Genomic DNA, 68,099 nt, shown 5'->3' with positions numbered 1-68,099 from the left:
AAGGAGTACTAATCCTAATAGGACTAGGATTAAGGAGTACTAATCCTAATAGGACTAGGATTAGTACACAGTAAATACTAATATTATTTAATACTATTTATTTAATACTATCTGTTATTAACCACGAAATATTGGTTTCTCTCTCTAGATCTCTCATCTCTTTCTCTTGAAAGTTCTTGTGTTCTTCATTCATCAAGTGTGTGTGGATTCAATCCTAACACTATTACCCCCTGAACTTATTTTATTAATAATTTTCTATCCTTTTTGGCCTACGTGGCACTATCTTGTGGGCCCAACATTATTTGACTTTTTTTTCAAGCTAATGTTACGTAGGACGAAAAGAGATAGAAAATTACTTATAAAATAAGTTCAAAGGGTAATAGGACCTTAGTATAGTATAAGTGTGTCTCTGAAATTGCGGACATAGATTGAGGGGGAAATATGCATTTTCCCTTAAAAAACATTAGAAGATCGTTACTGCAACTTTTTTTTAATAACTTCTTATCAATTCCAAATTTTCTTTTTTAGGTAATCTTTTAACAATTTAGTTTTAGTGTTTGCAATTGTTACTCTACATTTTTACGTATTTAATTGGAGCGCATCAATAAATAATTAAAATAGATATCTTGTTGTTTCTTTAGAAATAGTTTAAGATAAAATTTAATGAAAAAATTATTTAAATTGGTTGAGTAACTTTATAAGTGAAATATAAATAATTGAGTAACTTTCTAAGTGAAACATCAATAACTGAATGTCTTTTGAGTTACAAAACAAAATTGCGTGATTTTCTAAGTAAACAACTTAAAGTTAAGTGACTTTCTAAGTAAAAAATTCAAAGTTGAGTAACCTCAAAGTACATATTTTTTAATTTCATAATTATATTCTTGTTTATGCAGTTTGATTCTTGGGAAAAGGGTCTGTTATACCCCTTTGTCATTTAAATCTGATATATCTTTTGTTATGAAAGTGATTCATATATTCCCCTACTTATAAACAAATTGCTCACATGTACCCTTTTCCTCTAACGGAAAAGAAAAAATAATTAATTTTAATCTATTTTTTTATTATTTTTTTCTAAAAAATATAACTCCTTATGAGTAAATTTAATCATCGTCAAACATATTTTTTTTACTTTTTTTTGTTTCAATGACTAATTTAGAATTATTATTTTGGTAATCAAATTTATTTATGTTTCACTAATATTCTTGTAAAACTTATTGTAGATGACAATATTTTTTTTCGAATACAAAAATCAAATTACAATGTAGAAAAAAAATATATTTTAAATTTTTTTTCTTTAAACTAAGGAATTAAAGAAAAAAAATAAAATAAGAATGATAGAAAAAATAAAATAAGAATAAGAAACTCAAATAATTATAAATAAAAGAAGTTGAATAATAATTTATGTATGAAAGAAATTTAAATATACCTTGAACTTTGATAGAAGAATCACATATACCCCTAAATAATTTTAAAAAAAATTAAAAGTAAAAAATATAAATTTAAAATTAATTTTTTAACTTTCGTGAAATAAAGGGTATATGTGAGCTTATTTTGTAACGGCAGGGGTATATGTGAGCCGTTTGTATAACACTAAGAGCATATATGAGTCACTTTCCTAACGAAGGTATATCAGGTCCAAATGACAAATTTGAAGAGTATATTAGACCCTTTTCCCTTGATTCTTCTTTGATTTCACAGGTTCAAAAATTGAGATTTAAAAAAGAATGATTGTGGAGATTAGAGTGGAACCTATAAAGATATGACATTTGAGCTTAACTCAATAGCAAAAGTTAGCTTATGAGGAAAGACTTGTTCAAATCCATATAAAGAGGCTATCAATTCATTCTCCAATCAATAGACCGGGAACCTAAATGAAGATGATCCTAAAAATATGGCACATGAGTCTAACTTACTCTAAAAGATTAGCTCATGAAGAAAAGATTGTTCAAGTTCATAAAAGGAGATCTCCAATTCATTTCTCAATCAATGTGAGATTTTTATCCACTTTAACCCAATGTAAGACCTCTGTTAAAGTATGTGACAATGAACTGTTATATCAAATTAAAGTATTTGATTTTATCTATAAAATCTAAATTCACAATTCTTTTCTTCTAGAAAGATTAGAGGAAACTCTGTGAAGTTCGTTTGGTAATTGCGTGCGGACAATAACGAAAGGAAAGGATATTTCTGAACTAGAGTGAAGGAGTTGTTCAAAAGAAAAGATATATTTTTAGAGTAAAAAGGTGAGACAAATAAATTGAAATAAAGGCAAATAACCTAATTATTGCAAGGATATATCAGTAGAGATATACATGATCGGGTTGGTTCGAATTTTTTTAAATATCAAATCAAATCATTTGTCTAAAAATTTTAAATTTATAAATCAAACCAAACTAATAAACCTCAGATTTTTCCAGATTTTTGGATTTTTCGGTAAAGTTTGCATACAAATATATAATTGACTTGTGTTTCAAATATTTCTTTAATCCAACCAAAATACATTTATCTAAGGTGTTTCTTAGAAAAATAACACAAAATATGAGATGAGTATTATGAGACAAAAATAATCAATAAAAAAAATAATAATGAAATCATCATATAAATAAATATTGTAAAGTCATAATGAAGATAATCATAATTTAAAAATATTAAATCATGCTAAAATAAGTTTAATAAGTATTAGTTACATTACTAAATATTTAAGAAAAATTAAAATTAGATTACGTATTTTAATTGTCTAAATTAATGTAAAACTAAAGAACAAATATTCAATATTATTTTCATTCTTAGCGTTAAATTGATTTTCTTTTTGCATTACTATTCATTTGATTTTGATTCAAGTTTTATTATAATTATCAACATCTATGAACTATAATTTTTATTGAATTAATCCGAATTCTAAGTTTTAAACTTGAAATAATATACTAAAAGATAAAAATTATGAAATAGTATAAGAAATATTTTAAAATAATATTAAAGTAAATATTTTTATGTATAAATAAAATTTTAAAATTACATATATAATGTCGGGTTGGTTTGGTCTCGAGTTGATTTTTTTAGTTAAAACCAAACCAACCCAAACATAGTCAGAGTTTTTTTTCGATACCAATCCACTAGTCGAGTTTTTTTTTCATTTGACTCGATTTACAATTTAATTCGATTTTCAGTTTGATCTTATATATATATATACCAAATTGTTTTTTCTATTGAGTTCAAAATTAAGTTATAATCAGATAATAACTAAGATTACAATCTTGAGACTATTATCAGGATATCCCACATTTTATGGTTTAAAGAATTTCATAATTATGATATGAAAATTTATCTCAATTTTAATTAATATCTTCAACTGTACTTAGAATAAACATATTCCAAATTTTATGCTAAACTAACTCCTCCAACCAAAAAATGATCAATTCATGCTACTTTTACCTTAACACGATATTTATATATTATCTGATTTAACGTAAGCCTACAAGTTTTTCAAAAATATAAAAATATAAAAATAAAAAAGCATACGATTAAGAGACTAACCTTGAAAATCTTTAATTAATTGTATTCGATTAGGTTCAATTTTACGATTCAAATGCCTAAATTGACAATTTCAGATCTAGCCTTTTAAAATTGGAAACTACAGATTGGACCTAGCAATCTAACTCAAAGTTGAAATATGATTAATTATCAATTTTAATTCGTGAGCTTATGGCCGCTAATGGTTTTTCCGTTGATTTTGAATAGTCTTAAAATTATGAAAATGGTTTGTCTGGCCTAAGTAAATTTATATTGGGCAAAAGGTATGAGTAGCTTTACCATGATAATGGATAAAAAGTGAGGAAATGCAACAGTTACATACATGGATTTATACACTTATTTATATGGAGATATACATGATTACATAGGAGTTGTCTATTACTATATTACTGTAGTGATATACATGGATATACACTACTATACTTGTCGATATACATCGATAAAAGTAATTTTAAAAAAAAATCAAGTATAACCGTGACATACGGGATATAAACATACATGCATTGATACAGACATATATGCATTGAACTCGTGAATCATGAGATAAAATGTTTGGTGATATTTTTGGGCTTAACTTCTACAATTTTTATTTCTTTTTATGATTCGAATGTGAGAGAATAGAGAGTTGCTCAGATGGTAAGCACCCCTCACTTTCAATTGTAATGTTGTGATTTCGAGTCACTAAGGAAGCAAAAGGCTAATATATGCATATCATGTGTTTAAATTTATAGTTCATTTTACTTCATTAAATTACGTAATAATGCATTTTGCTTTAGCTTGATGTAAACACCCGGTGCGGGTAAATTTTTTCCTCTCTTCGGGTTAGAAGAATTGGAGGATTTATCTAATCATGCAAACATTTTTGAATTTTAACTGCTAAATTTAACTATTCGTTAAGAAAAATTAACTTTATTGATTATTAATGCGCAGAAGTTATAAATTTAGTTTGACATTCCAAACTTTATTAATAATCATTGAGGTCCTTTAAAAAAAACTTACTTTACATAAGAACGATTTTGTCTTTTTGATTCCTGAAAAATGGATTATTCCATTTATCCATGTTGATGAAATCCTTCACTTCTCCTAGGGTACTAAATTTAATCTTTGATTTAGATTTTATCAATAGTTATTAAGAGTGATGGATATATACATGTCAATTTCCTTTCTTCTTTTTTGATTGTCAAGTTTAAAAACTTAAAAAGAAACACTTTTAAATGTCATTTAATTTTGTGATATTAAACATGTTATTTAGAACGTTAAAATTACAAAATTGACAAATTAAGAAACAAAAAACATTAAAAGAAAAGTAAAATGAACACATTAAAATTGGAGAATAATATTTATTAATTAGTACCTTAATAATATAATAAGAAACAGAAATGCTAGCCCGTGGATCTACATTTTGCCTCGATGCATTTATGGGTTCCCTCAGCTTATACATCCAAACATATTAGTTTAAACTTAGCACACACATTACAACTAGCTTGACAAGATAGTCAAATTTTGTACAATTTGCATAACAAAACAACAACACCCCTTATTATAATTATTATTACTCCAACAAAGTGAAGTAGTTAACTTACTCTAGTAGTAAATAATCAAAGAGCAATATCATGACGAATATGGCGAAGCAGCACCGGAATCACAACATCCGGTGAGCTGAGCTGCGGAAGATGTCCTTCCGTTGACATAACCTCAACGATAGATTCGGACCCGAGGTTCTGGCTGAGATATTCGGACACCACCACGGGTACGGCCAAGTCCTTCATGCTCTGAATTATGTGAAATGGGACAGACACATGAGGCAACAAATGCCTTAAATCACTTAGGAATATGATTTGTATTACGCTTAGTGCAATGTCTGGTCTCATGTTGAATAGAGTCCTGCTGAATTCTTGGATTGCAACAGAATCCATGTCCCCTCCAACAACTAACGGTGCAAATCCTGAACACCATGATTTGTAATTTGTTTTTACTGCTTCGAACAGTTGATCAAGCTCTTCTCGTTCAAATCCTCCGTAGTACTCCGAGTCGTTCAAATACCTAAAACCAATGATGAAATCAGAAATTTCACTATAAATACGTACAGAAAATAATTTGAGACATATATGCATACTAAGTGCCCGTTTCGATTGACTTATTTTATTTTAGTTATTTTTAAGCTAAAATATTTTTAAGCAGTTTTGAAGTGTTTAGACAAAGTTTAAAAGTGTTTATAAAAACTTATTTTAAAGCCAAAATAATAAAAACATGTTATTTTGAAGTGTGGTTCGAATCGAGTTTTTAACAGTTCCCTAATTACCTAATAACCAGTCAAACAAATACAGAATTGGACCAAAAATAATTGCAACAATAAAACAAGACAATGGGAAAACAAAATTGCAGATGTAGGCCCTGCATAAACAGAACATTTCCCTAGAAACTGTTTTATTAGATGAGGTAGGCCTGTATACTAATTAAAAGGAAAAAGATAAAGGAGTATATAAGATGTGGTGATTGAAAACTTTAATTCAAATTAAGTAGAATTGCAATCATAATATTTCCTTTTTGTTTCTTCTTTATTTGTGGAAAACAGTAAAGGACATTCAAGTCAAGTAAACTTACCTGGCTTTTTTTCCCTCACCATTTCTTTTTTAAGCAAAATAAGACATGACCCCTCTTTAGGTTATCAATGGAATAGTTAAAAAAAAATATATCATTCACCCTGATAATGATATATAATCAATAACTACATCATATTTATTTTGGATCAATATATATGTATCTAGTATATGTATAATACACTATATACTAATAAAAATAATAATTATTATTATATTTTGTAAACTTGATGATCTAGAGACTTCTACTATGAGTTATCTTATATTTGTCACTTAAAAAAAACAGGGGTTTACACCCAAAAGAGAAGGAAATAAACATGTAGAAGTAAATTATAACAGCTAATTGCAATCCCTTCATCCCAATCTATGAGATACTTTTTGTTTCTCAAAAAATAATTTAATTAACCTTTGAAACTCAATAGCTTAAAATTAAAAAATAGTTTATGAGATACTTTTTGTTTCCTCAAAATTAAACTAGATTAATTTAATAATTTAAAATTAAAATATTTTAAAACTATGTTAAAAATATTATAAAATTGAAAAGCACATCTTAAAATATAAATAAAAACTTGAGAAACAAATAAAATAAAATATAAAGTAAGAATCTCTCTCATGTCATGTTCTAAAACACAGATCAAAATCTATACAGTTTAAATTTAAAAAAAAAAGGAAATCACATAAATTGAGACAGAGAGGAGAGAAATTGTACCTTGGAGAAGCAGATACAGTGACAATTTTAGTGAAAAGATCAGGTCGAGCAATGGAAGCAATAGCACCAACCATAGCAGAAACAGAGTGACCAACGAAAATGCAACTGCGGATTTGAAATTCTTCTAATATCGCAATTACATCATAAGCATATCCTTCTAGCGAAGAGTAACGTTCAAAATCAAAGTAATCTGGATTAGTTGTTCCAGCACCCATATTATCAAACAAAACAACTCTATACTCATCAATCAAATGCGGCACCAGATGCTTCCACACCGACTGGTCAGTCCCAAACCCATGTGCTAACACTACTGTCTGCTCACCTGAACCTAAAATCTTCACGTTATGTGCTTCTTCAACTATCCCCATTTTTGTTTGTACAGATCTTTTTTTTTGGCAGTCGGTTCGGTTTTTGGGTACTTCTGTTGGTGGGAATTAAATGAGATAACGTGGCCGTGGTGCGGACTATTTAAAGCTTAATTTCGTTTGCGAAGTCAATTCTAATATAAATATCAGATACAAAATTTAGAAAAAGATATATCTTATAATAACTTAGTCAGATTTTAATATGAGTCTAATGTGAGTTTTAAATAGGAAAATAAAAAAAATAAATTATAAAGATTTAATCAGATTTTAATGTAAGTATCAGATACAGAACAAAAAAGATACTTCCTTTGTTTCATTTTATGTGATACTTTTTCGTTTTTTGAGGATCAAGTAGTTTAATTTTGATCGAATATTTGCATATGAAAATTTCAATTTTTTTGAAATTAAATTTATCTATTTATAAACTATGTAAAGAGTATTATAAGTCACAATAATTGATAATTCAAAATGTTATCAAAAACTTATGATCAAAGATAAATTTGATTGAATCTCAAAATGCGAAAGATATTACACAAAGAAAGACTGAGAAAGTATTTTATAGGAATAATATGCAAGTTTGATATGCGAAGGTGGATGCAGATTAGGTTAAAATACACTTAATATTTTTTTTCGGAAATATAAATTTATTTATGTGTTGTAAATATATTTATATTAAGTTTGTAATAAAGAAAATAACAAACAAATAGCTTTGAAAATAATTTAGGATAGCTTTTGGAGAACGCTTATAACAACTTTTTAAGATGCAATTAGGCAGTCAATTTAAAAATACTATAGTTAAATTCTGTGTAAAGTCTTAATAATATTTTCTTGGAAAGTCTTGTAATAATTTATTTTTTTCTATAAATAGAAAGTTAAATTAGTTTATTCATACATCAAATGAATTGAAGGAAAATAATATCTATCTTGACTACCTCTTGTTACCTTGTATTTTAGTGTTATTGATTCATAATGGAAAATTTTTATGGAAGTTTTAATAAATAAAAAATTATTTATTCATAATTTCAAAAATACGTGTATTATGCTTGGTAAAAAAATATTAAAAGTTCAACTTATTAAATTAAATCTTGCAAGACCAATGGATGGTTTTCGGACCATAACAACTACAGCTTTCGATTTTGTTTTAGTTTCTTTTTTTTGTAGGTTCTATTTTTTGTTTATGTTTGATGACTTTTAGGTTTCTTGGAAAAAATAAAAAAAATATTCAACATTTGGATTTTTTAAAATTTTTTTTACTCAATATTCAAATCTAATATTTAAGTTATAATTAAATTTAAATCACACATTATAAGATCTGTTTAGGAGTGACACCCCTAACGAATTTAACGTCCATGGTGATATAATTAAAATTAAAGTGTAATAATGCAGTTCTTTACCCTTGTTATAGATTGTATTTTGGATTATTATTTGTTTGTACTTTGTGGTCTGTGTTCAAAAGAATGAGAGGAGATGTGTGATTACCACAACCACATATTTTGGAGTGTTATCTCTTCTTCCTTGATAAGATTTTCAACATTTGACGCCTTTCTTGTATTTCTACGGTTTAGTAGGAGTGTTAAATAGATGGATTATAGAAAAATTAGGCTAATTAAAATAAATTATGTTAATAGAGTAAGAAATAGATCATATAGTCTAACGTGTCAAATTTTATGAAGTTTCATTTTTTTATAATTTGTTTTAAGTTATTTATATGAGATCGTTTGATAGGATATATAAAAATGGTAATATTAAATATTGTGTACTAATAATATTCATATTAGTTATAATAAGATTATCTTTTTGTATAACATTTAATTTGATGTATTAAATTGCATAATTTTATTAAAAGATATTTGTTTACAAGTATATCTCCACAAATATAGGAAGGATATAGAGGGATAATTGTGTCTTTTATCATACTAATAGATGCATTAAATCATTTTTGTTATTAATATTATAAATTTTCTTATGTATTAATTAATATATATTTTTATATAATTAGTGCATGTACAAGTTATTGATAAGTTGAAAAATTACATTAATAATAAACAAAGGCAATGTATGCGTTATTATTTTTAGTGTATGGTATAAACGACCCCTAACACTTCCTTTTTCTTTATTATGACAATAAACAATAGGACATCATTTTTAACAAAGAAATATATTTAAAATTTTTAATAAAGTTTCTCAGGTCAATTTGAGTTATTTATTAACCTATATTTTAAATGAGTGGAATTACTTGAGTTAAAAATAGTTTGAGTTGATAAATAAATTAGCTAAATTTAAATTAATTGAGTGACATATAATTTTAATTTAATTTATGTGATATTATTTGACTTGACATAAAATTTAAGAAAAAATAATTTGAAACAGAGGGAGTATTTAATAGTAAGGATAAGATAGACACAAAAAGTAAATTATCTCTTAATTTTTTAATATTGAATAAATATTGCTAGATAACTAGTTTTAATATGATAGACAACTATTATTAAACGAAGAGAATAATTAATAATTCCTAAATCATTTATACTCATGGATTCTGTGATTTTTTTATTAGCGTTTTCATAGTCATCAAATTATGTGACAATGAAATTGTACAAAGAGTCCAAAAAATTTTCAAAAGTGTTAAATGGGAGAAATATGAGTATGTCATATTTTGTTGTTATTTTTCCTGTCAAAATTGCCTTTAAAAGCATTAATAACTACTTTCAGTTGTGAAAATAAAGGTGAACAGCTAGCATTAATTAGATAATGTTGAAATATCATCAACCAATTAATTCTTTCCAACTACTTTACTTTTCATATTTTTTTTTATCATACGTGTCTCGAGAAATTATGACTTATATTTTATTTATTATATCTAATCATTTAAAATATTTTTTCTTTCATAAATAGTTTGATAAATTTTTATTTATAAATGAATAAAATAATTCAAGCAGTCATAACATTAAAATATGTTTCCTTGCTTGAGTTTTTGTAGTAATCAATTAATATTTAATGGAAAATTCCAAAAATAGCAAACATGATTTATATTATAAGGTTTTATAATTATATTTTGAATAATTGTATTTTTTAATTATAGTTCATTAATACATTTCATAGCTATTGATATAATTAGAAATTGAATTATACAAATTCTTTGAATTCATACTTAGTAATTGAATTATACAAATTCAAGATTTATATAAATCAGACCAATTATACAAATTAGGCTAATAACAAAATTGTGTGAAACTATAGCTGCTAATTGTAATTTCCCTAAACAGTTGATGTAACATTTAATATGGTTTACATGTTCGTTATTCAGCACAATTTTCCTTAATATTTATTACTTTCTTTATTCAATTCATGTGACACATTTCATATTTGGAGATTTAAAGAAATCTATCTTTAATCGTAAATATTTTATATATTTTTTATATATTTTGAATTGTCAATTATTGCGACTTATAATATTTTTTATGTAGTTTATAAATGTATAAATTTTATTTTAAAAAATTAAAAATTTCATCATACACAAATTTTCGGTTTAACTTAAATTGTTTGACTCTCGAGAAAATAAAATGTGTCACATAAACTGAGACAAAGAATATACTAATTTTAAAAATAAATATTCCTCCTTTACTTTTTATATGTATATCTTTCTATAAATAGGTAGTCCATAATACTCCCTGTCCCTAATCACCTGTCCACATTTTTTTAGTTGTTCCTAATTACTTGTCCATTTTGACAAATTAAGAAAAATCTATCACTTTACATATTATACCCTCAATTAATTACTTTGAATATATTTTCTTAAAAATATTAAATTTTTAAGTCATCTACATCATAATTAATAGGGGTAAAATGATAAATTTACTATGTCAATTATTGATTTCTTTATAGGTGTGTCAATTAAGAACAAATGAAGTACTTGTCATAGCATAAAATCAAGGCATAAATTATCATATTATTTTTTTTTACCCTTGTGAGTTATTAGTCTTGTATATATATACATTTGACCAACTTAGAAAACCTAAGCAGTGACGGCTCTACACCTTTGGGGAAAAAAATAGCAACCGTCTTAGGCCTCAAAAACTACACGAAAAGTACTATATAAATTGCAATTTTTTGCATATCAATATTAATATGAATTGGCAGCAAGATTAGGAACGTGATTATAGATTTGAGTGAGTTTTTGAATCTAAACTAGACATATAGTGATATGAGTCTTGTTAATTTCAAAAATCTTATTGTGGTTATTTATTTGTATAGATATCATTTATTTGGAAGCCTAATGAAATGAAAGACTCAAGTACCGAAGTTGTTGTTCGGCTATTTAAGGCAAACGAATTTCTAAACTCTTGTTAAGTGTATGGAATGCGTGTATTTCCTTGTGGTGTATGCTGGGAGTAATGGGACTTGGTGATGGGTTGACTTGTCCACATGATTGATTCTAATGATAAAAAAGGGGTAACAAAAGGCAATGTGATTAATTGTTTATGTGTGATGTGTTGATGAAGGTTTGAAAGCTTGTTGAATCTTTGTTGATGTGATATCATGTTTGTGTTTTTGTGAATTGTGTGATGTTATGAAAATGGTCATCTCCTCATTATTTGTGTGAAAATGTCATTTACATTATTCTGAGACATAGTTGTGACAAGTGTTATGTGCATTGAGAAAGAATGAGAACTTAAAGAGGACTTACCATTTCGAGGGACATATCGCGCGCCGCAATGGATACTATATTTCGAGGGACGTATCAAGCACCGCGATGGTTACTATTATCGAGAGTCGTGTCATGCGTCGTGGCAGATGCATGGACAGATATGTCCTCATGGGTCCCGGACTGAGAGACAGCAGGTGTGTATCACTAGGTCAGACATGCATCATTATACTTGACATTGCATTCTATTGCAATGCATATATTTATCATTAGTGAGCTTGATATTGTGTTTTGCTGATCTTGTGAATGCCTTCTGTAGAATTGGTGATTGATGAATACTGAGCTTGTTATTGAGGATATGTAATTTGTTAAAGTGTTGTTGTTGAGGATATGTAATTTGTTAAAGTGTTATTGTTGAGGACATGTAATTTGCTAAAGTGTTATTGTTGAAGACATGTAATTTGTCAAAGTGTTGTTGTTGAGGATATGTAATTCGTCTAAGTGTTGTTGTTGAACTATGTGCGCTGTAAACTGTTAGATTGGACTGTAGGTTGTAGTTATGGAGGTACCGTTGGGGTGTAAGAAGTACCCATATTCCATCCCCTTAGCTTGTGTTTAGAGGTTTACTTGTTGAGTACCGTGTGGTTTGATACTCACCCCTTGCTTCTACAAAAAAATTTTGTAGGTTACTAGCTCGAACCTTTGTAACATATTCTCTTCTTTTCTGAGACTTCTTGGAGAATTGTGAGGTAGCTGTTTGTCATCTCAGCAGACCTTCTTACTCTTCTTATGATTTTGTTCTACTCTTGAAACAATGTCATATGAGACTTATATTTTCTTTTGAATCAGTTGTGATACTTTAGAGGCTTGTACACGTGACAATCAGGTTTTAGGGGTATAATTTAAGTTGATAGTAAAATTGTAGTAGATAAATTTTAGGTTAACTTGTCTTGGTGGGATAAGACGAATGCCATCACATTCATTTTGGGGTCGTGACAAATATATCTCAAGAAAGATTAAATAATTGACTATGATAAACTTCATAAAAAAAATTCTAATTTAAGACCTCCATTCGGATTTGGCTTTAGACCACCGATTTAATAGAGCTGCCCCGAAGCTAAGTAAAAGATTCATGTTCATTGGTTAAATTAATTAATCAAAATAATTTACTTCATATTCATCGATTGAAAACTTCAATTCCAAAAAAATTAAATAATGATAAAATAGTAAACTTACTTAGTTTCTTAATGCACGTGAAATCTAAAATTGTGACAAATAAATAAGAACGGAGGGAGTATTACATAGATTAAATTATAGAATGCATTTGCTTATATTTTACTTCTTTTGTTCACTGTTACTTTTTTTTTCTTTTTTTTTGTCGTGGTTTTCGGGTACCGCTTTGCGAACCCGACTAGCTGTATCATTGGGTCCCACTGTTTCAAGGCGGGTGCACCACGGCTAGTTCCACAGGGCCCTGAAAACGCGGCGATTTGTAATGCCTCCAGTGGCCCTGCTGGGGCTCGAACTGGCGACCTGAAGGACTCCTCAGGCCTTTACCAGCCGAGCTACCCCATAGAGTTTTTTGTTCACTTTTACTTGTTACACTTTGGCACATCTTTTAAGAAAATAATTAATGATATACTCCCTCAGTTAATTTTTATTTGTCATGTTGCGTTTTGCGAAAGTCAATTTGATTAATTTTTAAAGTTAAATTAAATTAGCGTTAATTTGATTTTTTTAAAAAAATAGATATTCAAAAACTACACGAAAAATACTATATAAGTTTCAATTTTTTGCATATCAATTTGATGAAAATATACATCGTATAATGTTGGTCAAAGTTCTTATAGTTTGACTCTAAAAAGAAAACCGTGACAATTAATTGTGGACGGAGGGAGTATAATATTTTACCAAAATATCTCCTATTAAATGATCTATTGGAAAATAAGTATTTAATGTAAAAATAAAATATGAAAAAATTATTATTTTTATTGATATGTGAAAAATGACAAGTAAAATTGAAAAATTTATTTTAGAAATAAGTGACAAATAAAGGTGAATGGAGAAACATTTTTAAAAATAATAATTATTTTAAATTTATTTTAGAAATAAGCGACAAATAAAAGTGAATGGAGAAATATTTTTAAAAATAATAATTATTCCTTTTAAATTATTTATTTTTAGTATAAAGTTCCAGAGTGAGTACGAGATTAAAAAAAAAGTCAAATTGTTACTGTTACTTCCGGGGTAAAAGAATAGGCATAATACATAAACATGACTCTTAACTTGACTTTATTGGATAACTATGTCCTACAACTTTAAGTATGTACAAATATACACTTAAACTTGTCTAATATTGGATAAATAAACACACATGTTCTACGACATAATACATAGGACGCCATGTAGGACATAAAATTTATCATATAGGGTGCCATATAGGATGAATGTGTTTATTTATTCAATTTTATACAAGTTTAAGTGTCTACTCGTGCACACTCAAAACTAAAGGTCATAATTATCAACTGACGCTAAATTAACGATTATATTTATGTATTATACCAAAAAAATATCTACGCAATACGTGACTTATAAGCTCTGTACAACAAATAATTTATATTAAATCTCATCGATCCAATAAAAATAAATTTAAAATAGCTTAGAATATACTCGACTAAATTAATATGAATATTCATTTAGCTTTAGTCCAACAGCTTGAGAGTAATTCACGTGCAATTTTGCAAGTAACTTCTTGAGAAAAACCTACAAGTAGCTACGTAATTAGCAGCTTTCCAAATATTTTGTTTATTAATTTTATAAATAGTTTTTTTGTAAGAAAAGAAGTTTGAAGAGAACTAAGATATCTCTCCTCCCTAAACTTATTTTCTACTAGTTTGTTGGATATAAAAAGTATTATTTTTTAAAAATACTCTTTTAGGAAATAATGAGTTTTTATTTAATTTTTTTTGTTCGATAAATAAATAAAAAAATTATCACATAGAATTATACATGTTTAATCTATATAAGTTACTACGCGAAGTGGGGTAAGATAGAATAGGAAATAGTAATATGGAATTGTGAAGATAGGAGTACGAAGATGAGATGTTTTTAAAGCTTTTCGAACATGCAACGATTGCAAATAGTATATGTTCTTCCATATTAAACACACCATATATCTCTTGTTATCTTATATTTTTATGAGTATTTCATAACAAATATATTCACTTGTATTAGAAGCATCAATTTAGTTCTTTGTTTCATGATTTTTCTTTTTGTCTGTTTATATGATGAGTTAATTTAGCTACTTTTGGCGTTGTGTTTAAAGTTGAAATTATTATGTAAGAGATCGTGAGTTCAAATTCAGTCGTTATTTTTTTTTGTCTTTTATATTTTAATTTATTAATCTTGAGTTCTTTTTTAATATATTATATCTAAAAATTACATATATTAATAATTAATAATTAAAATATTTAAAAAATATATTTAAAATTTAGTTGATTTTTGAAAATTTATACGTGTATATATATGTGCCAAATAAATTAAGATAAAAAAATTTATATATATTATTTAAAAATTATATAAATTACAATAACTAATAATTATAAAAAAATTTAAAAACACACTAAATTTATATAACTCTTTTTTATTTTTCATTCATACTACAATAAATTAAAAATAAATAAAATAATATATATTAAGCTCGTACTTTATATTGACTCAACTTATGGACAGAGTGAGAAAGACATAATGGACCCGCAAGCACCTAACAATGTAACACCTTGCAAGTTGGTCCTGACTTGTGGTCCGTTCGTGTATTATTCTGAGAATGAATGACTTGTCACTATGCTATGAGCTGCTTTCGTCTTTCTTACCCAAAACATTAATTACTCCGATCTAAATATCTCAAATTTCGGTCTATTTTTGTTTGTTATATTTATATTTTTTAAAAATTAATTTAATTATATTTATATATTTGATATTTCAAATAATATTTAGATATTTTTTAAAAATTATATAAAAAATGTTATATATAAAATTGAATTTTTTTACATATCAATATGATGAAAGATACATCGTAAAATATTTTCTATAATTTAACTTTAGAAGAGAAACTATAACAATTAAAAGTGAACGAAGATAGTATTAAATAAAAGAAAATTTTGGTAGAGAACTACTAGTTCTGAACTAGGACTTGCGCAATGACAATGTGATCCGAATTAGTTATAACATTAATTGGCTTCGAATATATAAAAATTGAAAATTGATAAATTAAATTGATAATATATAAAGGGTAATGTTAAATGGTCAGATTTGACCAAAATTTTAAAATATGTAATATTTTTTTTATTTTAAAATATATTGATCTTTTTTTCATTTTTTTAATTAAAATGTCTTAAAGTTAAAAAGGGTAAAAATGTTCAAAAAGGTAAAATAACATGTGTAAAATACCATGCTAGCTAAATTCTGACCAAATTTTTTTTTTTTCATATATAAAATCAAATCGATCTATCAACAACCTTTTAACTCCTACTACATTCAAGTAGCCTTTTACAAGAACTCAAAAACTGAATATTTCTTTTACTGATGAATTAGTATGACTCCTCTTACAGCTAAATTATTAATTATGTTTAGAAGAAATGATAGCAGTAATACATGCAACATTTGATAGTAGTCCTCCGTTCTTCATTCTACTTGAACTCAATTTTCTTGCTTTTTTCTATCATATGCCTTGACTATTTTCGACTAACTTCACTTTTATTGACAAATTATGATATTTTCATCAACGAAGATTTGTGGAATATTTAAATAGATGCATTATGATTTAAAAAAGGCATGGATACAAAATTACATACAAATGTTAAAAATGGATATTGATTGAAAATAAGCATATGTCATAATATAAAAATTAATATTAGGACCCAAGAGTTAAAAATGAGGCTCACGCGTTAAAAATTAGTACGGTTAAAAATGAGTTAGAACATTATTATGAATTTAAAATGGTTGAAGCTACTTAACCCCCCTCCCCATGGAGGCTCTAAGAAAAATTCATATATTCATTAAAATTGGTAAGACTCTGATATCATTGTTAGATTTCTTTTTGAAGAAATGTGAATAATAAAATAAAAAATATGAATGATAATTGTCTATTTGTTATGAAATATATTATGTGGATGTCCACTAATGTAATATTCCTATTACTCTTCATAATTATGTGTAAAAATACTTGTAAGTATTAAAATTTTATTGGATTTAAATTTACAAATTAATTTGGAGTATATTAAATTGAAGAAAATGGTTTAGGTAATAGGGTAATCCAAGCCAATTAAATGAGTCACTAGATTCATATCACGTGTCAAAGTTACACAACAAGAAATCTGACTTATAGTGGTGACAAAAGTCGCTGCAAAAGCCCCTAAAGTCGCCACTAAATATTATAGCAGCGACAAATGGACCGTGTCTAGTACTTTCATAACTAAAGGTTAATTGTGACGATAAATAAAAGTTGTCACAATAAACGACATTTGTGGCGACATTCATTGCCACAATAAGTAAGATTTTACGCCAGTAAAAATATTTACACATCATAGATTTTGAGTTAGTCGCTACTGAAAGTAAGGATCTAATGGCGACTATGTCGCCACTAAAAGCCAAATCAAATGAGCGACAACTTCCATGTCGCTACTAAAAAAGGACTTTTAGTAGCAAAAGTGGTTGCAAAGCTAATAATATTTGTGGCAAGTTTTATCTCGTTACTACATAAAAACTTTTACAACGACAATAATTGCTACTAAATTAATATACCATTCGTGGCAAATTTTACCTCGTTACTAAAGAACAACTTTAAGCAAGAACAATAGTCACTACAAAAACTATTAAATTTGTCACCTCTAAATCGTATTTAATCAACCACCATACCACGACCCAAAAGGATAGTAAATTTTCAACAAAAATAAAATTCTCCAAAATTAATAAATAGTTATTCAGAACATTCAATAGTATTTTACACGTTGCAAAAATATTTTCAAACCAAATATCGTACTTACTCAAACTATTCTAAAAATTGAAACACATACTAGATAGTACATAAGTGATTTGCATGCATATATACCATATAATCAAAAAAACTTTCACTGAAAAACAAAGAATTATTTTGAAATTTTCATAATCTAATGCAAATAATGTAATAAAAATTTTGAACTTCTCTATAGTGGGGGTTCAATACAAACAACCAAAGCTTCAAGTTAGCAAAATGAATAAGGAGGTTGTCATTGCTCTTTATTCCACAGACAATTCTCTTAAAACAATACAACCTTGAAATCAGAATTAGGGTGCAAGCATGCAAGCAACACCTTTATCAAGTAATTTTATGATAGAATGAAAAAAGAAAAATCTTGATACATTTCAACAGAGTTGACATTACACAGTTAGCATGAAAAAATTTAAGTTATTGTTCTAATTATAATCATAGTGTATATTTTCAAATGCACGATAAGTAGTATCTCTGGAGACTGGATACTTTCAACTACTAGATAGAAAGAACAAAAGACATACAACAACATATATAATATAGCAAAATAACAACGTAATACAAATAAAATAGCAGTAGAATACAATCAGTTAGAATTCAAATCAAATATTGTACTAGAATATATTCTTCAAAAGGAACCACAAATTTATCATAAAATACACACTTCTGCACACCAAAATTGTAATAGAGCCATATTTTAAAAGTTGAACAAGAATATAAATTTATATTTATCTCAGGAAATTTTATCCAACTCTTTTTGTGGATCAAGTCCTAGAATAATTGTCAAAAAGTAAGAAAGAAGAATAGTCAAGGAAAGGAGAAATTTGTTTAGAAAGAAAAAGAACAAGTACATATTGCATTCTAGTCATGAAAGCGACCATTTCTTCTTTCATCATCTCTTTCTTGTAACACTTCGAAAATCCAAGACATGTTCTAGAGCCTAAATAAGTGTAATAAGGTTTAGACATTGTTTTAAAGTCTAATTTAATGAATATAAGTCATTTAGGAAGTCTAGGAACTAAAACGTCCATGACGTCCGGAAATTAGTTCAAAAAGGTACTAGTGTGCCTTAGCCTATTTGACTAACTTTTAGAAGTAGGAAAATGATAAAAATTGATGGAAGGGTCTCTAACATGTGTTTAAGTTGATTCATGGTCGAAACGTCCGGGGACGACTCCCCAAGGATCAACCAAGGGCCCTTGAGGAGGACCCTTGCGTTTAGGGGTCAAGAAACTGCCCAAGGCAGTGGGCACCCACGAAAGGGAATCGACTGGGCGTGTTTTGATAGACGGGGTGTCGATGCCATCCATTGACCAACACGATAATCATGGTATATGCTAAGTTATGTGGTAATTCAAGTCAAATTAAATGAGTCACTACAATCATGTCATGTGTGTATGTGAGATATTTTAACCAATCAAATAAGAGCTTTTAACCGTGGAATACAATTCAACCGACCAATCAAATCACATAGATAGACCACTCCCTACAAATATAAATAGGAGTCTCCATTATTCTTAAAGGGAGATTTTTTCGAGAACATGCTCTCGTGGATCAAACACAAATATTTCTCAATAAGCTACAAGTTCAAGTATTCAAGCACTTGAGTTCAAAATACAACTCAAGATCAAGTCCACCTGATTTAATGACATGCTCAAAGGCCCTTGAAAAATCAAGTACAAGTCAAAATCAAATTCACAATTCAAGATTATGACCAAGAACAAGCTCAAAAACCCTTGAATTTAAGTATAAGTCGATATCAACTCCACAACTTATGATCAAGACCAAATTCAAGAACAAACTCAAAAATTCTTGAATTTAAGAACAAGTCGATATCAAATCCACAACTCAAGATCAAGACCACTAGATTAAGAATAAGCTAAAAAATAATTGAATTCAAGTACAAGTCGAGATCAAATCTATCAAATTCACAAGTCAAAAGATCAAATCAATCAAAATCAAGATCAAGCTTAAAGACACTTCAATTTATATTAGAAAAAGAAGAATCCGATGATCTATAAATATTGTAACACTCAATACATTTTGAAATCAAATACTCCGTCCGTTTCAAAAATAATGATCTCATTTCCTTTTTAGCGTGTTTCAAAAAGAATGACCTCTTTTCATTTTTGGCAAAACTTTAACTTTAACTGTCCACGTGGCATGTTTAAGGACACAAGATTAAAGGACATTTTGGTACATTTGACATAAATTTAATTTAGGACCACAAGATCAAAAAGTCTTATTTCTTTTCTTAAACTTCATTTTAAATCAAACTAAGTCATTCTTTTTTAAACAGAGGGAGTACTACATTTTGTTACTCCATTTTTTTCTATCTTGATTATTGTATTACTCGGCTCGAAAACTTGTTATTTACAATACCCACACCTCCATTACCTCCTCATTATCTTCCACATTCCTTAATCTTTCCTACAATTTAAGGATTATTAGTATGTTTATAATTATCTTTTTTTGTATGCCTACATGTAACACTATAAATTGAGGTTTTAAAGATTTGGGAGACACTTGTGAAAAAAATAAGAACTTTCATCTCTCATCTCTACAATTCTTATTTCAATATTACTATTAGTAGTTTGCTTTTATTTCATAATACATTATGAAGGAGAATCTCTAAATTCATTATCTTCATTAGGTTTATTCCACTTAACTATAATCATTTTAATGGATGGTAGTGCATTAAGAATGCCCTCATGACTGATTCTTTGGCAGGGGTACCTTATTGTTCTCCCATATCAAGACATTATCGAAAGGAAGGTTATATTTTAGTAGTCAAGAAACAAGACATTTTAAAACGAATATACTTAATGCCAAAGTCTTTTGAAAATATGGGAGTTCTTGGATGGTCCAAATTACAGCCAACAAATAGCTAGAGGGGTTGGGATTGAAGTATGTGAAAAAGCCAACTTTATTAATTTGTAAGTTGAATTGTATAGTTTATACTAAACAGGAAGATTTCATATTCCTTGTCTTAGCATCTTTGTGAACTACGTCGAAAATAATCATTAGCGACAATTAATTAATGACAAAAATTAATTTAATTGCCACTGAAATATATTTTTAACATCATTTAACACTCGTTGTAAATGTCTCTAAAGCCTCTAGATCCAATGTCGATAATTATTTTATCACTCTTTATTAATGTCTATATTTATTATCGCTAAAAGATCAATCTCGGTGATGTATTTTTGACGTACTTTATTAATCAAAGGAATACGAGCAAGGAATCTGGCAATAGTAGGTCAGGCAGGGTTCCCTTCTCCCTAATAATCCCTCAGGGCGAAGGTATTTAACCATTTATAGCATGAACGTCAACAAATAATATTATGCTATACATATATAAAATACATAATTTTATCCTTAGGATATAAAAAACACACATAAATATCCAAATAATAACATTGAAAACTCACATAATTATCGAAATAATAATATTGAAAACTCACATAAATACAAGTAATTAAGCTCTAATATAGTGGGATTGTATTGTTTATCTTTCTTTTTTTAAGCACACGGGTCAAGCGATCATTACACAAATATTAATCTAATTCCTGCCTTATTCATAATAAGTAGATTGTTGCATGATTTAGTATAGGTATTATATAATACCACCAATTAAATGTGGCATACGTTATACGATCAAGCATTATAATATATATTATCTTATGCGCTATTTAATATTAGTATTAATTATTTCAAATTATCAACCAAACAAAAAACGTGTCAAAATCAAAGTGATGTGACACCTCTCTGTGGCCTTCATTTGTATTTAACTTTTTCCATCTTTTTTATTTTTTGCTTTTATTTAAAAATAAATTAATTATTATATAATTAAAAAAATTACTTAAATTTATTACAAATAAATATTTTATTAATGGAGGATCATTTACAAAAAAAACTCTTCATATTTTTTATTTACTTATCTCACTTATAATAAAAGGAGAAATATAATTTATTTATTTTTGACTTTTTTTAATTTTAAATTAATTATTTTATTGTAAAAATATATTACTTTATTTATACAAATAAATATTTTATTAATGTAGGAACATTTATAAAAAAAAGCTCTCTATATTTTTTTCTATTTGTTTATCTCACTTCTAATCAAAGAATCATAATTTTATGTCCACAACCTCCAAATTAATTTTGTAAGTTTATTATGCCTTATGGTATTTCTTTATTTTGCCTATAAATTCATATTAGTTTCATAAAGATTCACATTCACAATTATCGTTTCTCTTCTCATCATATAGGTTTGGTTTGTAACAAAAAAGGAAGTACATGAAGGTAAGAAATATTTTATTGTATATTTTTATTTTTTATTTCCTCTATTTTTGTCTATATAAATTGGTATTTGGTTTGTGAATTAACTAACATGTAACAAAAAAAGTATATGAAGGTAAGATATATTTCATTCAAAAGTCTTTCTTTTTATTTTTATATACTTAGACATGCTTTCTTAATATATATATTTTTTTTTATGTTTGTATTATAATTTATCAAGTAAGTATGATTAAAAAAATATATGTAATTCTTAACAATGTGTTGTCCGTATGCAATTGCTCTTTCTAATGGTTAGTTTTTCAGATATAATATAGTTTGATTATAATATTTGTTAGATTTCAAGAAATAATTATTATTTAGTATTGTTAGTACTATTGAAATGATAATATACAAATATATTAATATAGTTTATATTTCGTTCTTTCTTTTGACATAATTATTTTTAATTGTTATATGATTTTTTTTAATTCAGTTGGTTGCATGTAATGAAGACTTTGACATAAGGATCAAAACATGATGGCGGATCTCTTTGCAAAGGAAGATGGTAGGAGGAAAAAAAATGAAGCATAACCTATCTCACTTTGAATTGTATTAACGACTTAGTTATTTTTGCTAGAGTTTTTTAAATTTTTATTTATATAAATAATTTAGCTAAATGTATTAGTATTACTTTCTCTTTGTTATTAAAATTATTAATATAATTATTTCATTTTAACAACAACAAAATTTGTGACGATTAGTTTCATTTTTATTATAATTATAAAAAGTAATTGAAAAATAAAATATTATTTTCATGATGCCATTTTTTGCGTATGTAACAATCTGTCTCATTCTTTTTGCTTTGAGATGTATTTATAATTTTTATGTAGTCACCGATTATTATATTTACTCTGTTTTTTTTTTGTATTTTCACCCCTTATTTTTATTTATTTATTTTATATATAAAATCAATACATAATTAGAATACATTTCATGTCTAATAAAATTATACATTTGAATTATTTATAACTCATGTCTCTTCATCTTACTTGTAACGTTTGATATTAAATATCATTCATAACTTTTATATGTTCATTTTTCGTAAGTCTTATAAATATTTAATTAATGTTTAAAAAATTATAATAAGCAAATGTAATAATAAAAGTTCAAAAAAAATCAATTTTGTTTTGACGAAATCAGAGTTTGAATAGAAAATTAGTACTCCTACAAAAGATAGAGAAAATTAAAACATATAAAATATTTGCAACCTAATACAATATATTGTTATTTCAACATATTATCTCTTATTCCATTTACTTCACCAACGTGAATATTTTGTCCTAAAATATACATATGCAAAATAAATAAATATATTTTATATGTTCAAAAAAAATCTATGATATAGCAGACAAGGAGAAATATTAATATGATCAATATATTCGCTACTAACCTAAGTATTACATATTTCATATTACTATCTTATAAATACTTTATATAGTCGCGCGAAGCGCGAATAGTTTCACTAGTTATTTAATATAGGTTAACCTAAATTAAATAGCTACCAGATACTCTCTCCATTCATTTTTATTTGTTTTATTTGACTTGGCACACTCATCAAAGAAAACAATTATTGATATAGGTATTTTAAGCAAAAAAAAGTGTTTTTTTTTATATAATAAAAGTGACAAAATAAAAACAAAAATTTCTATTAAAATAGGGAAAATTGTATATAATGGTAAAATAATAAATCAAATTAAATGCTATAATCACACTTTAATTTAATTGTACCCTATAGCAAACTGTTTGTCAGTCACTTCTCTCCCTCAAACTCTCGCTTGCCACTCTCCCTCTATCGTTCGCTTCCTCTCACTTTTGTACAAACACAAGTGTATAAAATGTGTTTCTGTTTGTATAAAGCGAGAAAAAATTGTATATATACATATATTTTCGTTCCTTTCTCTCCCCTCTCCCAGATCTCGCTCGCCACCCTCATTTCTATCCCTTATCCAAACAGAAACGAAATGTATAAATTGTGTTTCTGTTTGTAAAAAATGAGAGAAAATTGTATATACACTTGCAAATACATATATCTTCGTCCTATACACTTATAATTATACAATACACACATATTCCCCTGCCCAATTTTCTTGTCTTTCTCTCTTTCTCGTTTTATACATACACAAATTGTACAATTGATTTATATACAACTGCTTTCTTTTGTATATGTATAGCGAATTATGAATTGGTTTCTTTGTATATGTATAGCGAATTATACGTATTCATGTTTGCTATGGAGCGCAATTATGCAAATTTTATTATAACATACAAATATGAATTTTGTGTGTACTATATGTGAAAGTTGTTCTTAAAAATAAGTAACAAGTAAAAGTGAATTATTGTGAAACTTCGCGATCAATAGTAATATCATGAGAAATATGACGAAGCAGCACCGGAATAGTGACCTCCGGTGCACTCAGCTGCGGGAGATGACCTTCGGTTGAGATGACTTCGACAATTGACTTCCCGCCCAGATTTCGGTGAATATATTCCGAAACTGCCACTGGCACGGCCAAATCCTTGGAACTCTGAATAATGTGACAAGGAACCGTAACACGACAGAGAAAATGCCTTAAATCGAACGTGAAAATTGTTCGAAAAACACTTATATGAGATGTCTGGTCTCATGTTGAATAATGTTCTGCTGAATTCTTGAACTGCCACTGAATCCATGTCACCGCCGATTACTAGCGGCGCGAAACCGTCGATCCATGACTTGTAGTTCGACTCCATCGCTTGACATAGTTGATCAATGTCTTCCTTTTCGAATCCTCCGTAGTATTCATCTGAATTTATGAACCTATATAAAGAGGAAACATTTGTATCGTTGAGAATATAATTAACTACTAAAGTTATATTACTAAAAGTGTGTTCCTTTTAACAACTTAAGCTCACACACTTCAACATAGTATCAGAGCTGTTGAGATAGAATCTCACCGACATCCATAATAAAAAGAATATATCTACGTGCTTGCCCATGAAAAAGAATCATACCCACACATGAGTGAATGTGTTGAGAATATAATTAACTATAAAAAATATATTTTCTCTAACAACTTAATTCTTTAAATAAGATAATCACTTATAATTGTATTCCCTTGAGATTTTTGAACGTTTTGGTAAAGATGCACAAATAACCTTGATTAGTTACAAGAGTAATAGTCTGAAGTTTTATGTTATTTTTCCTCTTAATCATTTCACTTCATTAAAAGGGCATTAGTAGAAAGTGACAATTTATTTAGGCCCTAAAATAGTTTCTCGACAGTTCATACTAGAGCGAGTAGTAGAGTACACTGAATATATAATTATTTTTACGAATTCTTTGAAAACATGCCAAATATTTTTTGAAAAGGCATAATATATAAACATGACTCATAGCTTGGCGTTAACGGGCAATTATGACATTTATCTTTGGGTGTGCACAAGTAGACATTTAAATTTATATAAAATTGAACAAATACACTATAACAAAAATGACCATTAGCGGCATTTAATTCTTAATTGCCGCTAAATATGTATTTTTAGCGGCAATTGTCACTCTTTGTATATGTCCCTAAAGCCTTTAGCGACATTGGTTCTAAGGACACTTAACTAATGCCGGTAAAGACTTTAACATTCTTTAATAGTGTCAATATTTAATGCCGCTAAAAGTTGTTTTTGTTGTAGTGAGACACATTTGTTTTACATGACACCCTACATGAAAAATTTGTATCCTACATGGCATCCTACATGTATCACGTCATGTAGGATACGTGTGTCTGCTTGTTCAATTTTATACGAATTTAAAAGTCTACTTGTGCACGCTCAAAATTGGAAGACATAGTGAAAATATTACAAAGTATGAATCAAATGTAGGTAGTATTAATTTGAATCAAGCAAATGCATGAAATTCTTTCATACCACAAACAATTATAAATAAATAAATAAACAAACAAATAATTGCACTATATTATATATCATATATAAGTTTAAAAAAAACCTATTTGAATTTGAAGGGCAATTACATTGATGATCTCACCTTGGTGAAGCAGAAAGTAAGATGAGTTTGGAAAAGAGATCAGGACGAAATATAGAAGCAACAACACCAGTCATGGATGACAAAGAATGTCCTAAATATATGCAAGAATCAATTTGAAGATCCTCTAAAATGGCAAGTAAATCATAGGCATAACCTTCGAGAGTGGCGTATCGTTCAAAATCAAAATAATCTGGATTAGTCGAACCAGAGCCCATGTTGTCATAAAGAACAACACGATAATCATCGATTAAGTAAGGAATAAGATGTTTCCAAACTGATTGATCAGTGTCAAAACCATGACCAAGTACCACGGTAGTCTTGCCTGACCCAATAACTTCAACATTGTGAGCCTCTTTAGTTACTCCCATCGTACTCTTCGCACAACAGATTTACTTTGAAATTTACTTATTTGCTCTAGATATTTATATTAATATATATGTTTGGTCGTAGAATAAAGTTGTGTGGTGTGGAAACTAAACTCCAAAAGATAATGCATGCATATGCCATAATTATTAAAAAAAGACGTAACAAAAAAGAAGCATATGCCATAATTATTTGATCCTTTTCATATTGGCAAGCCACATAACTTGACTTTGGATAGATCTAGTGGATCGATACTGGGGTCAGTCGAATCAATTATTTTTCAATTTTATTTGACTTTGGAGCATCAAAGATCTTCGATACAAATATTTTTTTTTTATCGATGTATTCTATCTTAATACTCAAGTAGTTTAACATAAAGTTATAAAGTATAGATTTTTATGTGAAATTTTACGAAAATCACAAATAAATGTTAGATTGAGAATCTCTAATTATAATATAATAAATTTAATACTCATGTCTCAAATTAATTATGCAATACTTTTCGCTTTTTGAGATTATTGATATTTTAGAATATATATTTTAATTTTAACAAATTGATATAAAAGCAACAGTAATTTATGATATTTTTCTTATAATTTGTTAATAATTGAATATTAATTTTAGAATACTGAGTTAATCTAATTCAATTTAATTTTAAAAAAATAGTTATATAACTCTTGGAAAACCAAAAATACAACATTAATTGAGTTGAAAAGAATTAAAAGTTCTAAAGATCAAACCCTTTGGATTAACCAAATTAATATTATAATTTTTTTTAAAAAAAAAGAGTGACCTGATTTGATTTGACACAAAATTTAATAAAATAAAAAAGATTTTTGAATCTTTTTATCCTAAATTTAAGTTATGTCAATTGTACAAAATTATCATTTAATTTTGTGATCTTAAATATACCACGTGAAAAATCTTAAAGTAAGATATTATCAAAAAAGAAAAAAATCATTCTTTTTTAAAAAATTAAAAAAAATAGATCATTCTTTTTTAAACCGAGGTACATATGACCAAGACATGATCAAGTAGATGAGGATATCATTATTGTGTTGGCCTCTTTTTCCAATTTATATAATTGTTGGGTCTATGAGAAAAGTCTACTTGCATTTAATAAGCATGCTAAAAAGTTTTGCTACTCGTGGAAACCTTCACCTTTTTAAATCATTTAAAAAAAGTTATGTATATCTATGCGAATCTATTAAAGTCTGTGGGGGTGTCACGCCATTCACAAGCTTCGACGAAAACTTTATTTGTGTATAAGTATTTATATATATATAAATAATAAATGTGCCACTCACAAAACAAAAATAATCTTTGGTGTAATGGTAGACCATCTACTTGATATGTCTTAGTTTGTGGGATCGATCCAGCTAGCAGCATTTTTTTAAAACCATAAGGCACATTTTCTTTTATTTTTTGATTTTTTTTACTTATTAACTTATTATTAAGTATTAATCAATAATTATTTTTTAACTAATTTAATTTAATTCTTTGAGTTTTTTTATAAGATTAAATATATGATAAAAAAAAAATCTTTTCACCGTTGAAATCCTGACTCTTCCTTTAAACTTTTGAACAACAAAAAATTGTCATTAATTAAAGCTTCAGTCTTCCGTTCATCGCCCAATCATACTCTCTCATTCAGCCACAAGACGAATAATTCTATCTGAATCTAAAATTGATTTAATCAATGAGTCTACTGAGCATTAGAGACGAATTCAAAATTTGAAGATTTTGATGCACCAATACTATCTTAATTTAGGTAGTTAACGAAACTATTACTATAATTAACGAATAATGTAGTATTAGATTAGTAACTAATGGCTAAAATATGATTTATAAGCTAAACTTAAAATAAAAATAATAAAATAAGACTAAATCGTATTTTTACGAGTGGATCCTCTATCTTATACCAACTAAATAAGGGCACCCCTTCGCTTCTTATGGATGTACTGTTGATTATATCCTACTTAATGTGAGTTTTTCACGATAGATATACATATATACACGTGATTTCTTTTTGAGGTTAACGGATGCACGTGCATCCCTATCAAATCATGTGGGTCCGTCTCTGCTTAGCATTATGTAGATCCGCCTCCGCTTGGCACCCAGTGACTCTAAATCTTAGATCCGTCTCTGTTAATTTATATCTATTAATTCATTTTAAATACTCATTTTATCATTAATGATATGGTTTAGAATTGCACAAATATTTTTGACTTACACTAGATTAAGTGTTCTTTTTTTAAAAAAAAAAATCTTCCTTAAACTTCAAACACAAATAAACTATATGATAATTGAAATGAAGAAAACATTAAAATATAATTTAAAAAGAGGTGGACCCTCGTGGATAGATATTAGATATGGTTGACAATTACATGTATTTGAGGGATCGTTTGCTTTATTTATGTGATGAAGAAAATGTCTTCGTGTAGTTTAACCTTTTTCGTGAGTTGCGTCTTTAAATTGAAGGCACGCCGACCAATTGATTTCGTAGTTTTTTATTTACAAAAATTATGTCCATTTTACAAGTGGTTATACACAAGAAAATCTGAAAAGATCATTTTTTTTCTTATTCATTTTGGAAGTGGTTAAGAAATTTTATTTTCTCCTCAAATTGCCATGGAATACAACAATCCAGGCATGTGCTTTGCTACCATATACTCCCTCCATTTCAATTTAGGTTTTTGATTGGGCATCAAATTTGAAAAAGAAATAATGCCTTTTAAAAGTTATGGTATAAAAAAGTCGGAGAGAGATGCAAAATGAAGAACTGGAAAGGATACAATAAATTCACATTATATAAATCTATCAACTCCAAAACTGTTTTCTTCACTCAGGTTAAATTACTAGAAATACATAATGAACAACACTTTAGTGTACAGGCATTTACTCGTCCTGTTCTATATTCCTGATCCACTTGGTGGCCACCCATTTTTCTCCTCTTATTACTGGGCAACTACCGTGAAGTGATGTCTGCATTAAAGTTCAAACAAACATGAAAATCGCAAGGCCGTGTATGAATAATGAAATTATGCATTACATTCTGTTGATCATCCACTTCTTTGGTAATTTATATACTGTCATTTACAATTTCTTGCATCTGGAAGACGTGAAAGGAAGACGAAGAGCATATTCTAATTGCATTAAGCAAACTAACATAGCAGCATTAGATTTTAGCAGCTACAGATGGCACAAAGTTCGCATTGTATTCCAGCTAAGCTATTGAGGATCAGCTCTTTGAAACAAATTTCTTAACTGACTGATTACTCCTTTCTATGTGTTATTGATCTTTATAACAAATCACCAATGAACAGTCAGAAAATACACTGTAACAATGAATGCATTCGAATAGCTCACCAGATCAATTGTACCATTTGGAAGCAGCGAGTAGAATAGAAGTCCATCCCCTCTGCGTGGCTTCACTTTCAAACCAATACACTTGCTGTAATCGTAGGTACCATCCATATTCTGTGCGCTCTGTAGATGAACCACAAAGGACCATTTACAAGTCAGGCACACAAAGATAGGTAGTGATCGGTAGAAAGAGAGTAGAGAGTAACTTGATCTCACCTCAAAAGGGAACACAGTTTCCCCACCTTCTTCAACATCAGATAAATATAATAAGAAGGATGCAACCTAGATGAGATTAATGAAAGTTTAGTCCAGACAAGTGAAAACAAGCATTCCTTAACATTAAATGCCAGTGAAAAAATTCTCGACCAATGAATATGTCATGGTTAAAAGCGTAGTACAATCCCTGTACTTGCTCGACACATTTTCACCTGATGGTTCCAATTTCCAAGATTGAAGTTAAGATCAGAAATTTTCCATGAAGAAAAGAATAAAGTTGGATATAGAGGATGTCACATCAATGGCAAGATAAGAAACCAACAGAACAATTATTATCATCTTGATTATTGAAGAGAAATTACTAGAGCAGTAACGGTAAACACGATAACAATTGGATTTCTTTAGTCAAAAGATAAAACAATATCTTCTAACTGAAAAAAACAGTAGACAGCGACATGCTTTGGAGACTTTTCATTAGGAGTGATATTTAGATTGTACAAATAAAGATGGTTTACACTTAAAGCATGCAAATAATTTCTTTTGATAAATTTTCTCGCAAAATACACATGCTTAATGATAAAAAAACTGCCCCCATCTTTGAAAAAAATATTCCAATCGGAGATAAAGCAGCATATTTATTTATCAATTTTGTCATCTGACACATGCTGGAGAGAGTTCAGTAAAGTACTGCACAGAAGGACCTGCATCTGCAGTTTTGAGGTAAAGCGAGTAAAATGCCATATTAATAATGTGGAGTTGTTGCAACCGAATTCTGCTTATTTACGACATAGAACCCAATACTTAAATCAAACACATCAAAGTTTTCTATTCTAATTATATGTAATCCTGGGGAGAGGAGGATGTATATGAGTAACATGGAATCATGGATAAGCACAACATCATCATGCACAGATAATCAAATACTATAGTATTCCACCATCCATGATGCCGTTTTGTGTAAGATTTCAATTGAACTACAAGAGAAATAGTGAGTCAATTAGAAAAAATAGCACCACTGCAAAATTTAGTTCATACGAACCCTTTGGCTGTTCTGAGGGCCATATTGAGCAGGATCGAAAGCATCATAATGTGACTGATATCTTTGCCCAATTTCATACCGCAAAACATTAAACGCCTGAAACACGTACAAGTTCACCGAAGAGCAAAGGTCAAATTATTCAGCTTGAAGAAAAATAATGACCGGAGGAATATAACACTTAGCATCGCCCTGAAGCAGAGAATCATTCAAAATCAGTAAGAAGCGATAAAGAGAAAATTGAGATACAATCACACCAATGTTTATTAATCTACAATGATCAAGTTAGCAGATTGACAAGCTGCAAATTGTCACGTGTACTAGGAACAAACATGTGTTATATATTTGGTTACTTGCAAAGCAAAATCCAGTAAAGAAATTGACCGAAGTATTATGGAAAACCAGCTCAAAACCTCCATACCAGGCAATTTCAGATGCTAATCAAACCGCAGATTTTATTTTTTTTGATGACCGTGGTGTCTGGACCACCTTTCGCACACGTCCACTAATTCCACAGTATACCTGCCAACTCCCAACAGCAATAGGTACCTAGTAACTCTGTCCACCAGGGCTAGGACAAATAGAAAGAATCAACTAGTGTTTTTTGTCTCTTTTAGAACTGCAAACTTGACCCACTGACTCATGGTTTTGTCCTTTGAAAACGAATCTCTTGTTAGAAGCAGTGTATCCACACCATTATGAGATCTATGATCACCTACTCTATACCATAATCTCTTGCATCTTAGCTACTTTAGAATAAACGGCCTCAAAGTCACCTGCCAAATTCGGTAAACTGTCATCCGAGTTTCATAGCATTACTATTCTGAATTCTTTTATTACTTCACCGTAGTCTGTAACTTAATAGGCATTACTCTGAACTTCAAATTTCAAATATCACTTCTCAGATTAACATGACGAATCAGTGTTTCAGTGAGAAGTATTGATCTTGTATACAAAGGCTAAAATACTCCTTATCAAAATGAAAAATGAGGCCCACTTCTTTTAAGTTCTTCAGTATATCACTTGATAACATAAGATTACTTCAACAGCTAAATTGGACCCATTTCTTTTAAATTCTCAAAGCTATCAGAAATAAACATTTTAATCTTTTTCTTGGTATATTCGCTTTTAAGAATTAAACAAATTGAAGTCCACATAATTTATTCTATGCCAATCAAACGAGATACAAATGGGAAGTTTATATTATAGTTTTATTAAGATATCTAACTAGTTTCAAAATCACAATCTTTTTTTTCCCAAACACTAGCACTACACAAATGATGCCACAACTAAACTAGGATGCAGAGTAACGAGAGTTTTGCTGTTGCACTGAGCAAGATAGGTGGGGTAGCCGTTTGGATGGGGCCTTTTGGTTCTTTTTTTTTGGGGGGTGGGGGGATTTAGAATGATTTTCTTCCAAAATTCTGCCACTTATCAGATCAATAATATCTGAGACATGGAAGCAAAATCAAAGACTACATGTGGTGAGATGAGCTTAATGCAATTTTTTTATAAGCAGTACTTATGAGCTTAATGCATTTTATATAAGATATAAATGTTAGTGAACTTTACCTCACCATGTGTCTTGGGGATCATTGTCACTCTTGCAATTTTCTCCTCAATAAGATCCAAGATTCCAGTTTTGTCTTCTGATGCACTTATAAACGTGCCAGAACTAAAGAAATTGACAAGATAATGTAAATCTCATGCACGGTATGTAGATTCTTGTCAAAGATACTAACACATGCAGCGCAAAGTTCTATCATATTCTTATATTTTGGAGCAAATTACAAGATATTAGAGACAAGTCATTCAAACTTTAAAAAGAACAAATCACATGTGGTTTGAACATCATGAATTCGCTCTGTCTTCCAAAACAAGATGATAAATGAACACACACCATATATTCAGTGACCTAGTTTAGCAGAAATGGGAAGGAGTCATGTTTGAATTGATTATCGTTTAGATCTTCTGACATTATCAAATAAGTTTTGGAAAAAATTACCTAATTAATAAGAATCTGATCACTCTGAAATTAAGACAATGAAAAGACTTAAATAAATGTCTCGGTGTTCATGTTAAACATTGATAGAAAGTTCGCTGATAGAAAGTGATTGACAAAAATGAGGGTTATGGAGTCGTATATACCTCGTTCTAATTCCTTTGGTGGTCTCTTCTGTTTCTCCTTTGCGAAGAGCCAATGATGATGGTTCCAAACTTGTCTTTGCTATCTTAATTATGCTCTGGCATTGTTCTATAGACGCAAAATTGGGAAAGTATAATGCACGAGGGAACCAGCTTAAAACCTACCCAAAGAATGTAAATATATTTACAGGGAAACTCAATATAAGAACTTAATAATAGTTAGACATAAAGAACCCTCATAGAGTTTATAAGTACAGAATGATTTAAATAATTACAAGTTTAGCAACATAGATTTAAGTTATAAAACAAGTTAATATGGTATCTTCCCAGCTATTGCAGAGATGTGACCTACGTACATACATGATGCGTTTGAGTCAGAGGCAAAAATCTCAGACCTTGTTAAGGGTGACTTATCAAACTGTATTACAATGGACAATGAAACTCCTTGATCAAATCCAATGAAAAGTGAAAAGTTGGGAGGATATATATCAAAGCAAGATTGCTCTGCATGTCTGATAAACATTTCCTAGCTGCTTCAGAATTCAATTTACTAGCTAATAAGTTTGTAAACATGGAGAAAACCTGGGTTTACACTTGATGAAACAACCTCTGAGCTCTTGCCTGGTATCTATCTCATAGCCTATCTTTACATCAGCATAAGAGTACAACTAGATTATTAACAAATTCTGCCCCTGAATAATGGAGCAAATGCAGTTTAAAACTTGATATATTATATATACTATAGTGCCAGTTTGAACATTTGTTATTAATCTATACATGTTACTTACTTCAAGCCCTTTGTGCTAATTTGAGCTCAAAATTTAGGGGACAATATTAGAAAAACATCTTAGACAAATATTCCTTATGGAAACTCTTAGAAATCTATTTTACGAATATGGCAATCAATTGACAACTGATTACACAGCAGAATATCTGGACACTTCAGTTCGCCCTGCTCAGAAACGAGAACTGAAATCCGAAACAAGGAGAATTGACAGTTTAAAAACTGAAACTAGAGAAACACACCTGAAAGGGGATGGAAGTGAAGGAATCATCTCCAGACACACCGGTAGGCAAGGGATTAAAGTCCTTCTCCAGATCAACAGATTCAAGCACCCTCGACCTTACAGTAGGTACATCCTACCAATTACCATACCCAAAAGTTCAATCAGCACATATATACAAACAGCGCAGATCCAGATTTACAAAAAATTAGTAAGCACTACTAGCTATTCCTTCTACTTTGTGACAGCAATTGCAGACTTGGTACAAAATTACATGTTCAATTGCACCTACTGAACAAATAATGTACCAAAAAACATGTAATTAAGTATAAATAACGATTTGAAAATAAAAAGGACCTGCTGAGAGAAGAGAACAGAAGCAAATAATCCGAGGAGGAAGAAGAAGAGACATAATAGAAATACGGAAGGTAAGCCTAGGTTCCACCATCCTCCGATGACTGATTTCCCTCTGCTCTTCATTTTGATTGGAATCGCCGTGGAAAAAAAAATACTACTTGTATTAGTTCACAAAGTCCGGCGATCAAATACCGACGACCTTTGACTTCCGTCGGCGGGTGGAAAGTCCTCAATTCTGATTCAACGGAACGTCATCTTCGTTTCCTAAAAGGAAAGCGCCTAGCACGTACAGTTTGAATATTATCAAATTACAATTTAATCCATAATGTTTTACGAATTTGAAGATCACTACTCAATTTTGAAGAAAACAAAAATAGTACTAATAATTACTCCATCTGTAAATATACAGTCAGTTACACTTTACCGTGTCTAAGTAAAAACGGAGAACCGATTACACTTATTACGAAAAACCTTTTTTTTAATGGCTCGAACCTGTTTAATTAAGGATTGTTTGGTCAAAATTATAAGATGAAATTAAAATCTATTTAGATATGTGATATGAAATTTTTATATTGTATATTTTCTCATAAATATAAGAATCTTATATGTTGTAAACTATTAAAATAAGGGAAAAGGGTAAAACAAATTAAACTATGTGAAAGGAACAAAGATGTCCTCTATTTATAGTTTGGTTCAAAAATTTTCTTATCGTTAATACTTTGGCTGAAAAATGCTCTAAACTATACGAAAAGAACAAAATTACCCTCTGTTTGCTGTTTGGTCCAAAAATATCCTTGTCGTCAATACTTTGATCCAAAAATGTTGTTATTGTTATATAATGGCTCAAAATGCTCATTTTTCAAATAAATATATTATTTTTTTCTTTTTAACACATTCTTTTTCTAATAGTATATTTTTAAAAAAAATTAGCATATGTTAATTCAACTTCATATCAGAAAAAAATAAAAAATATATTTCTTATTTTATTATCATTATTTTTTTATCGTTATATAAATATAAATTAATGACGGATATACTATAATTTTATATATATATATAATATATTGTATGTCGAAAGGGTACATGAAATTATTCTGTTTTAATTGATAAATGAAGTTAAAAAATTATTTTCTACATTTTTATTTGTTAAAGTGATTTTAGAAGAAATAAAACAAGAATAGTGTTCTTTAATAATATTTTAATTAAAAAAGAGATATGCTTAAAAAAAATATATTTATTCGTAAAAGGACATTTTAAACCCATTTTGTAACTATAAGGACATTTCCGGACCAAAGTATTGATTACAAAGGCATTTTTGAGCTAAACTATAAACAAATTGTTCTTTTCACACGGTTTACGGACATTTTTAACTCTTTTCCCTTAAAATAATCATTAATTATTTCTCATAAACATAAGAATCTCATTGTATATTACACACATCGTTATAGTGTGCTTCTCAAACTAATAAGTGATAGTTTAGAATTGAAACTCAAGTTTTCAATAATTTAGATATGAAATTAAAAAAAAAACAATAATTTAACAACTTATCTCAAGTAATTTGATAATGTCAAACGAAAAATAATTAGTTAACAACTTTCATAAAGCAAGACAAGGTAACAAATGAATGTAACTAATTAGAGGTGTTATCTTATAATAATAAATTCACATATTTGATACATTAATTAGACGTGACAAACAAAGATATGCACCAACTATAAATTGCACTCACATTTCTCTCAAAATTCTCCAGGCTTAATTATTTAGCCAAAACATTTGCTTAATTTCTTCTTTTAAGTATTTGTTCTTTTCAATGGAGGAAGAAAAAGGGTAAGGGTAAGCAAAATATGGAAATGAAGTTGGTTGAATCAAAAGAGGCACGCTATGTTACTTCTTCAAAAAGGAAACTGAGTTTGTTCAAGAGAATTTTCAGCTTTGACAGAAGCAAATGCTGTTGTTCTCCTCTTTTCACCTAGAGGAAAGCCATACTCCTATGGCAACACTAGTATCGAAAAAATAACTGAAAAGTTTTATAAATGGAAATTAAATAATTCCCATGTTGTTGATCAAGCTGATGGGGAGAAATCAGACATTTGATGATCTCGCTGAAGAAATAAAAATCTTGAACGAGATCGAAAAAATTCGAAAAATGAGGTATAGGAGACCCACTGATGCGGTATTGGAAATGGAAGACCCACTTAAATAAAATGATAAGAAAACCACTGTAGAACTGTTTACAAGATTTGTGTAATTGAACTCAAATATACTAAACCAGTAACTAACTACTGTGTTATTTTTCATAGAGAACTATTTGATGTTCTAAACTGTGTATAACAAGCACAAAAGTTCAAGAATCATAAATAGTATATAGCAAGTGCACATCAATCATCTGACCAAAAATCTACCTGCAATGCAAGCCAGCACACGAGAATTATAATTGTTGTCATCTGTGCTAACACCATTGCTTCTCTCCGAAATCTCAATGCTTCACTCCTTTGGCTTGAGGTGTTACTTGGTTTCTACATAAGGCATCAAATGCCTTTTATGGGACATAATGTTATGATCCAAATATGGCTTTCAAGATATGAGGATCAGCATAGTTTAGCATTATGTTGTGTCACCAAAGACCAAGCCAAAGGCAGTACGCATGTAGTTCTTCACACTAACGGAGTATCATTCTTGATGGTGCTTCAGCAATTCAATTTACTCCATCTAGTAACCAATATAGGTCGTGGCACCAAAAATAAGAGACCAGGAATGCAGCAGGACAGCAATCTCATTGGCAGTTAAAAGAGTTTAAGCTGCATCAATGTGCTTGGTGAATCAATGGCACCATATAAGAAACAAAATCGGTCGTATTCAAGCCTCATGGTGTTTGCTCATCAATCCACGAGCCATCCTAATCGACGCCCTAGCTTATATGAGAATTCTTTAACAAGTGTGTCACCTGTTCATCAGCTCTTTTTGAGAATTGTAAATATGGCTTTTAACATTGCCTTTGTGCTAATGGAGTATAGATTTGTTACCTTTATCAAAAACAAGTACAGTTCCCTAATAACTTCTGGGGCTGAACAAGGATATGATGATAGAGCTGAATGTCACTAGGCCTTAGCGTACTAGTCGCTTGCACCAGCTGAAAATTCTAGATAAGTTCAACTCCATAAGATCCTTCATTCTTTGTTTATTTCTCCTTGAATGTTCAATATCTAGAGTACTGTAGGCAAGAGCAAGCAAGTACATTGCTGGATGTAATCTCCTGCATAGTCAAGAGTATATCCGCACATTAAATGTTACTGCTTTCAAGCTAATGGGACATTCCTACAAAATTTCAAATGGCAATTCGTTTCTGCAACATCAGAACTTTCATATTACAATTAGAGATATTCCATATTCATGGGACATAATGAGAACGATAACCCATTCTAGCCAAGTGGCTTCGGCTAGGCTCATAAGAAATAAAGAAAGATTTCACATCAATCTTTTCAAACAGGGTGCAAACACATCCTGCATTGTAAAGTTAGATTAATTTATCAAGATCCAAAACATCAAAGCATAGTTAACATATTACAATTGGAGATATTCTATATTCCTGGGACATAATGAGAACGATAACAGATTCTAGCCAAGTGGCTTCGGCTAGGCTCATAAGAAATAAAGAACTAATCTTTTCAAGCAGGGTGCAAACACATCCTTTATTGTAAAGTTAGATCAATTTATCAAGATGCAAAACATCAAAGCATAGTTAACAGCACAATTCATAATATACCTTAAAAAAATCTGCCATAGTGCCACATAGATTTATCATTAAATGGGTGGAGAATTTCAATTCATAGGTTTCAGGTTTCTACACCAGATACTTACTTCTCAAAGTGATCATTTGCCTCCAAGCCATCCCAATACCTCTGAGATGGCACATTTCGGCCTTTCTTATCTCTGCCAAACGTCTCCACATACCAACCTCCAATGTCATGCATGCCACATCGAGGTTCAAATAGCCAGAATCTGTTGGAGAGAAAAATCATTACTAATAACATGAATAAGCAAAAAACCTGAGAGACCTATATCTCGTATTACTAACAAGAAAAAAAGTGTTCGACTAGAAAACATTCTGATATGAATACTTTAAGCCCAATGTTCTATGCATTTCCTGCTTTTAAGTTATGAATGACAAAGAAATTCACAATCCAATGGCATCATCTTCGCGTCAACTTAATATGGCCCACTTGTGTCTCTAGGAGCCGGAAATTCATTTAACTACTAACGAATCCAATCTAAAGAAAATCTAACAAAATTGATCAGCTTGATATATGGACACTGAAGTCGGAAGTTCCCACACTTTCAACAAACAAGCACCAAAGCTATCAACATAGGATGAGCAGAGCCTTGTGATATGAAATGGAAAGGAGACCAACTATGACTTTTCGTGACATTGAAATGCAATAAACCATTATTACTAGCATAAGAATAGCTATCAGCTCTCTAACCTTTTGTCCTCTAATAGTTAACCATAAGGTTTATTTTTTTTTAAGATTACACGTGTTCGCCATAAGCTTTCATAATTCCACCTTCTGAGAAAAGAGTAACAAAAAATGAAAAGAGAGGGAGAACAGGAAGAGAAACAACAGTGATAGAAGTAGAAAGAGAGGATATCGACCATGACCCACAATTTTTCTCAAAGTTAAATATGGATGACTAGACATCAATAAATGTGTAAACCATAACTTCCGTTAACAAAGTCATTCCTTTTCCATTATTCTTTTCCATCCAACAAAAAGCAGATAGACTAAATCCAGTTCAATAATATGATTCTCTCTAGGCCCACCTCTTCACCTTACATTGAAGCTAGACAATAGGCACTAAAGTCATGATAGTTTGGCGAAAATCTAGGAAGAGAATAGTTAGCACTCTTGATGAGCATTGACTCAAAAGGTTATGTTATGGACTTTACTTGCTCGGAGGTAGCTTAGCTTTGCTGCATCTGCACTCACAGGTTAATACTTCATCTCCTAATTGATACCAGTGCATGTGTCTTACCTGAAAAAAGAAATTTTGATGCAAGTTAAAGTGGAAGATTATGAATATGATACTTTAAGCCAAACAGACATCCATTCCAAGAAAAAATTTCCATAGTTGCAAGTCAAATATACTTCAAGACCAACCAACAACTTGAAGTCCAAATGCCAAAAATCATAGTGACAGCAATCTGAGGACTGCTTATAAAAAAGTACTAAATAAACAACTAGTATGCCTCAGTCCCAAGCAAGTTGGAGATAGCTATTTGAATCCTCACAACCACGTTCCCCGTTTAAATTCATCTCAAGTTAACACTACACAAAATAACAATAAAATTGGAAGGTATTAGAAGTTCTCTATATTTCCTACTGGAATAAAAACCGTTAATAAGGCTAAAGACTCTTAAAAAGAGTAGCACCAAAAGTAAATATATTAACATGACTAAGACATATCCAATAACCATAAGAATTCTAAGCTTGCTTATCAAAAAGCACGCCCATAATTTTTTTTATTGCATTCAGACAGTGACATTAGAACGACACTTCCAACTTATAAAAATATTTACAGCTACTTCTCATAAGCACCTGGCGATTGGCATACAGGAAAAGAGAACTCTGCACCAACTCACCCTTCCACTCCCTTCTTTATCTAATGAAGGATATTTGACAGGAAAAAAGCTATAGAGAACAGTAGACAATATTACACTCACCAGTAATGTTCGATGCTTCATAATCTCATGGGTTTTCACACCGTTGTTGTCGTAAACATCGCAAGGACCTTCTTCAGGACTGGTCCCCAACCCTTTTATCATTCCCAGTGGAATGACAGACTTCAATCCGAAGTCCATTAAGTTACTTTTGGGGACGTCATGTGAGCTGAGGTAAACATGAATGCAGTCATCAATACCTTCATTCTGTATCCCATTATATCTACTCCTAGGTGGAACTCTTGTTGCCATAGCAACAAGCCTCCCTCCAACATGCAATTCTAAGTCTCTGTATGCATCTGATGTATAGTAATTGGAACTTCTCAATTGCTTTTTATCAGAACCAGCAGCAGCCGTCTCCGAATGCATTTTAATGGGGATATTTTCAAGGGAATGACATAAGTCTGCTTCTAAGGATGCCAGTCTCTCCATAGAAGCATGTGACAGTTCAGGGACATTTTTTGCTAAACAGACCATCCCGAAAAGATCTCGCCCAGAAACCAGGTGTAGAACCTCAGCTGTTTCATATACTGATCGCTCCTCAGCTTCAAAAAACTCAGGAAGGAGATCTGACTCAATCTCAGGGCCGTAGAATGCTAAATGTAATGCTGAGTAGAAATCTCTTTCCAGTGCATCCAAATAGCCTGATCCAGATACTACCCTTTTTTCAGCCAATATGTCGTTTATTGTTTGTCTATACCACTTTAACCATTCAACAACTTCCATTTCCTTGATTTCCGTGCTATATGATTCATACATGCACATTTTAGAACCTTGTCTAGAATGCATATGAACAAGTGCTTTCTGAAATGAGAGATACTCGTCATAATGCGCTCTCCTCTCAGAATCGGATAGAATCTGCATTCCATTGTTATCCAAGTAAATATTGTACGTCTCTAGTACATTAAAAATTATAACTCTTCACCATGTATATGTGTGACATAACACTTTGTACTAATTCAGAAATATAAGAGGACGTCTATGATATTAATTTATTGAACTAAGTCACTAACTAAGAACAAAAAGCCTGCCACAAAGCATATGCTTATATTTCTCTAAGTTCAATTGAACTGTCAATCAAAATTAAAATTGCGGCTCTTACGTATCCCAATTATTTTTACTCCTCAATCCAAAATTGAACTAGTTCAGGTCAATTATATGACTCGTCCGCATCCACTCCGCTCTGTTTGCGAATTTAATGTTCAGATGAATCATCATAAATGGACTAATTTTTACTCAACCCCTCCACAACTCGCCTACTCTATCCAAACTTGGAACCAACTACACTTCGCAAAAATAGGTAGAGCTAAACATCCAATGTTCTAGTATACAAAATTTTAAATCCTCACTTTGTGCTAATAACAAATGTTCCATATGATGAATTGAACTAAGAACAATTCAACAAACATATTTATCCTAATAAGAAAGCACTCCATCCATCTCATTTTTCTTGGCCCTGTACCACCATTTTAGCACATCAAGAGGTTTTTATTACTTTTTCCCAATATTAAACAACTATGTGAAATAGTAGTAGTTCCAAAGCATCGGTAATAAGTTTAGTTTAGAAAGATACACCTCTAACAAAAACTTCCTATAATTTTCTTAACAGTGTGTCAGGTAAGGGTCAAGTAAAATGAACCGGAGCAAGTAACTCAGTAAATTGAGGCAGAAAAATTTAATGAGGAATATGATCACTGTGAAAAATGAAAATTGTAAGGCAGAAAACGCATAACCTCATATGCAGCAAGTATTTCAACGAATCGCTTGGAAGTAGAGAAATTGTGCGTGGAATGAGCAAGGTCAGGATGAGTCTCCTTAGCCAATTTACGAAAAGAATTTTTGATTTCATCAAAGGAGCTTGTTTCTGATACACCTAGAAGCTCGTAAGCGTTAGGTCCAGCAAATTCTGAACGAATCGGTTCGGCTCCTGTAGTAAGCCACCGGTTTGTGATAAATCGGGGATGACATTTGTGTAGCAGCAGAGAGAAAGCCATGTAATTCGATAAACGTGAAAGAACCTGAAATTGATGATTATGACGGTAGAGAGAGTGAAGAAGAGAGGTTTTTCCGATGGAGAACTTCGTTTCTAAGATTAGGAGCCTACTGTTGAAGACGGTGGCGTTTTTTTTTTTTTTAATTAGAGAAAGTATTAAAAAATGGTGAATTGATATAAATTATTGAGTTTCAAAAAAGAATAATTGATTTTGACTTGAAATAGAGTTTAAGAAAAAAGATAAAGAAAATTATGTTAAATGTATTAAAATGTCTTTAATTTTTGTGGTTTTAAATATGTTACTAGTGGTGGATTCGAAAATTTAATAAAGGGTGTCCAATTTGTTATGTAATGATGTCCAAAATATATTTTTCAATCATTTTGTATATTATTTTACTTATATTTAACTAGTCACTGTATGTCACGTCGAAAGTTAAAATTAAAGTGTTATAAAAAAGGATCATTTTTTTAAAACAGACTAAAAAGAAAATAGGATCATTTTTTTTAAACGGAAGGAGTATTAATTTCGTTCTAAAATATTGACCGTCTTAAACATGCCGTCTTAAACGTGCTTATATTTTCCATTTATAATGTGACACAACGAGTAACCTCAAACTCTTTATGAAATATCAGAATTTTAATTAAAAATTTGAGAAAAGTAATGAAAACATTATTAATTTTGGTAAGAATTTAAAAATACTCGCGTTGCAAAATAAAGTACATTTAAATTGAGTCAATCAAATAAAATAATATCTTTAAAATTGATAATAACTTAAAAATAAAATCAATAATTCATACTAAATTTAGTTACGCACTCTTTTTTTCGTTAATATTTTACCAATGGTTCGGTTGTATCGACAGTTATTTCCCCTCGCTTTTGGAAAAACTAGGGAGATTTTTTTTTTTCGCTTGCAACGTCTTTTTCTTGATCTTTTAACATTTCTTTTAACTTGTCAGTGCTAAGCCACAAACTAAAAGGTAAATATTGCAAGTAATCTTTATTTTTTACTTTTAAAAATTATAAGAAAAATATTAAGTTAACATAATTAGAAGTACTTTAAAATATTGATTCATACAATTTAGGGGAAATTAAGTAAACACCTCATAAAATAAAATAATTATAAATATACACTCATTTATATTCATATCTTCACTAAATAATTATATTATATACCTTCAATTAATTTCACTTAATTAATACTAAATAAATATTATATATTATAGGGAAAAGGGTCTGATATACCCCGTAAATTTGTCATTTGGAGCTGATATACCCCTCGTTATAAAAGTGGCTCATATATGTCCTTACCGTTATACAAACGGCTCACATATAACCCTGCCGTTACAAAATGGCTCACATATACCTTTCATTTAACGGAAGTTAAAAAATTAGTTTTAAATTTATATTTATTACTTCTAAATTTTTTTTAAAAATTATTTAGGGATATATATGATTCTTCAATCAAAGTTCAAGGTATATTTTAATTTTTTTCATATATAAATTATTTTTTGACTTCTTTTATTATAATTATTTGAATTTCTTATTCTTATTTTATTTTTTTCTTTCATTCCTTAGTTTAAAGAATAAAAAAATTAAACTATTTTTTTTGTGTATTGTAATTTAATTTCGTATTCGAAGAAAAAATTTGGTCATCTACAATAAGCTTTACAAGAATATTAGTGAAACATAAATAAATTTGATTATCAAGATAATAATTATAAATTAGTCATTGAAACAAAAAAAGTAAAAAAAAAATACGTTTGACGAGGAATAAATTTACTCATATGGGATTATATTTTTTAGAAAAAAATAATAAAAATATAGATTAAAATTATTATTTTTTTCATTTCCGTTAGAGGAAAAGAGTATATGAGAGCCATTTATTTCAAGTAGGGATATATATGAGCCACCTTTACAATTTATGAGAATTTTATATTTATAAAAAAATATACAATATAAAATATTAAAATTATATTTCTAAATAAAATATTAATTTTATATCATGATTTCATATCGTATGATTTATTTGAACGTTGTCTTTGTAGATTGCTTGAGACACTGTAAAAGAGTTATTATCCAAAATAATGAGAGTGTATATTAATAGCACATAAATCCCCATTCAACTTAAAAATTGCACGCATAGAAAGGAGCCCTGGTAAAGACGCTAACCCATTATAGTTCATCTGGCATTCCCCGCCACGCTTTAGCGCCGAATTAGAAAGGAGCCCTAGGGTTTTTCTCTTTCCGACATCTGAGTCTCAGGCAAATCATGGGTGGAGGTAACGGTCAGAAAGCGAAGATGGCTCGGGAGAGGAATCTGGAGAAGCTGAAGGGTGCTAAAGGTATTTTCTGTTTTTCCATCTACACGATCAAAATCTATTTATCTGTAATCCAGATCTTAGTTGTATTACTTTTTGGTAAAAATAAGTCTTATTTGTCCTTGAATTATTCCGATTTGATCTCAGTTTAGGTAGAAAACCTCTTAGATAAATAATTTAGCTCTATTTTGTATTAATTTGTTAAATCATCTCATATACGCAGGAAGTCAGCTCGATACGAACAAAAAGGCCATGAATATCCAGGTAATGTTTTCAATTTCATTTTTTTGCAGTAAAATATTGCAGTATTTTTGCAAATTTAAGTTTTGATAGGAAGTATATCACATACTAATTATAATTATAAGTAATTGAACGAATTTGAATTCATGAAATTTGCGGAAGTTGTACATAAATTGACTTGGTATCAGCTATTTGTAGACTGAATGACCAACACTTCCCCGTCCAACTAAACCTGGATAATAATGAAGTTGCAAATATCTTCAGTTTTGAAAAAGTTCCCGTTTTTAAGCTATAAATATTATTATTAATAATAATAGGATAGATTTTTTCCTGAGGGGTGTCTTAGTGGTTGAGGAGTTGTGTGACAGCCTTGAATGTCAAGATTTGTATCCAACAGAGGTGATGTGACGTGAGTTAATTCCCTATAACTCTATGGGAGAAGGTGAAAAATTGTCTGTTGCCTAAGCCTTAGTGGACATAGTTACCTGTGTAGCTGTGCAAATAGCATATACGTGGAGCATTACTCTTGTATGAGTGGTTGATAATTGTCTCTAATATGCATCAATGAATGATAATCTTTTAATCCGTCAAACTTCTGTAATGCGCAAATTAAAATATTAAAGCTCCCTAGTCCCTATTTTCATTTAGTATTTCTTCCTAGTTCTCTTCACTCTTTTCTTTTGCTCCTTTATGTGGGATGTAAGGGAACTCTCCTCAATTTGTAGTTAATGTTTCTATAGGAGTACTTTCTCAAAAAAAGTTTCTTTTTGAAGTAAAATGCACTGCATTGATGTCTGCATTGTAGTGATGTTTTTTGAAATAAAAGGTGAAAGAGTTAGCTACCTTGTGTTTTTCCATTAACTTTTGTATGTCCTTCCCCCCCTCTTGAATTGTCCTATAGAACACTTTATGTATAGCTGCAACTTGGACTTCTTCTTTTCCCCTTTGTTAGAACTTGGTCTAGGTCTAATTTTGAGACCCCATTTTGTTGTTACAGTTACTTCTGAAGCTTAGAGTTCTGGGTTTTAGATTTATTTGAAGGGGCAATGTTTATTAGCTGTTTTTCTGAAAGAGATGTATTATGTTGAATTATCTAAAAAATGAATAACTTAATTTTTGTTTGTACCTAGGTGGAGATACTAGTTTCTGAAAGTTTGAATCTAAAAATTTGAAACTAAAAACTACTGGCAAAAAGAGATTTGCAATTGAAAACTAGTGTTAACTAGGAAAAGTTGCACTTAATGGAGATGCAATCATTGTTAAGAAACTTATGTAACTACGGAAGTGAGAATAGATACATAAAGGAGGATAACAAGACTGTTGGTAGGACATTGAAGGGAGTTCTGAACTTTTTAGTTTATGAGGAATTTGATTGAATACATAATTTAATGTGTTAAGTTGACTGACATATCTTATTAGATCTGAAAGAAAATATTATTGTAATGCTAGCAAATTTAAGCTTAATATAAAAAGCATCATGTGAAAATTGAAAGTATAAATAGCCTAATGAATTTGAATTTATGAAATTTGCGAATTATATCATAACTTTTCTTCTTTCATTTTTTTTTAATGAATTAAGAGGTTGTATGACAAAAGCATCTAGAAGATGCAAGAATTTACAGAGAGAAATAGTGATTACTCCTGTACAACAAAAAATAGCAGGGTCTGAGTTATAGCCTATAGCAAACACTCAAGGCTGTTAAACCATTGAGCGGGAGCTAATGAAATCTAAAAGGGGAATTGCATCATTTACGGAGTACGGTTGCTCCAACTAAAATGATTAGGAGCTAAGACTAGGATAACTATTGTGACATTTGACTCCAAATTGAATTCTACAGGATATCTCTCAAATTTAGACAATTTTTATAATGTTAAATATTTTAGCCGAATCCCCTTAACCGTGTTTATTCGGATTCGTACCCCGGAATCTTAAAATTTATATTTGCCTAATCCGACGCTCGGATCCACACCCGTCTTGGATACCCGCACATGAGTCCAAGCAACATAGCAGCCTAGTCTTGGTAGGCAGGGCTATATGGTGTTGCCATACCTGTGCCAGTTGCACGTACTCAGTGGATTTGTCGAGGTGCTTGCAAGAAAATGAGTCCAGATATTAATGCAATAAAAAGGAATAAAAAATAGGTAGAAGTGTCATAAAAATAGAATAACTGGGGGTATGGACCCCAGTTAGTGATAAAATCAGAATAGGGAGGCATATATGGTGAATGTTGTATCCTGTTAGTCGTGTATTTTTGCATTTTCCTGTTCTACCTTTTATGTTTGCGATTTGGGAATGTCAAGCATATTGTTCGGGAATGAGTAGTTGAGGATTGATTGATTGCTGATTTACAAATATCTTTTTGCTGCCCAGTAGTGGCACTAGCATATACAATAGCACCCAAGGGAGTGACCTAGTGGTTAATAACCCTAAGGTCTTAGGTTCAAAACTCAGCAGAGATTAAATAACATTAGGTGATTCTTCCCATATGTCCTAGCCTTTGTGGATAGAGTTACCTAGTACCTGATGTTGGTGGGAGGTGGGAGGTATCCCGTGAAAATAGTCGAGGTGCGCGAAAGCTGTCTCAAGACACCACTATCAGAAAAAAAAAAGAAAGAAGAAAGTCTAACAATCTAATGCCCCTCAGCATTGAGATATGTGCTCATTGATTTATTCGTATTCCACAGCGAGTTTTTTCATAACTATACGCTAACATATACCTGATTTAAGAGAAAACAAACATTAGCCAGTTCCTTCCATTGTTTTTGGCTGAATATTGGGAGATATAATTTGAAGTGATCTAGTTTGTGAGTTTGCTTCAGCCTATATAGAGTCAAGTGATACCTATATTACTTCCTCCAGTTATGTCATTACATTTTATTATAATTTCTTTTGAAGGTTCTTACTTTTTAAAAATCTTTCAGTAAGCTTATGTTTTGTCAAATTGTGAACTACTCCTTGCCTAAACTTATTTGAGAGGGCTTATTTGAATATATTCAAAGTCAATTTACAGTTTACTGTTAAATAGGCCAATTTGTTTTGGCTAGTTCAGCTTTCTTATTGGTTTTGCTCAACTGTTTTGGCCTCTTGGTTTTAAAAGAGTGTGCGGTCTGTAATACCATCAGAATATTTCTAACTTGATATAGCTCAGTTTCAGTGGAGCATTTTGATTATGTTTTATGATGTCATAGTGCTAAAATTCTTGATGTACTACTACTGTCTCTGTATATTCATTAAGCAAAATATCACATGAACCACCTATACTCTCTTCTTTTTTTTGGCATATTTACCTCAACAGTAGGAGGTAGCGATATCATTTCTGTTGTCCAACTGTTGACAGATGAGGGACTAGTTGCATGAGTATATTGTTCTTGTAACTGAATTCCCTAGTTGGATATAGAGTGGATTAGGAAGTTCTATTTCCATGATTCTCAGTTATTAGCCAGCAGGCTTGTTTATTACAATTTTTTATAGCTTATGGCTAATGTTAGAATTTTTTTCTTAGCTATCAGTTAAGTTGGTTTGAGGCCTGCAAATTCATACATAAAACTTTACTTTGGTTTATTGGTTAACTCGTCTGTTTTGTAAATGATGGCAGTGCAAGGTATGTATGCAGACATTTATGTGTACAACATCAGAGGTGAAGTGTAAGGAACATGCTGAAGCAAAGCACCCAAAATCTGATCTCTATGCTTGTTTTCCTCATCTCAAAAGTTGAAGTCCTTTTATGTGTCAAACATCCTTGCAGAAAAAAAAAGTTGGTGTGATTAATGATCTACCAGTCACTAAATGCAACAGTCAGCCCAATCAAGCTGTGAACTGTTTGTAGTTATTGTGTGTGTGTTTGTGAGACTTGCAACTTGTGTTAATGGTTCGTCTTAATAATGAAGCTTCCTGTCGACAAGACAATGTCATATGACATGAAACAAGCAGTTGCTGAAATTAAAACCTATATGTTAAGAAATTAGAAACCATTTGAGAACATCTAAATTCCAGTTTTCTTACTTCTATAGTAATTAACCACTAAACCAATGAAGCCTCCATTACTATGTCTTAAATCACTATGCTAAACGAACCTCGAAGGTTGTGAATGGAGCTCTAGAATGGTCTCAACTCCTGAACATCGGGACAGTAAAAATTGAGGGAGTTATCAGTTCACAGCTCCAATTTTCAAGTATCATTTTTTAAGCTTATTATTGTAGTAACTCTTTTTCAAATTTAAGAAAGATCAATGTCCAAATTAATGCCTAGTAAGGAAAATCTTAATTTTGTTTCCATGAGAGTTCAGCTCAACAAGTAGTGCTTTAGTTTGATGACCCGTTACGTCCTTATGCTATTTAAGGACGTAAACTGTATCTGGAAGCTTACATGATAAAGCATATCAGCATTTGCTTCTCGATTTATGGATAGTTTCTCGGAAAAACTCTAAAATATTTTTGTTAACATGTAGGATTTGTGTAATGATTTTTGCATGTTAGTTCTATGAAATTATAAATAGAAGGACATTCATTTGTAAAGTCGTTAAGCAAAGTTCAATTAAAATTCTCTACAACACAATTCTTCCTACCAATTCTATGACTTAGCAAGATTATGAACAAGTAGTGCAAAAACAGTTGCAAGTTATCTAGTACCGCATGTGTACTTAGTTGAAGATTGATAACGTGACATTTAACTGTATTTGGTTGTTTTCATGGACTCATTAGTTCACACTCCAAAGAAACCAGCTGTATATTGGACCTACCATGCAATTATTTTTTTCAATTGATTGTGCCTTGTGTGTGTGTTTTCCGCTTTCTGTTTTCTTGCCCAAAACTTTATGCTGTTTTGAACTTGCTAAAATATATGCCCAATAGTGGAGATCAAGGGTTGTGGGATAGGCCAGGGGGTCGGGTCTTGAGTCGAGGTCGGGGCAGGGATTCGGGTCTTGCATAGGGGCTAGAGTCATGTCTCGGGTCTGGGGTCAGGATCGGTCTTGGCTAGGGGTGTCAAAAATGAACCCAAACATAGGTAACCCGCCCAACCCACCCAAAATTTTAAAGGTTGGGCTCAAGATAATTTGAATTGGTTTCAATTTGAATTCATTCAAGCTTAACCCATTTGAGGAGAATTCTTAATTGAGCCCATTTCAAACTCCAATTTTAACTCATTTTAAATTTTTTTATTAAGATATGTTCCTATGTTGAAGGTATGAATTATTATCTATTTAACATCTTTTAAGATTTATCTATCAATTTGTTATTTTTTACAAAATATTCTCAAGTGGAACTTCAAATTGTGATTATAAAAGTTAAATATCAATATGTTAAATTATTGAGAGTAATCGGGTCAAATTGGCCGAGTCCTTTTAGCCCATTTGAGTCCAAAGTGAACTTGGACGGGTCAAGACCTAATCCAATTTCTCTTTAACCCATTTTAATATTTTCAATTTTAACCCAATCCGCCCATTTGACACCCCTAATCTTGGCCTACACTTGTTGAAGAGAGGGGCAAAATGTGTCATTGGCCTGGTTTTTCGAATTTAAGTGAATGGAACACCGACTTTTATTACTCATTTGTGTACGAACAATATATATAATACACTTCTTTTCCGATCAATAAATTACTAAGATAAGTCATTGTCACAAAACTAGGGTCACATAGCTCTGGCTTACTTATCTATGATTGTGCGGGTCATTTTTAGTTAGTATGAATCGAGGTGGATTCAGAATATGAAGACAACAAAAATTGAGGTGGATTCGGAATATGAAGACAACGCAGACATCCATTGAAGATGAATGTATGTTAGTTGAAGCGAGACAACACTATCTCGTTTGGAAATTTAGAAAATTAAGTTACGCACTACCGTATAAATATAAAATTAAATGTAATTAAATTTGATGATGTGAAACAACATGATTCCTTTTAAGAGCTATTACTAAACAAAGTACTGTTCCCTTTTGTTAGGTATTGAGTGGTACTTGGTGGCTAATAAATTGCGGTAGCCTCTGTCACATCGATCACAATTACAGCTCTAAATTATGAGTATCGATCAGATACTGACCACTATTCCCCTTGTTAGGTATCATTTGGGACATTTAATTATCATTTATATGTCAATGACTTGTCATAAAAACCTCACGTACACCTCAAGTTACAGTACTTGTCGAGTTATCATAATAGTAGTAGTAATAATTTCTATAGAACTTACTCAAATTGAGTTCACTAAGCTATTTAATAAATATTTTTATTCGATCAAATATCATCATATAAATTGGATAAAACTATGAAGCATTAAAAATAATTTTTTAGGATTTTAAACTTGCTCAACCCAATTTACTTAGGTTTAGGAGCAGAGTGAAAGATAGCGCCATGCAACATCCAAAGAACGTAAGTTTCAATTGTTCTGGAAAAAAAAAAAGGCGTGCTTTCGATTCAAGACTATTATTTCATCAATCATGAAAAAAAAATTCGTATTATGTACGTATCTTATACAATTGACATTAATTATATGAGATTTCTTTTTGTTTAATCGCGATTTAGTGGACTAAAAGTTTGTGGAGTACACAAGTCAGTTGAGATATTCCGATAAATGAAGCCTCTGATGCTTTCATTGTACTCCATATATCAAGTTACATGAAACATAAATAATTACTTATGGTTGTTTAAGTATCAAATTTATCCATGTCACTAAATTCTATAGTCCCACTTTATGCGAGTCCGAAGCCTAAAGGGTAAAAAATGTTGACGAAAATTTTAAAACGGTATATGAAATTTCTTTTTAACCAAAAGGGCAAAATCGCTCGCGAAGTAGCGATTTTGTCCATTGGAGAAATTGTTAAATTTGATTTTTTTTTTAAAAAAAAATTATAACAAAATCGCTCCGATTTTCAATTTTCAAATTTTTTTTTATAACTTTTTTAAGTAAGTCGCTGCTTATGCAGCGACATAACCTTAAATTATTATTATTTTTTACTTTTTGCTTCTTTTATTTTAAAAAAGTTTAAATAAAAAAAATATTTTTTTAAAATTAAATTGCTGCGATTTTTAATTTTTTTTTTTTTAATTTTTAAAAATTAAATCACTAAAAAAAATTTGATTTAAAATCGCTGCCTTGGCAGCGATTAAATTTTTATAAAAAAATAAAAAATTTTAATTAAAAATCACTGCCTTGGCAGCTATTTGATTTAAAAAATAAAAAAAAATTGATTTAAACTTTTTTTTTAAAAAAAAAAGCAAAAAATATTAATTAAAAAAAAATTATACATAAGTCGCTGCCTCAACAGCGACATATAAAAGAAGTATTAAAAAAAAATTTATTTTGAAAATCGCTCCCGAGGGAGCGATTTTGTTATAATTTTTTTTTTTTTTTAAAAAAAGCAAATTTAACAAATCGCTGCTATAGCAGCGATTTTGCTTTTTTCAGTGGACAAAATCGCTACTTCGCGAGCGATTTTGTCCTTTTGGTTAAAAAGAAATTTCATATACTGTTTTGGAATTTTTGTTAACATTTTTTACCCTTTAGACTCCGGCTACCACTTTATGCCTTGGCCACATTTAGCCTGACATTGACAAATAAAATCCCACTTCTCAAATCTCACTACCTGAATTTCGTCTTATTTAGGCATGCAATGTGTAGTTAGAGGTTCGAACACGAGATTTGAAGATTTTTGATGCATTTTTGGGTATATTGTAAGAATTTAATGAGAAATGGAGGAAAGATGAAAAGAGAAGAACTTGAAAAGTTCTCTTATGCTTTAATAAAAAGACATTTTGTGTGGAAATAAAAATAGGAGAGTTTAAATATAGAAACACTCCTATTAATTATTAAAAGGATTGGAAAGAGGGATCTCCACGCGCCGTGCTACCTCTAGCTTCTAGTGTTACATACATTTTAATTTCTAGCGGTTTTTCAAAATAGATATAATATATACATTTTTATGATTTTTATGGGTGCACTATTAAATATATTTTAATTTCTACCGATTTTTCATAATAGATATACATATATACATATGACTTTTTCGAAAGTTAGCGAGTGCACGTGCACACCTTCCATGTAATGTCAGTCCGCCCCTGTGTGTAGTATAGGATAATCAATATAAATTTATTATGATGTAATGATAAGACTATTTCACTTTTAATTAATCGAAGATTTCGAGTTCGAATCTATATATAAATTATTATTTTTTATTGAGAGCGTCCCTTGAAATGGACCAGCAACGTGCGGAGCTTTTTTTCCAAGACTTTACTACCTCCAGCCACTACATTGTTCAGGTTTTATTTTGAATCAACTATTTTTATTCTGCCCACGTGGACTACCTAACTAGCAGACACAATTTAAATATAAATACTCAATTGGGACATGAACGTAAAACCTTAGTTATTAAAATGACCAAAGTTCTATCCTATTCCTTATCCATATCAGAATAATTGAATTACTAGGATGGTTTTTGCCCGTTAAGAAAAAAAATTAAGATATAAATTAGATATTATTTTTAATTTTTATCTTTATTAATTATTATTGTTAAATTAATCTTTAAAATAACTAAACATTTATCATAATAATTAATTTTGTGAAATTAGGTATTAGGCCTAACTCACACCCCAAAAGCTAACTCAAAGGGAGGAGGATTGTCCAAGCCTTATAAGGAGTCCACCATCTCATTATTCACCGATGTGGGACTTTTGTCATTCTTTAACACCTCACCTCACGCCCAGTGCTTAGCATCTGGTGACATCGGGTGAGACGGACCCTGCTATGATATCATGTGAAATTAGGTCTTAGGCCTAACTCACACCCCAAAAGCTAGCTCAAAGGGAGGAGAATTGCCCAAGCCTTATAAGGACTCCACCATCTCATTATTCACCGATGTGAAATTTTTGTCATTTTTTAACAAATTCCACTATTGATTAATTCAAAAATGTCTTGAACTCATCACATAGAATTTAATTCAAAGCAATTTATTTTTCTTAAATTCACCATATAGAAAATTCAAATAGAAATAAAAATAATTAAAAATTAAACAGTTTAAAAATAGTCTTCAAAACTAAATAATTAAATTAATTTAAAATATGAAAAATATCTCAACCATTTAATTATTTTAAAACGGAGGAAGTACCTAAATGTCGAATTGTAACAATAATAAAATCATAAGTATTGATAGTATGTAATTCAACGTATGTTATCGCTGATCAATCTTAAGTACTACTAATTCTTTTTGACAATTGGTGGTAATTGGACTAGTCAAGAGTCAAGACAATAAATGGGTCATATGACTTACCGTTAACTAATTGACCATAACTCAAATTCATTCACTTTTTATTAAGATTTAATTGATATTTTAAAAAAAATGGTACCTAATAAATAAAAATTATTTATATGACTATTTATAACCACAAATTTATCATCAATCAATTTAAATTATATATTAATCAAATTTTTAACAAATATAAATAGGCAAATCAATAATTCTATCGACAAAAAGAAAGCAATAGCATTATTGAGGATGAAAATGATCCTCATATAGAAACTTGTTTTCTTTTGGCACTATCCTCTAGGGCATCTCTGCATGGCCTACGTCCAACACACACTCAATTAAATCATTTACTACTCATTTTAGCCTCCCATGGGCCGCTCTATGCGTAAAAATAAGGGAAAATTGTATGTAATAGCAAACTAATAACCTAAAATAAATGGAATAGTTAGGATTTGATTTAATTGTGCTCCATAGCAAACGTTAGCTAAAATTTGCCAGCGTCTCTCTCCCAGAAATCTCGCTCGCCACTCTCCATTCTCGCTCGCCTCTCTCGCTTTATACACAGAAGTGTATAATTCTGTTTCTGTTTTGTATAAAGCGAGAGAAAATTGTATATACACATGCAAAAATATATATCTACGTGTTATACACTTAATTATACAATTTACAACTTCAAATATTGCAGAGAAAAAGGTCAACGAATTATACAATTGCGAATTATACAATTGCAATGAAATACAATTTTCTCTAGCTTTATACAACAGAAGTGTATATATTGTGTTTCTGTTTTTGTATAAAGCGAGAGAAAAACATATATCTTCTTGCTATACACTTAATATTGCAGCGAAATAGGCAGTGAATTATACAATTGTGCATTATACAATTGCAGTGAAATAGGATAGCGAATTATACAATTGCAGCGAAATAGGCCAGCGAATTATACAATTTAGGCCAGCGAATTATACACTTGTATATGTATAGCGAATTATACAGTTTTATGTTTGCTATGGAGCGCAATTATGCAAAGTTTGCTATAGCATACAAATATGAATTTTTTGTTTGCTATATGTGAAAGTTGCCCTTATAATAAGGCATTTGTCTTAGGCCTTCAAATTTGGGGGTCTAAATTTTTATTAAGAATAAATTATATGTTATAATTTTTATAAAAAAAATAATTATTTATAATAAAAAGTATAATTTTTAAAAAATAAATTTTATCCATTTTAATATTTTTTGTGGAATACTTTGTTAAAAATGAGAATTAACAGTGAAAAGTGTTACAAAGTAAATTACAATTTTTTTTATCTCTATTTAAATTTTAGTTTCAAGCAATACTCTAAGCATATTAAATTGAGATTATACCAAGTCATAAACTTTTTGAGTCAAATTATATGGTTCTAACTCTTATCTTTATTTAATATTTATCAACTTATTACTTGTATCACTATGTTAACAATACATATAATAATTGTCTCACTTAAAGATGTTTTTCAATGTTGAGTTGATAAAATCTTATCTAAAACTAGTAAATAATATTAAGTACTAATAATTTTCATCTTAAGTGTAATTTTTATAATAAATACGTATATGAAGTATATTTATATTTTAGACCGCAAATTAAAATTTCACTTTAGGTCCCCATTACGTTGAGCCCTCCCTGTTAGCCACACTAGTGTCACATATATAGACCTGTAACGTTCACTCATGAGTCTACTAGAGACTCACTCTCATACACAGTTTAATACTTTTCTCTTCAATTTTATGCGACATATTTTACTTTTAAATTAGTTTCAAAAAAGAATGTTATTGTTCAATATTTATTAATAATTAAAAAAAATTGAAATATATCTAAATTTTAGTTGAAATGTTATAACAATTTCAAATTTTGAACGAAACATATTATCCCTGCACTATTTAATTAATAGTATATTTTATAAGTATATATGTGTCCATGTGGACATCATAAATATTGCGTCATTATAAATAGTAACTTATCGACACTTATATATCTTTAAAATACACTACTTCCTCCGTCCGGTATTGTTTGTCATGATTTTATTTTTAGAGTCAAATAATAAAAACTTTGACTAACATTTTAAGATGCATTTTTTCATCATATTAATATGCAAAAAATTGTAATTTATAGTACTTTTCATATAGTTTTAGAATATCTAATTTTTTTGTTTAAAATATCGAATTAATGTGATCTAATTTACCTTTGAAAATTAGTCAAATTGACTTTCGATAAGCGCAACATGACAAACATTTCTAGACGGAGGGAGTATTAAATAGTGTAGGGATAATAGGTCCTACCCAAAGTTTGAGATAATTACAACAATTTCGGTCAAAGTTTTGATATATATTTAAACCTTTTTCCCTTAATAATTTAACTTTCAACTTCTAAATTTATCCTTAATGAGATACCCCTATGTTACAATTTATTTTTCTGGTGTTAATTTGACAAAAAAGATTTAAGATTATTAAACTAAAGATCCGTAGAATGTACCAAAATGCATGTTTTTCAAAATGAATGAAATATAACGGATTAAAAAGAAAAATAAGACGAATAAATTAAAACAAAAATGTAATTTACAGTCACTCGAATATTTATGACTTGTTTTCGGCCAAAAGTTTCAAAAGTATTCCTCTAATTTTAAAACTAAGTATCCAATCAAACACTTCCATATAAATTGAAACGATTGGGAATAATTTCCATAGTACTATCTATGATTGGGGCCTATAGTGGGAATTCTGCCAACCTTATTGATTGTACCTTGTGTCTGATGATATTGATATATACTAAGGCACTTGAATCAAAAGATGCAGGCAAGGACATAGTAGTACTGGTTTTTGCTTCATCAAGAATTATACTTACCAAGTTTTTTTTAATATAATAGGCATCAAGGTACTTTATAGTATTGGCCATGGTGGATCTTGGTTCAGAGCAAACTACACAACCCTCTACTCATGTTAACAGAAAAGAGCTTCTTTCCAATGTTATGAAAAGGACTTCTGAATGGTATTCTATCTTCACTTATAATTTTTCCTTTTTTTTTTGTTCTTTTCCATCTACTATTTATGCTGTTTTTTCTATGAATTAAGAGTGACCTTTTTATAATATTTACAGGATTTTATCCCAGGATATCCCAAGTGATATAACTATTCATGTTGGAAGATCTTCTTTTGCTCTGCACAAGGTACATTAGAACAAGTTTCAAATTTTTACAACTACTATCTTTTGGAAGACTTAATAGTGGAACGAATTATTTAGGTATAATACATAAACTTACACTCAAACTTGACCTCAACTAACAAGTAAACACTCCAACTTGTCACTACTAAGTCAGTTGAACATTTCAACTTACAAAACGACCATCTAGGCACCTCGAAAATTTATGTATCATGTTAGTGTCGGGTTTCCACGAGGCACAGCGGGGACGAGTTGGAGTGTTAGTTGCCATTAGAGACTAAGTTGAGGTGTCTAAATGTGCACTCTCAAAGTTGAGTGCTTACGCTTACTTGCCAGCTGATGCCAAGTTTCAAATATGTTTGTTTATGTATTATGTCTCTTTATTAATATTGTCGGTGTATAGAAGTTAAACGTTCAAATAAAGGTGCAGTCTTTGATGTGTACATGCAGTTCCCACTAGTCTCAAAGTGTGGATACATAAGGAAGTTGGTCTCAAAATCCAATGATCCTAAGCTTTCTACAATTGAAATCCCTGACATTCCTGGTGGACCAGAAGCATTTGAACTTGCAGCAAAATTTTGTTATGAAATAAACTTTGAGATAAGCCCAGAAAACATTGCATTGATTAGATGTGTGGCAGAATATCTTGAGATGACAGATGAATATGCAGTTGGAAATTTGGTAGGATTAACAGAGACCTACTTAACTGAAGTAGGACTTAAGAGTATTGCAAGTTCAGTTTCCATATTACACTCTTCAGAGAAGCTTCTTCCCATTGCAGAAGATATAAAATTAGTGAACAGAAGCATAGATACAATTGCATATGTAGTCTGCAAGGACAGTCAATATGGCTTGAATTCCTCCACATTTGATTGGTGGGCTGATGATTTAACTGTCCTAAGAATTGAGTTTTTTCAAAGGGTTTTGATTGCTATGATGGCAAGGGGATTCAAACAGTATGCACTTGGACCAATATTAATGCTCTACGCGCAGAAATCACTTGGAGGTTTGGTGAGGTCTCATCCCTTGAATAGTCCTTTATGCTGGGAGGTTGGGCTAATACATTCCTTTAAACATATACATGAGCAACTTTAGTTCTTTATGTTAACAAAAACTAAGCACATTTGGCTTCTGTTATATTTAAAACACACGGCAGTAATAAGGTCGTGTGTTCCAAGTATAACAGAAACTAAAAGTGCACAGTTTTAATAAACGCAAAGGACTAAAACTGCTAAGGTGTATGTCTGAAGGATTATTTTAGACCAACCACCAAACATAAGGAAGTAATTTTCTTTGTTAAGTGAAATGTTTGTTAATATGGTTATCTTGTCATTCCAGGATATATCAGGAAAAGGGAGGAAACAGATTGAGGCAAGAATAGAACATGAAAAGAGGGTTGTTCTAGAAACTATTGTTAGTCTTTTGCCAAGGGAGAAAAATGCCTTATCAGTTAGCTTTCTCTCATTGCTTCTCCGAGCTGCAATATATCTAGAAACCACAGTTTCTTGCAGGGTTGATTTGGAGAGGAGAATGTCATTGCAACTTGGACAGGCTGTATTAGATGATGTATTATTTCCTTCATATTCATTGACAGGGGATACATTCTTTGATGTTGAAACTGTGAAACATATTGTGATGAATTTCCTAGAGTATGAAATGGTGGGAAATCGATTAGGCTTCAACGATGAAGAGAATATGTTTCCATCAGCAAGTGACATGGAGAAAGTAGGGAAACTAATGCAAGATTACCTTGCTGAAATAGCCTCTGACAGTAATCTATCTGTTTCAGAGTTTATTAGCGTTGCTGAAGTCATTCCAGAGCAATTAAGGATCACAGAAGATATGATGTACAAGGCCATTGACATGTATTTGAAGGTATGCACATTGAATCTTTGATACCAACTACCAAATAATACTTCATCCGTTTCAATATGTTTGTCTGGTTTTGACTACTTGACACTGAGTTTAAGAAAGTAGTGTAGACTTTTGAATTTTTTGTAATGCTAAACTAAATATACGTAGAATGTACCAAAATGTCCATAATCTTGTAGTCTGAACTCTTAAACATATCAGGTGAAAAGTTGAAAATAAGGAGTTGTCAAAAAGCAAAAGAGACGTCCTTTTTGAAAGAGACGAAAAAAGGAAAGTAAGACAAACAAATTGAAATGTAAGGAGTTGCTCCTTCTAATCAACTGATTTAGTACCTTGATAGGCATATGTTCTTTAATGACATAAATGATTTATAGATTGCACCCGAAAATGTTGTTGTTTGTGATGTGAAGTAGTATTTGAATCATTATGATTTCTTGTATAAATCCATTAAGGGCCTAAAACAGTTAAGTCACAAAAATATTTTTGCAGTATACAAATGATACTAAGGGAGATTACATGTTTCTGCCTAGGCATTTACAAGATCTTAAACATGTTCATGTTCTGCATTGATGTTCTTTTAAGTGTGTCATTTGTAGATCAAAAGTACTGTTCAACATTCAGTTTCATTTGATAAGGTTTATAGTCTAGCTGCAGAAAGAAAAGGGTTTTGAAACTTTAAATCATGCTATAGTATGTTATTCTATACCTATGTTGCTATATCAGGATAGCTACGAAGAATTATCTACTGTGGTATGTCACTTTAACATGATAGTGTAAGAAAAATTATATATATTGTGAACTCATAAAACTAAAAATCCAAAGTAAATAACCCTGTCAGAGATACCTGTCGCTAATTTTCTAGCTTTTGCATAATTTGAAGGCACATCCAGCTCTAAGTGATGTTGAGAGGAAAAAAGTTTGCAGTGTTATGAATTGTCAAAAGCTAACTCGAGAAGCTTGTGCTCATGCTGCTCAGAATGAGAGGCTCCCTGTTCAGATTGTTGTGCAAGTGCTCTACTATGAGCAACAACGCCTTCGCCAAGTAATGGATGTTAGTTTAGTAGGGGCAGATCCTCCTCCTCCTCCTCCTCGTTCATCTAAATTCAATTGGTTCTCCAGTGGCATTTCTCCTCTTACAGACGAAATCTCAAGTCTAAAAAGAGAAAATCAGGATCTCAAATTTGAGCTAATGAAATTGAAAATGAAATGCAGAGAAATTGAAAAATGTGATGACAAATCAGCAGCTAGTACCCCTTTGGGGATCACTACTCCACCTTCTGATAAGCCTCGTTTGCCACGAAAATCTTTCATAACTGCCGTATCCAGAAAGCTTGGGAAACTGTATCCATCATTTGGAGCTGACGAAGTCACAATTTCATCGCCCAGCAAAAGGAAAAACAAACCAAGTAGAGATAGGCGTAATTCCATATCATGATGCAACTATATTTTCCATTAGGCTGTTTGTTTTAATGTTTCTGCGAGTCATGTTGTTATATATAAGTATTTAACTTCTGCTATAATCATAGGTCCTGTGATATTTCTTGCTAGGCTATTCTGATTGTAATGGCTATTGTTCTAATCTAATGTTGCCATTATAGAAGCCACAAACTTTATCTGATATATTTCAGGTAAGAACAGAAGGATTTATCGTTTATATTATACTCTATGAAAGAATTCCATCCCAGCTATCTCACCAACACATTACAAGTCTAGTTCTTATCATCCGCGTTTTCAAAAGGAAAACACCAGTGCATGATCAGAGACCGTATTCCAGATCCATAATGAGATATTAAGGTACTAATTTAGGAAACAAGACCCAAGAGGTTAATATAGTATACGTTAAATAAATAACTCCATTTACAAAGATCAAAGCAGACGGTTAAGCAACCTGATGGGAAAGAAGGAAAAGACTAGTCTTTGAAAGTGGATAGACCGTCCACTCAGTGCTTCCATCCACTTCTAGTAAGACGGGGCTTAACTGGAGCAAGAGACTTGAAGGCAGCAACTAGAATGAAATATTACCTAATCGTGGAAATGCTGATGTCAGGCTCACCTATCAGAATCGGAACATACCAATTACTAAGGGCACCTAGCAATACTTGTCATTGCTTTATAACCATAAAAAAGATGTATTAAAATTGTTGGACTTACCAAAGGCAGTCTGCGCATTTCTTTAGCCCTCAGCTTAAATCTCTATCTTTTCATATCAACTCGACTCCTAGCCATACGCCACTCCAGAACTTGTGAGCTTACTTTAAGAGTAGGGGGATCAAATGTACAGATCTCCCAAAAAGGGCTACAAGTGTAAATGATCCTTCTAACTGAAGATTCCACTTTAAAACCAACTTTACAAAAATGGCACAGCTTTTTTCTCCACTTCTCTTTTCACTTTTGAAGGAAGGGACAAAAGAAGAGAATATAAGATCCCATTTGGCTATAGATTTTGGGAATATATTTCCATGAATATTGAAACATTGTGTGTTCATGAAATTTGGTTAGTTTTTGAAATATTTATCTTCAAAAAAATTTCAAGTTCCAAAAATTGTCCCAGACCAGTTTCTGGGTGAAATTTCACTTCCACTCACAAAACTTACAAAAATTTCTTAGTAAAATGCATGTCCAAACACAACTTCAAGTTCCACTTTTTTTTCAAGTTTCAACTAAATCTTTGACCAAACGCTAGCTAAGGAAATAATGATACAGAGAGGCTAAAAATTAAACTTTATTAACAAACAACAATCAGTTACATGGAAGGCTATAACTATTAGTTAGAGAAGCCTACTAAACTCTATTTGTAATGGCTACAATCTTATAAGTATTGATATCTTGCTACTTTATGAGGTAATAACAACTCCCAATTTAGAAATAATCAGCTCTTAGAGTATACACAACCTAACCTTGATCCAAAATTTTGCATAGCTCTAAACGACGTTGAAGCTTAACTACTGCTTGTATAGACTGCATCAACATCACTGTTTGACCAACTTTCAAAATCACAACTCAAGTCATCATTTCAGATGGACTTGGAATTGCAACAACACCAATATCAACGCACTAATTGATCAATGGTTCTTCATATGCATGCAAGGAAATTTTCTCAAGCTGTATTTGGCTATCTTCCCCCAGTATCCTGGGATTCAACTCCATTGCAGAGCGAAAATCCAGCATTGAAACAGAAAAGAGATCACTCGATTTCTGAATGTACTTCATGGGCCTTTTTTTATTTGAAACTGAAACAGCTTGGTCATGGATGCGCTTGTGTTGTGATTTTGACCCTGCTAAGTCCAAACAAGGTTTTATTAATCTCTTTAAAAAAACATCAAGCCCATTATTCAACACATTTATGGCATCTGTTGATATCTGTACACCTTCTGTTTCCGACTTCTGTTCCAACCATTTCTTTAGAGAGTTGGAGTCTGGCAACTCACGAGTGCTATTACAAGTTTCAGTACCGTGTAAAGGGCCTGATCTGTGACATACTACTTTCCTTCTCCCCATACCACTCAGGGAGATGCCAAGGGGAGCAGTTACATGGCTTCTACCCAATGGTAGCAACTCCGTAGCACTTTGATGCTCTCGTGCTTTTGGTGCATTATCGTCACAAGCAGCAGAATGGGTTTTCCAATGAGGCTGTGGAGGACATGCCCGGTCCTTGAATCGACGATCACGAAGAGTAGGAGTTCTCCCCTTTCTAGGAGACTGAGGAAACACATCCCTGCATAGTGACTGGAGAGTGCCTCCTTGATATCCATTTGGAACTTTGACATTAAATGAAGGCTGCATCGCGCCATTCTTCGGTGGAGGTGTCTTAGCTGCACAAGCATTTCTTATAATTGCTCGCATAAGTGCATTATGAAGGCAGATATTATCTCTACCCAACAAACCAATGCAGAACTTCTCAAAATCTGACTTGTTAAGCTTTAGACTCAAGTATTTGCTTAACGCAGTAAAATACTTCTCCGCCTTTTGTTGACCAATCTTCCTTTCAAGCCGAAGCTTCAGCTGATAAGTGTCAATTCGGGGGCAATGCCGATTTGTGGGCATTCTCACTCCCGTATTCACTTTGAACACTAAACAGAAGCAGTTAAATAACCAGGGAAAGTACCATGAAATCAATCGGATAAAGAGCACCTCTGCTCAATCAATTAACAAAGCCAATCACAGCAGCAAAAATCCACTGTATGTGTTCCATATATCCTGTGTAATCAAATTCTGCAAGAAAATTTGTAAACAAAAGAAGAAAAATGAATCTCAATATGTATTTCCAATTGCAACAATGATTTATAATCTTCTAAATTCCATATTTTCAACTGAAAGAAATGAAACAAAGTAAAGAGTTCATAACTTCGGTAAGAAGTCGCTACTGTACTCTCAATCCAAATATCCAATGAAGAAGCACATATAAGAAAGACAAATCTTTGTCTTTTTCTATACACAAATTTGGAAGGCTCCATGTGATAGTACTCCACCTCATGGCGAATTTAAGTAAAACTATATTTTAGTGCCACCTTACACGCACCTCAACTAATTCCATGGGATACCTGATACCTCCCACCACCTAAAGGTACTACGTAACTCTGTGCACCGAAGCTAGAACAGATTAAAAAAAATCACCTAGTGTTTTATTTCCATTGGAATTTGAACCTGAGATCTCGTGAAGCTCAAACCACTTCATTGACCACTAGGCCACACCCTTGGTGAAAAACTGTAGCTATAGAAATCAAAAGCACAGCTTTTCACTCCTTAATACTCATTCTCAAGCAATCCCTCATTCCATATACTGATCATTCAGTCACATTACATAGACTTTAATTTCAATATATGAGAAACAAAAAGATAAATCATATACACACACAAAAAAAAAAACTTGTTTTTAAGTTATTGTAAGGAGCAGCCATAGTAAAACAGATAAACTCATAATTAAACACATTGTAATACAAACAGGGTTAGTCCAAAATACTATGCATATTCCAAAATTGACACTAAAATTTGCAAGAAACAGTAAAAATAAGTAACAAAAACAGAAAAGAAACGAACTTTACTACACCCCAAGTGAAATTATGGAGTTCAAATTCAAACCCATTAAGAGTAATCACGATCAAAACCTCAATGGAACTCAAAACAGTTAAAAAAAAAAAACATAGTAAATAGCAAAAAGAAGAGAGAAAAAAAGTTACCTGAGCTAATGAAGTAGTAATGTAATGGAGAAAAGTGGGGTTCAGAGTTCAATTTTGGAGCTTGGATGGAAGATTAGGGCTTGTAAGCTGAATTTTTCGAAGCTTCTGCGCCGGAAGTCAAAGGAAAGTCAAAGACACGTGCGGGTTTACAGGTGCGGTGTAGTGAATGAGTCGTATGTTGTTTTTTTATTTGGATTGGTTTTTTTTAAGGATTTTAAGTCCTTAGGCACTGTTTGGAAGTTGGAACTTGCCAGTATGTAAAATTTTTCGAGTTTGACAAAGTACACATAAGTCAGCTAGTTGCTGGAGTGGTCGGTTCTAAAAACTAGAAGTGAGTAGCAAGCAAGTATAGGACCAAGAGAGGGGGGGGGGGGGGGGGTAATTTAATATTATTCGATTTATATTGATTTAATACGATCCTTAAGAAATAATTTATTAGGAGTGTGTTTTATTTTATTCTATTTCTTTTTTATTTGTTTATTTTTAACTTTGTCAGTTTTCTTGAGAAGCAATAATTGATGTGAGTATTTTACTTAGAAAAAGGCATAAACCTGAAGTTGTTGTGAATAATCAGTTACGCGCTTAAACTATTATGACGATTCATTGCACGCCTTTACTACTTGAAAGGGGATTTAATACCACCCTAAGAGGTGTAACACCGCTCTCAAAGTATGTGGTGTATTACACTTGCTGCTATATCAGCGATACGTCAACGTCATGTCAGAAATTATAATTTTTTTTATAAGTATCTTTTATGTTTCTTTCTTTAGTATTAATTAACTTTTCTTTTTTTAGCTATATTTTACATTAATTAATTTCTAATCAATTGGTAAAAATCTCTAAAAATTATATCTTCTTTATAACAAAATTGCAAAGAAGGAGCTTTTGACAATGGCCGCCAAGAAAACTTTTCAAAATTCGAAATTGATTTATGTAGTGAAAGAATTTCTTTTGTTCCAAAATGAACCACAAGAAGACTGCTTCAGATTCTTCCATTGATTGATCATGAATATCGAGCTTCAATTGCAAATAATTTCCAAATCCAAACACATTTAGTTTTCTTTTGTCTATGTTCTTCATTGTGGTTTCTTAAAAGATAGGAAGGAAAATAATTTTCTTTCCCTTTTAAATCGTTCGCTCATCTTGTTTATTAGAAAAAGTCTCATCATAGCTCCACGATTGAGAAATTCTCAAAATTTTACCCCGTCGATAACAAATCAAAATCCACAAATCTTGAGTCACCCAGTACTGTTTTGATTTTTTGAAGGGAGGCTATGAGTAAAAAAATGGAGTTTTTGAAGTAACTTGTTACTACATTGATTCTCGTTATTGATTGATCTAAGCTTATTTGAATGTGAAAAAGATGAGAAGGGTAGAGTATGAAGAAGAAGAGATGTGGGGATGGGGTATAAGGAGAATTCTAATTTTTTTAATTTTAATAATTATCTGAGCGCATGATTTATTTTTAGTTTATTTTATTTTGCCACGTCAGTTTTAGGGGGTAAATAAATTCACTTTTTAATAGTATAAGTGTGCAATAAATCATCATGATAGTTTGAGTGTGTAACTCACTTTTCGGTACAAGTTCAGAAGGAAATTGTTTTTTCCCTATATTTTATTATGAGATTATTATATATTCTACCTCACATTAAATGACTTCTTAATGAAATGATATATAGTCACACAAATATCTAAAAATTATTTTGAACCATAAATTTTTAAAGGCTTTTTTTCTTAGACACCATCCAAGTCATACAGCGCCACATAAAAATGAAATCAACGGAACAAAAAAAATCAAAATAATATAAATGTTATAGTAAAATGGGGAAAAGGAAAATACATAAATTCCTTCTTAAACTTGTCCCGAAAAGTCAGTTACACGCTTAGACTATCATAGTGACTTATTACACACCTATATTATTCAAAAGTGAATTTTTTAACCCCCTAAAACTGACGTGGCAAATAGATAAAACAAAAATAAAAAATAGGCGCGTCAGTTTGGAAAAAAAGTAAAAAAAAGAAGTTATAATCCTCTTTTCTACCCCCACCCCCACACCTCTTCTTCATCACACCCCACTCATTGTCTTCTTTTTCTTCATTCTTTATTTTATCACACTTCTTTGTTTTTTTTTTCATCACAATCTAAAAGCATATATTTTTTTATTCGCAATTATGTTAATTTCCATAGATATGTTAATGAATAATTGTTTTTATCTAGAAAAATTTCGGTTGATTGTTGCTATCTTTTTTATTTTTTTGACCTTGTTAAAGAAATTTTGGTTGTTAATCAATTTTTGGGTTTGATGATGATAGAAACTTTATAAATTTGGTGGTATGGGTGGCGGGTGGCAAAAATTAAAATAGGTAATTGAAGGTGGTGAAGAAGAAAAAATTTATATTGATAAAGGTGGTGATGATATTTGGCGTTGGGTGACAAAGAAGAAGAAGAACTGAAGGCGATAGTGGTGGCGAAGAACATAACCAATAGTGAAGGTGGGCTCGGATATGATTTTCCGATGAAATGAGAATCGAAAATGGGTGAGATTTAGTGATGAAGAAGATATAATTATTAAAGAATTAAAATAATCAATTTGGAATTAATTAGAGTAAAATATAGTTAAGAAAAGAAAAGTTAATTAATAGAGAAAATAAAATAAATATAATTTATGACATGGCACTGACGTAGAGATGATGTGGCAGCGAGTGGAATATACACATAATGTGAGAGTGTGTTACATGTTTCAGGGTAGTAATAAATTCACTTTTGAATAGAATAGGTGTGTAATAGGTCACTATGATAATTTAAGCGTGTAATTGACTTTTTGGTATAAGCTCAAGGGGAAATTTATCTCTTTTCCCTAAAATATAAGATTATTTTGTTTTGCGATTGGTTGAAGTCAATAGATAGTCATGAAATTATTTATCTTATCAATTATATCATAATAATGTATATCTTATCTCATATACGTGATGAGATTACTTATCCCAAGATAACTTATCTAGTTTATTCACAACCGAGGACCCCTAAGGGTGAAAGAAAAAAGTTCAGTCTTACATTATATCTAATTATATTAAGATAACATTCTTTTTAGCCTTCAAATATGAATAATTAACTCTCAACTTTTTAATTTATTTTACCGCTATTAACATCTTAGTTAAATATCCTTTTTTCCTCATTACTTAATATTTTATCTTTTAAAGCTACTAATATTTTTGTATAATCATGTTAAGTGATACTACTATATTTACATCTTTTCTTAAAAATCATCTTAAAGAATAAAAAATTTAACAAATATTCATAAATAACTCTCATACTAATTTTATGTGTCACTTATTTTCTTTTTATTTTTTTATAAGATTTTTTGTTTTTATCGATGAAAGAATTAAAAAAGAATATTTTTTATTCATTTTTTAAGTAGCTAAAAGATCTTAATTTTTTCCATCTGAATATGAGAGAACTAGGCAGAGCCACGTGACACAACAAAAATATATAAGAATAAAATTATTTTATGATGCATTCGATCAAAAATATTGATTAGTTTTAATATTATTTTATTTTTTATTTATATAAAATAGAGGAATTAACTAAGCATATGTAAAAAGTGTGATAACTAATTTCATGTACTACCCATATATA

The 68,099-nt window shown here is 30.4% G+C and overlaps 6 protein-coding genes and 1 pseudogene across 7 annotated transcripts; 2 read left to right on the top strand and 5 right to left on the bottom strand.

The window, feature by feature from the left end:
• Positions 1–4,860: 4,860 nt before the first annotated feature.
• LOC107011572 (probable esterase KAI2) lies at positions 4,861–7,305 on the bottom strand. Its single transcript, XM_015211123.2, has 2 exons — positions 6,844–7,305; positions 4,861–5,577 (listed from the first exon to the last, which is right to left on the bottom strand). Exons 1-2 carry the CDS (start codon positions 7,209–7,211, stop codon positions 5,133–5,135), a joined length of 813 nt encoding a protein of 270 aa, XP_015066609.1. The 5' UTR covers positions 7,212–7,305; the 3' UTR covers positions 4,861–5,132.
• A 17,155-nt stretch (positions 7,306–24,460) lies between these two features.
• LOC107009457 lies at positions 24,461–26,706 on the bottom strand (annotated as a pseudogene).
• A 2,668-nt stretch (positions 26,707–29,374) lies between these two features.
• On the bottom strand, positions 29,375–35,062 carry LOC107008857 (probable prolyl 4-hydroxylase 9). Its single transcript, XM_015208059.2, has 8 exons — positions 34,722–35,062; positions 34,387–34,500; positions 33,364–33,521; positions 32,788–32,890; positions 31,219–31,314; positions 30,180–30,245; positions 29,967–30,086; positions 29,375–29,582 (listed from the first exon to the last, which is right to left on the bottom strand). The coding sequence occupies exons 1-8, from the start codon at positions 34,842–34,844 to the stop codon at positions 29,496–29,498; spliced, it is 867 nt and encodes a 288-aa protein (XP_015063545.1). The 5' UTR covers positions 34,845–35,062; the 3' UTR covers positions 29,375–29,495.
• Positions 35,063–36,890: 1,828 nt separating this feature from the next.
• On the bottom strand, positions 36,891–42,560 carry LOC107008859. Of its 2 annotated transcripts, XR_001455304.2 has the most exons (6): positions 42,171–42,560; positions 40,441–41,295; positions 39,667–39,752; positions 38,580–38,720; positions 37,745–37,974; positions 36,891–37,665 (listed from the first exon to the last, which is right to left on the bottom strand). XR_001455304.2 is itself a non-coding variant. In XM_015208061.2 (5 exons), the coding sequence occupies exons 1-5, from the start codon at positions 42,429–42,431 to the stop codon at positions 37,827–37,829; spliced, it is 1,491 nt and encodes a 496-aa protein (XP_015063547.1). In that variant the 5' UTR covers positions 42,432–42,560; the 3' UTR covers positions 36,891–37,826. The 2 variants fall into 2 exon arrangements, 1 of the variants encoding a protein (XP_015063547.1); XM_015208061.2 differs by having other exon boundaries at positions 36,891–37,974.
• Positions 42,561–44,551: 1,991 nt separating this feature from the next.
• Positions 44,552–48,977, top strand: LOC107011753 (uncharacterized protein At2g23090-like). The gene is made up of 3 exons (XM_015211377.2): positions 44,552–44,773; positions 44,973–45,013; positions 48,586–48,977. Exons 1-3 carry the CDS (start codon positions 44,701–44,703, stop codon positions 48,703–48,705), a joined length of 234 nt encoding a protein of 77 aa, XP_015066863.1. The 5' UTR covers positions 44,552–44,700; the 3' UTR covers positions 48,706–48,977.
• Positions 48,978–56,903: 7,926 nt separating this feature from the next.
• LOC107009000 (BTB/POZ domain-containing protein SR1IP1-like) lies at positions 56,904–60,903 on the top strand. Its single transcript, XM_015208244.2, has 6 exons — positions 56,904–57,049; positions 57,121–57,242; positions 57,351–57,420; positions 57,864–58,424; positions 58,752–59,288; positions 60,166–60,903. The coding sequence occupies exons 1-6, from the start codon at positions 57,044–57,046 to the stop codon at positions 60,718–60,720; spliced, it is 1,851 nt and encodes a 616-aa protein (XP_015063730.1). The 5' UTR covers positions 56,904–57,043; the 3' UTR covers positions 60,721–60,903.
• A 1,080-nt stretch (positions 60,904–61,983) lies between these two features.
• LOC107009634 lies at positions 61,984–64,680 on the bottom strand. The gene is made up of 2 exons (XM_015208981.2): positions 64,463–64,680; positions 61,984–63,497 (listed from the first exon to the last, which is right to left on the bottom strand). Exon 2 carries the CDS (start codon positions 63,327–63,329, stop codon positions 62,340–62,342), a length of 990 nt encoding a protein of 329 aa, XP_015064467.1. The 5' UTR covers positions 63,330–63,497; positions 64,463–64,680; the 3' UTR covers positions 61,984–62,339.
• Positions 64,681–68,099: the final 3,419 nt, after the last annotated feature.

Source organism: Solanum pennellii, chromosome 2 (genome assembly GCF_001406875.1).
Source record: "Solanum pennellii chromosome 2, SPENNV200".
NCBI classification, from domain to species: Eukaryota; Viridiplantae; Streptophyta; class Magnoliopsida; order Solanales; family Solanaceae; genus Solanum; species Solanum pennellii.
This window is presented reverse-complemented; position numbering and strand designations above follow the sequence as displayed.

Bases quoted from the DNA above. Each gene is read 5' to 3' on its own strand.
- LOC107011572 (XM_015211123.2), bottom strand. From the start codon at position 7,211: ATGGGGATAGTTGAAGAAGCACATAACGTGAAGATTTTAGGTTCAGGT. The intron at 5,578-6,843 runs GTACAATTTCTC...CATTGGTTTTAG, and splicing joins ACTGTATCTGCTTCTCCAAG to GTATTTGAACGACTCGGAGT.
- LOC107008857 (XM_015208059.2), bottom strand. From the start codon at position 34,844: ATGAAGAGCAGAGGGAAATCAGTCATCGGAGGATGGTGGAACCTAGGC. The intron at 32,891-33,363 runs GTATATACGACT...CAATTTCTTTAG, and splicing joins ACCAAAGGAATTAGAACGAG to TTCTGGCACGTTTATAAGTG. The intron at 31,315-32,787 runs GTAAAGTTCACT...TACGTGTTTCAG, and splicing joins TCCCCAAGACACATGGTGAG to GCGTTTAATGTTTTGCGGTA.
- LOC107008859 (XM_015208061.2), bottom strand. From the start codon at position 42,431: ATGGCTTTCTCTCTGCTGCTACACAAATGTCATCCCCGATTTATCACA. The intron at 39,753-40,440 runs GTGAGTGTAATA...TTCTTTTTTCAG, and splicing joins TGAAGCATCGAACATTACTG to GTAAGACACATGCACTGGTA. The intron at 38,721-39,666 runs GTAAAGTCCATA...TCTCTCCAACAG, and splicing joins GCTAAGCTACCTCCGAGCAA to ATTCTGGCTATTTGAACCTC.
- LOC107011753 (XM_015211377.2), top strand. From the start codon at position 44,701: ATGGGTGGAGGTAACGGTCAGAAAGCGAAGATGGCTCGGGAGAGGAAT. The intron at 44,774-44,972 runs GTATTTTCTGTT...TCATATACGCAG, and splicing joins GAAGCTGAAGGGTGCTAAAG to GAAGTCAGCTCGATACGAAC. The intron at 45,014-48,585 runs GTAATGTTTTCA...AAATGATGGCAG, and splicing joins AAAAGGCCATGAATATCCAG to TGCAAGGTATGTATGCAGAC.
- LOC107009000 (XM_015208244.2), top strand. The intron at 57,243-57,350 runs GTATTCTATCTT...TAATATTTACAG, and splicing joins ATGAAAAGGACTTCTGAATG to GATTTTATCCCAGGATATCC. The intron at 58,425-58,751 runs GTGAGGTCTCAT...TTGTCATTCCAG, and splicing joins AGAAATCACTTGGAGGTTTG to GATATATCAGGAAAAGGGAG.
- LOC107009634 (XM_015208981.2), bottom strand. From the start codon at position 63,329: ATGCCCACAAATCGGCATTGCCCCCGAATTGACACTTATCAGCTGAAG.